The sequence below is a fragment of the Cupressus sempervirens genome, chromosome 5 (assembly GCF_028749045.1).
Source record: "Cupressus sempervirens isolate cs-2001-9-10 chromosome 5, ASM2874904v1, whole genome shotgun sequence".
Lineage (NCBI taxonomy): Eukaryota > Viridiplantae > Streptophyta > Pinopsida > Cupressales > Cupressaceae > Cupressus > Cupressus sempervirens.
The window spans coordinates 348,872,181-348,944,269 of NC_143122.1; positions in this window are offsets into that span (position 1 = coordinate 348,872,181).

Genomic DNA, 72,089 nt, shown 5'->3' on the forward strand with positions numbered 1-72,089 from the left:
ATCTTTCAAGATTCACCAATAATAATACTCTTGCACAGAGAAAAAAGTTTGCATGGTTTACGAAACTATTATTCAAATTTGTGAGGTTGTTGTCCCTATGGATCCTAATGATCTAGTTCTAATGTGGAACTTGAATATGGGCATCAACGATTTTGCCCCTCTACTTAAAGAAGACCAAGAAAAGTAAAAAAAAAGATTCATAGATATGCTAGAGGTGAATTCCTCCTCCATAGGGAGATTTAAAAGTTAATATTGATGGGTTTTCTCAGGGAAATCTTGGTCATATGAGAGTTGGTGGTATTCATAGGGATAGAAATGAGATTGGTGTGTTCCTCTTTTTTGCCTATAAATTTTGTCATTTAACCAATGTTATAGAGGTTGTAAGAATTCTTCATGTTGTAGAAAAAGGATGCTTTCTATGTTGGAAGAAGATTTTTTGTGAAACAGATCCTCAAATAATGATTGATATATTGAGATCTTAGCATCTAGAAGAAGCCAATTGGGAATTAGTCACAATGGTGAAATAGATCTTTTATATGTTCTCTATGTTGGATCATATTTATTTTTGTCATAATCCATGCGAATGGAATAGAGTGGCTAATTGTTTGGAAAAATGGGCTTCAAAGAACTTGGATGGGTAGGATGCAGATGATTGGGGCCTCTTGAGACCAAAATATATGGAGATGTTGGATAGATTAATTATAGAGGACAAAGTGGTGTACATGTTCCCTATGTGGGTTGAGCTCTTCTTCATGGTTGATGGATGTTCTTGATTTGGCCTTGGCCCATTTACAAAGGGTGACTCAAGCTATGGAAGTTATAGTGGTACATGTTATGATCTCCCTTTAGATGTTCCACCCAATACTTATTATTTCATTAACAAATGCCATATAGTGGCTAATACTTGCCTATAGTTATTTCATTAATTATAATTTTACAATCTATAACTTCATTATATTTATTACAAGTATAAATATATTATTTCTTAAATTCTTATATTTGTATAGATATAAAAGAAATAATAACTTTTTATAATTAGAATATTTGTAATTATGAGTAATTGAGTAAGAATTTAAAAAATAAACATTTAATTACAATCTTAAAATATTTACGTGTTTATTTTAAGTATAATTTAAATTTTAAATAAATAAATAATAAATATTTTATTTTTAATTATAATTAAAATAATTATAACTTTTAAATAATAATTAAATTTATTTTATCAAATATAATCAAGTGTACATTTTATTTGTATTATTTTGCAAAATATAATAATAATCTATTTTATTTTATTGATTTTTTAAAATTATATAAGATAAATAATATTATTTTTAAAATTATTTTTATTGTATATAAATTGCAATTCTAATACTATAGACATTTTATTAATTTCAGAATATAAATGAAAAGTTTAATCTCAAAAAGTTAAACACTTAAGTAAATACCATACTTCATAAATTATATAAGGGTGAAGTAGTGGGTCTAAAAAATTGCCAAAATTGCAATAGAAATAGTGTTCATTTATAAGATCTAAATGTTTCACCAATGAGGAATGTGTTAATTTATAAACATGAGAAATTTGCATTTATGTCATATAATATATTAGTTTTAAAGAAAAGTTTTAAAACAATTAATTTTAATTAGTAGAAACAAATTACTTTTAGTCACTCCTTAAAAAATCTAATGGTACTAGAAAAATAGATAATCAATGTTGAGCCTTTACACTTATAGAACCTAATTCTTGGCGCACTTATTATAATCAAAACAATTTTACCAACAAATCAAAGAACCATTAACAATTAATCCCATATTTTTTTTGAATAGGTAATGAGTCAAAACTTAAATTAATTATTATTATTTGTTGAAATTAATTATTGATATATGTTAAGTTGAAGTGGTGTGAACCCAAGACCTCCCATGTGAGAGGGCTCACAAATTAACATTTTGTTGTAATGCCTAAATAATACATAAAATTTAAATGTAGTTATTTGAATAGTAATTTTAATAATTTAAATTATATAAGAATAATAAAAATATATTTGATAGATTTATATAAGTATTTTAAATTAAATAAATAAAGCAAGAATGATTAACTTTTTAAAATATAATTTGTACACAAATTATTTTAATTAATTAGTATATATTTTTATCTATGTATTTATTAATTTGATTTTTGTGGAGTTTAAATGTACATTTAAGTTTTAAAATCATGAAAAATGATTTAAGAAACACATTTAATTCTTAATATTTCTTTAAAACTAATAAATTACATAATTATATTTAATTATTATAAGATAATTTTGTAGTAATATTAATAATATTGTATCAAATATTTTAATTAAAATATATTTATTAATTCATTTAAGTATTTTTATATTTAAGGTAAAAAATAAGTTAAGTTAGAATTAAAACTACTATTATATAGATTATGTTGATTTTATAATTATATACTTCTAGGGTTACATATATTAAATTTATTTGAATTTATTAGTACTTGTCCTGAGCTTAATATTATGAGTTCATTAGTTCAATGTCGCAATAAAGTTCTTTTATACAAATTTCAAGAATTTTACCTCACCATTATCATCCACTTATTTACCCACTCAGTTTCTGCATGGATCTCTGATCTCTGCTCCACTTCCTTTCGACATCTGTCTTTAATAATCCCTATATTTGATACACAAATGTCAAGTGTATACTAACCTCTACCGTCAAATGCTTAGTTATCCACTTCATTTCCACCTCTGTCTGTCATAATCTCTATATTTGATACACAAATGTCACGTGTATACTAACCTCTACCATCAAACCGTTATAACCACCACCTTCAAACGTTATTTATCCACTTCTTTTCCACTTCTGTGTTTCATAACCTTTATATTTGATACACAGATGTCACATACACACTAACCTCTACCATCAAACCATTATAACCACTACCATCAAACAATCATTTATCCATTTCTTCTTGACTTCTAAGTTGATACACAAATGTACCTCTGCCTCTCTCTGAAAACACAAATTTCATATATAAAAACTTCACTTCCAATAGCTCAACCTTGCCCCAAGTCATACCTCTCCATCATATGTGCTATCCCTAGCCCCAAACAAATCTCCCCATATATTTTCCTCATATTTTAGTTTTCTTAACAATTTTGGCAGTTAAAATAGAATGTCCAATAAATAGTACAAAAAGGAAGCGATGTCTCTCAACCATGGTTGGAATTGCTTTAATGGCAGCGCTCCCAATTGTAGCAGATCTCTGTTAGCATTTTGGCCTAATGTTTCCTCTGAGCTGTTCACCACATGGACGAAGGCATTTCTTCTCCTCCATATATTTTCCATGGATAAACAATTTGACTTGAAAAACTCGTCAACTATTCGTGCCCTATGCAACCTGTATACCTTTAAATTTTGCCTGGTTCTTTCTTTTTCAATTTATAATTGTTCACACCTTTGTTACTTTATTGGTACTTTTTTAAATTTAGTTCTTCATGAATAGATAGGATTTAAATGGAAGAAGTAAGGATTTTACTATGTTATGTTTGTTGGAGTTGTAACATTTCAGAGACCTTGAATAGTATCTTATTCACTAAAATTATTATTTTTCAGATATTTGTTAAATGGCTCATAAAGAGCCTACCATGGATCTTGTTGAGTGCAAGGCTCGAAGGGATGAGCCAAGATCGTGCCCCGGGCGAATTTGGTAGTGTAGATATTATTTACTCTTTAGTCCTTAGCTCTTAGCCGAAGAAGCGTGTGAGCTCGTATCGGGTACTAAACTTTTTTATGGATGACCTCCATAAAAAAAAATAATGTTATAATATTTTGTTAATTATTGTAGAAGATTTGCACTTAGTATTATTTTCTTTATAATATAAACTTTGACAAACCTTATTTTGTTTAAATAATTGATATGTTTTTAACATATTCAAAATAGATTATGGTATCAATTAAGCTTCTTATTAAATTTACTATAAGTAAAACATATTGTATTTTTATTTTGGAATGGAAAGCCCAATAGCATGAAAAATGGATGGTGAAAATTTGATAAAGTTTTGTTGTATTTTTCAAATTTTGAAAATTGGTCTACTGTATATTTTCATTTTAGTACTTAAATTTTTTTGGGAGGTTGAAAGAACTTCTTCGCCTAAGAGCCAATGATTGAGAGATATCTATTAACCTAAAATCAACTGGAACACAATCTCGCCCTCATCCTTTAATCAAATAATTATTAATCATTTTTTAAAATCATATAATTATTATTAACCAACACAACTATACAATAAGAGCATAACTACACAACAAATGTAATTAACAAAATGACATTACAAATTAAACTTATAGTTAAAATTAGATTATAATTAGTTATATAGGAAGGATTGTGAACTATAATCAACATATTAATTATTAATTATTAATTTATAATAATTTATAATCATTATAAATATTTTAATCAATAACATAAATATTATTGATCATCAATATTATCTTTTAACTTTCAATTTCATTTTATTCATTACAATATTACAATTACAATTATAACACTTTCCACTACATTGTTACTTACTTCTAAATTATTAACTTGATGTAACTCATTCATCAAACTTTACATAATTAATATTATTACACAATATCAAAAAGCCAACTAGTCTACACCATAGACAATTTTTTAATTAATATAATAACAAAATCGAACTTTATAGTTTAATCATACTTAACTAAATTAATTTTTTATTGAAAGAAGCATTTTATTCTAAAAAATAAACATTTACAAATAAATGACAGCAGATACAATGCTGACTGCTATAACAGCATTAGTTATATTACAACAAATGATCATTCGGTCTTGAGACAATTAAAAACACTCCACAATTCCTTCAAAGTATCAGCAGCCATAAATTTATTAAATTTTTGTCATAAAATTTTTACTAGTTAAATAGTCTAAAGAAAAAATTATTCTAATTTCTTACATATATCTATAAATTATTCATACGCTTCTTAAAACATATGTGAGACGTATGATTTAGTGGGGAAAGATAAAACGTGTCACATTTACAAAACTGCCACCCATGCAATCGATAACTAAAATATTTTCCCCCCATATCAATTAAAAGGAGCTCCTCTGTTTCGAAATTTTCAGTTCGAACAACTGTACAACTGATTTGCAGTTCCAGCATTCTTGGTATGTATAATTTTACCCTTTTCAGTTATCTATTTTCTTGAATCTCGTGTTTTGAATGGAGTTCTGTACAATTCTTTCAGTTATGGTTCGATTACTAGCTATGTATTGCAGTGAATTTGAAGGATCTATACGCAATTTAGGCTTTTTCTTGTGAAATCTTCTACTGGTTAACAATTTTTCTCATCTTGAATTTGAAGGATTTATACACAATTTAGGATTTTTTCGTTGAAATCTTTTATTAATTTTCAATTGCTCTCATCTTAAATTTGAAGGATTTACAAGTAATTTAGGCCTTTTTTTTGTGAAATCTTGTACTTGTTTTCAGTTGCTCTCATCTTAAATTTGAAGAATTTATACGCAATTTAGGGTTTTGTGAAATCTTGTACTGGTTTTCAATTGTTCTCATCTTAAATTTGAAGGATTTATACGCGATTTAGGCTTTTTTATGTGAAATCTTGTACTGGTTTTCGATTGCTCTCATCTTGAATTTGAAGGATTTATACGCAATTTAGGCTTTTTTTTTTGTGAAATCTTTATTAATTTTCAGTTGCTCTCATCTTAGTCTCCTCTGCCAATAAATATGAACTGGGTAATATCAAAAACATAAAAATTCTCGGATAACAGTGTGAAAAGATTCATATCCGTCAGCTACTGCTACCATTACAAGCAATTTATGTTTTTTTAATTTTCAATCTTTACACCTTAGTGACATTACAGTGATTGATTTTGAGGTGTCTCCGAGGTATTTTACAAAAAAATAGTTTCTGTGCATAGTCAAGGCGCACTGCCATTGGGCAGTAAAAACTGGAAACATAATTATTTTCCTGCCTTGAGAATTATACAAGATGACATAGACTTGTAAGTACCCTAGAAGTATAGCAGATTTTTATCATAGATTGAGACAAACAATTAGATGAGCACACCTTAACGTTCAAATTGTGTGTTCTCTTTTAAAAGACGGTATGGCCAGTTCATTACAAAGGAATTGTAAAACTCAAACCCTCGAAATTTTTTTGTCAATTACAGGAGAATAAGTTTCTCACTTGGTAAATGAGGGCCCATTTCTGTTTTTGAATTAGATTTCTAAGAGCTGGATGGAGAACACACGTTTTTCTTGTTGGATTCACAAAACTGGATTTGATTTCTATAATATTTGTCTGTTATTTGCCAAGTTTTCGCTGAGTGTTTCTGCCATGTTTGAGTCAAAAAAAGCTTGAAAAATGTTTAGCAAGTTAGTATCAAGACTTAAACTATTGTCCTAGTCCAGAAGAAATGAAAGAAAAGTACAACAGAAACAAATAACCAATTTGAAATATGGAATATAATATGAAAAACATAGAACTCTTGAAAGGCCACAGAACGTTCTATGGTATTCAGATTGAAAAATATCCCTTTCCTACGATTAGGCTACACTTCTCTTTCTGAATAAAGTCAATTTACATCCAAGATTTCTCCTTTGGATAAACTGAAAAATAAGGTTTCTTTTTGGATTAACTGGAAACTAGGATTTGGTTATTAGAGGATTTCCTACCAATCGCAGGCCAAAATTCAATCTTTTAACTAGGATGAGGGTCGACTTCATTTTCAAAACTAGGCCAACACTAGCCCAATTAGTAATGGAACGAGGTTACTACTAAAGCCTAAGTTAGAAACATATAGATTTAAAGCATGTGATGGTATGATGCTTCATCATTGATCAATGCCAAATGCCAAAGGCCCAAATATAATTATTAAATGCTAATTGATAGTTCACAAATATCCAAATAAGCCATATGATATATATCTATGTTCACGATTCCAATGACAATAAGAAGATCATTACAATTACAAAATTTAGTTCATGTTTCATCAGTCATCATAAGGATTATCCAAAAAATTAATCCCTGGATGCACCCTAGTGCATTTGGATGCTCACATGGAGCGCTTATTCTTCCTGTAAACACACCAGCACTTGAATCCACACCATAATACACCAGCTCCCTCAAATCCACACCATAACACACCAGCACCTGAATACATCAGCAGGGTGAACACACCTTCCTTTAGTTTTTGTGGGAAACCAGGCTTCGGCACTTGGAACTCTGCATCAACTTGCCCATGACTGACAGTAACAAAAAGATGTTTCTTTACACTGCACTTTGGATCGATCTCTGTTTCTATACTACCTTAAACTTGACCTAATGAACTCTGAAATGAAACTTCTACACAATATTATTGTTTTTTGATTTCCAGTCAATTGATTTTGGAAGACTGGTCTTTATCTCAGATCAAATTTCTATCAGCTATACATTAAGATACATGGTTTTTAATCCTGCTAGTGTGTTCATTTTTGTTCCTGAACTAGGTCAATCCACATCCAATTTTGTCGGGTTTACAGAAATCTTAGCGTTTGGTTTTGGTAGGGGATTTTCCCAGTTCAAATACATGAAAGAACAGTCTATGCATACAGCAGCAACTTCAAATTTGCAAGCTTAGCTTGAAGAATGTTATAACCCCATGCAAAGCATATGCCAGTTTGGTGAGACATCAGTAGTAGCTATTAGGTTGCATAATCTACTCACTGGGTTCTGATTGTCAATACAAATTCCCAACATACTAAATTTCCTTAAAGAATCTACAGCAGAGCCTCGCAACATCCCATAGAAAGTTCTAGGAACTTCTCTTAAACCTTAATCTTGATATCAACCTCAAAAGCATTTGGGCAACTACACAAAGTCACAGCACTGCCAACTATCTTGGTGCTGTTAAGATCTACGGATTTCTACACAGCCTTAGAGTCTCCTTGTTTGTTTCCCTTCTTTATGAACAGATCTACGTACTTTTGTTTCATTTTAAGACGGATTTACTGAAAATATTATGCTTCTTGGGTTTCTCAAGTCTTGGGTTTACTTTTTTCTTCGTACACTATTTTACGTTTTATATGGGAGATCATTTTCGGCCAATCTTGCTTTTAATCCACCTTTTTTGTTCAATTTCGGCCAATCTTGCTTTTAATCCACCTTTTTTGTACCGTTTTTGAGGTGGTTGACAAGTTATAACTGAAGTGGCACATTTTAGTGCAAACAATTTTTTTTTTTTAATTGAAGAAAGCTGAAAGGATTACAATAAATAGTTATAGTTATGAATCTCTAGGACAAAACATGCTGAACCAACATAACTTTAACCAGCCACAAATTGATGGTTGATTGTTCTATAGCATAGAGTTCCATTAAAGATCTTTATGTTACATAGTGTATTAAAGAATATTATTTAATATAAAGATACAAGACTTACTTTTCAATACATTATGATGACACTTGATCATATAGATTATTAGCCTACTAATTTATCATAAAGATCATTGATGATAAATTTTTATGCTATAATATTCCTCGATTTCACTATTTTATCATTTAGGATTACTTAAATTTAAGGGGGTAGATATATTTAGATAAAAAAGATCATTATTAGATTTTGTGACATACTATTAATAATTTATTTAGGTGAATAAATTATTTGGAAAGCATATTAATCACATGGAGTAGTTGTCAAGAATATATCTTATCCTTTACCTTTTTTATTTTGAGGAGGCTAGAAGAGTAAATTTTGCTCATTTAGCATCAAATATCAAATTACGAGGTCTTGGGTAAATTTGGACTTTGGACTCTTACATTATTCTAGGTGATAAAATTCTATGGACCATTAAGGTTTTTTGTTCTACTTGATGCAACATAGTGTTGTTTGTTTTTTGGGATATAGAATAACAAAGAGGAGTCTAAATCAAGTCTATCTTTAAAGTGAGGATGTTATCTCAACCTAAAGTTAGTTAGTGGTTTAGACCTTATAAATGCTAAAACATACCACAATCAATAAATAGTTTTAGGTCTTACGAATGAGTCTAATCACCCATAACCTAGTAGAAATAGATGTAAAACACAATTCAAAGATAAAGAGTGGTCCAAAATTGTTAATTTTTTAAGGATATCCAGCCCAATTGTAAACCATGGATGTAGCAATGCTAGTATTGATTGAGACTAGATCTGAATGCATGTCATCTAACTATACAGCCTATCCCTGATCATGTGTTCAAAAGTAGTTATAATACTATATTAGGAATACTAAAAGCCAAAACCCTAGGAGAATCATGAGAATTTTTAGAAGTTTATAAGTCATAGTGACACTCAATCTCTTCCCATTTATCATGAACTATAGCTATTTGATGATCAAATCGTCAAAAACCTTCAAGTAGAAAAATAAATTTACAACAAGATCCTCTAGGAATAGAGATTCATTTACTTCTCCATACATCTCCTAAAGTGTGGTCCAAAGGTCATGATAACACTCAATGTGAGTGGAGGCCACCTAGGTATCAATATCAATACTACAACCAATTTCTCGTAGGATTTATTCAGGTTGACAACAGATGAATCCATATTAAATGTGTTAAGATTTTGCATCACCAAAAATAATCCCATCTCTCTAATCTTATTAAAAAATGATGTCTTTTGATGACCATGACAAAATCCTAAAATTTGATCACACATAGACTAATCAAGAGATTTAATCCAATACAAACTTTATAATTAGTATGATTACAACTTCCACTTGTGATATCAATGAAATGGCCTTAATCTTATTACATGATGACTAATTCACTTGACAAAATGCACAAAAAAGTGTTATCATATGAGCCCAAATGGAGTCCTAAAGGTTCTTAAAAGAAGAATTGCTCGTTAACACATTTGCGAAACTAAAGTTTAAAATAAATATAAATCACCATTTTAAAAAATATACGCCCTTACAAAAGTGAAATTGTATCCTAAATTAAAAAAAAATACTTCCAAAAAAGAACAAGCATGACTATGAACAAAGTTTCCAAATTTGAATGAAAATGAAAACTACCAATGGACTAGGGGAATAGGCGGGAAATAAATGACGTTAAATTGACATTAACAAACACCGTTGGTTTGATTTATAAATTATATTTTGATATTTGTAAGGGTTTGTGGTGGTTAAGGGCTCTTGTGTTGGTGACAATCTAAGTGTATAGTCATTGAGTGGTGCCTTCTAAGTAGGTACATCCTACTAAACAAAAAAAAGGATCAAAATGAGATCCAACCGAAAAATTGAAGACTATTATTACCTACAAATAGAAGCTAGAAGTTACTAAAGTTTACAATCTATAAAGAAGGGGCTCAATTATCCTTAGGGATTGGGGAAAACACATAAAAATTTGATGGATTCATAAAAAAATTATTAGATTAGTGGGGAGATGATCTTGGATCACATAAATTCAAAACATTGACAATTTAAACATCAAAAGTATAACTAGAGATGACATCTAGAACATCAAAAGCCAAAAACAAGGGTACAAATCTATGAAAAATATAGAAAAAAGAATAACAATAGAATTATGAAAAAAACACTAGAAACTATAAACCACCTTACTTAATCAGGCTTCAATCTTTGATCATAGAGTTAAGTGACTCCTCCCAATCTTCCTTAACGTGCACTTTCTTACCCTTCTTTTTTAGGTCATTGATCCTTTGAGGCACCCTTTCTTTTTCATACTTCCACTATTCTATTATTTTTTAGCAATAAAAAAGTATTCTCATCATTTCCTTTTAAGTAATGTATGTTGTCACTCTCTACATATTAGACTCCATTCTCTGCATTTTAAGTAGTAGTTTATATTTTTTCATTTTAGTCTTGATTTCCTTTATATTCACTTACAAGTCAGCCGAATAAAAATCTTCTCATACTTATTCTTTCCTTTTCTCCACCCTTGTCCTTTATATCTTCACTATTCTCGTACTTCTCAATTAACTTCATTCTCTTCATTAAGGGCCCATTTGGTTCTTGGAATGGGACTAGAAAATTTGGAATACGTTTTCTATTTTCTATTTGTTTCATCAATTGGAATAAGGAATCGAAATACATATTCCCATTTTGACTCTAAAATAAGTTTATAACCATTCCAAAAAAGAGTTGTTATTGGAATAGCCATTCCTATTCCCAATATGCATCCCTATTCTCCATTCCTATGCTTGCAACCAAACAAGCCCTAAAAGAACTACCTTCCATCTCTTGTCCTCATTGTTTTGAAGGTGAAACTCCTCATCTCCAAAGTTTCATCACCATTCTCTATCACATTATCCTTTCCTTTTATCATTGTATTAACATTTATAGAGCCTTTGGCCAATTCAACTAACCTTTAACCCCCAACAAACATAGATTTGATCTAACCTAATTCATATGTACCTTTTAACTGTCCTATGGTATCAAAAATATTAATGGTCCTCTCCTTCAAAATAGTTGTAAGAGTACTATCACAATTTTTCTTAAAAAATTGTTATTGCGAGAGTTAACAATAATATATTTTTTCCTTTTTTTAGAAGTAATAACCCAAAGAACCTCTAATAGGATAGGGTGACAATATCCTAAACTAAAGGTTCCATCTTTAATATTTTATCCTTTCTTTTTAACGACCAAAGATTTACCCTCCACACAAGGGCTCCTTTAGAGAAGTATTCTAGAATTATTTGGTGAGTTGTTTTTGCATTAGTTTAATCACAACATTTATTTTTCTAGGAAGAAAGTTAGATTTAACCCAAATTCATCCAAAAATGTAACCACCTTCCAAATTTGGCAATCACCTTTCAAGTTCAAATTTGTTGGTCACGCTTCAACATCCAATCTGAACAAAATAAAAGGCAAAATGATATTATTGAATAGCTCAATTTTAATTATCTTTAAAATAAACCTTTAATATAAGGCCATAAAGAAAAAACCCTCCCAAATCCAATAATAAATTACCGAATTTGTTTTTTTATATAATAAAATGAAATGAAAATGGGTGATCCATGTAAATGCATATGTATAATTATGATATCAAGAACCCTTGAATATAGGAAAAGATGAGATACAAAATAACAAAACATTATGATGTGTGTCTTTATTGATAGAAAGTGATAGTGCCTTGAGTAAATGTAAACTAGTGCGCTTAGAACCTAACATGAAAGTTGGTCCTCAATTTTCTTTCAAGTTTTTGATAAGTATGAGAGGAAGGGTATTGCACCCATATATTTAATAAAATTCATGAATATTTTGATAACTAGAATGATTAATATGAGGTCGATATACTATTGAAGGAAACTATAAAGATAAAGAATCTAGAAACTATGGAAATCATGGGGATTTCGATGGAACCATAGCTATGAAAGTTTATAATCCTATATTGATGCTTTGAGACAAGTTAAAGTATACAAATATAACCAAACAAGATACATATAATTAGAAAGGGATGGAAACGAAAAAGAACCTAAACTAACAATTTAGAAATTTAGTCTAAGATAATAGAATTACATCAAATTGACAATGGAAAGTATCTATCTAGGTTAATAAGGTGTAGATAAGATGTTTCATTGAAATGGAACTTTAATGATCTTGATATTGTAGATTCAAATTTGTCCTATGGAAGAAATGATATGATGGAGTCAAGCAAATACATGTAATATTTTAAGCTTTTTCATCTTGGCAACAATTAGAATTTGACAATCTTATAACAAAGAGAATAATTGTGTATTCATTAGGGTGTTGAACCTTGTATAGACATAAATTATTATGTATTCATTGAGTTGGAAACATGTTGAGGCGTACATCATGAAACAAGAAAGAACTACATTGAAAATAATATCTTACTATCTTGTCTAATGAATGACTAAAGGAATAATGTGTTGTAATAATTTGTATGAAATACATTTAGCTATTATATTATGACTTCTTACATTGGTTTCAACATAATTTAGAAACTTGATTGTATTCTTTTCTTGAGATGATTTGTTGTGATGTGTAGATTCTCTTAAGTTTACTATAAGAAAAGAAAAAAATTAGCAAATATTTTTAGGGTTTTATTGCAATTTTCTAATGGCTAAGCAGAATGGTAATGACATGTAGTATTAGAGAAAAAATCATCCTTTTTTAAATTTCTTGTGAAATCAAGGATTAAATTGTTCTTCATTACAATTTATATTTTATTGCACAATCCTAGATAATATTGCTACATTTTTTTATAAATCTAAACAAGCATAGTTATATTAAATAATAATAAGTACTAAGACTTACAATTAAAAAAAGACCTAGTAGTTTCTATAAATGTATATGTCATTGATAACAATGATAAGTTTTCATATGAATAATAAATTTCATAAATTGTTATACAAGTCCTCAAGGCGCAAGACATACAATAATTTAATAGCAATATATTTTAATGTTAAAAAATTAGTCAAATTCAAGTTCTAGAGTTGAAGGAATAAAATAACATATTGACACAAGGATGCAAAATGGTTGCTCCAATAGTCTTTCTAATGGTTACTCCTGCCCATGGTGCAATTTTGAAAGAATGATTGTTGTTGTAATGAACCCTTTTTATTCATTTGAACTATTATCATAATAATTGCCAATTATGGCTACTTGTGTTGTGGCATCATTAAACATTGAATTATTGAATTTTAATCAATTAAATTGATTGATTTAATTTAATTGACTTATGCAAAGATTCCATTACTTCCTCTAATTACTGAGGTCATTCTCAGATGGCAATTGTGTGAAACATGTACTACATACAACATCCCTCAAGGCCTTACCCTAGTATTGTGATAATTTGTCATGTGCCCGAAATTACTCCACCTTTACCTTCCACAAACTTCCTATCTTAGAAATCTCGAGTATGGAGTAAGGGATGGAATCTTTATGTTTAGACAAATATAATTTTAATTACTTTATAATTTAGAATTCATATTTATGTATGTATGTATGTATGTATGTTTGTAATATATATATATATATATATATATATATATATATATATATATATATATATATATATATATATATATATATATATATAGGTTATTGTTATCTTTATTTGCCATCTTTATAATGTTGATGATATACCAAGAGTGTGTTTGACTATTAAACATATTATGATAGCATTATAAATATAATAATATAAAGAAAAAATATATATAAAACATACCCTTAAAGTTGTTGATTGTTTTCTAAGGTTTATAGACCCCACATTTCATACTAAAATAATACTAACCCCATTTTCTATAATTTGGGCTATTCTTTGCAATGACTGTTATGTTTCACTTTAATAGTTTCCCTCTTTATATAATATATTATAATCAAATTGATAGTTAAATAATAATAAGGATTTGGGATGTGTACCTGTATTCATTGCTTGACCAATAAAAAATTGGGTGACCCCATTCAATCAATACTATATCATACGGAGTATGGATTCTTTGGAATGTAAGGGTCTTTATTTCATTATCTCTCCACCTTTCTTTGTTCAATTTCCATTTAATTGCCATGACATCTCTATTCAATTTTATTACACTCTCATATAATTCTTTTCACTCTTATGCCATATGCTTATCTCCCATTTGGTTGCAAATTTATTCATTTTAATACTCCCTCGTATGCCATGTCCAAAGGTCATGGCTTTTGATCCATTCACTGATAATGATGGGATTTAAATTTGTCTAGCGGACTAGTTGTTACCTTAGATTAGTGATACTTAGTTATTAATTTAATTGAAGTATCTAATATTATTTTATTGACACCTAATCATTATATCTATTAATTTATTAATTTTTTATTTAATAATTAAATAGCCATTCTATTTCTATATATATATATATATTTATTAATATATTTTATAGTAATAGCTTATGATATTAATTATTCTAATAATATTTTATTATATTATTTTAATATTATTATTATTTCTTTTGATTTAGGTTATATTAATTTACTTATATTTTTAATAACATTTTATATTAGTAATATACTATATCATTAGACAAAGAATATACCCTATTAGTTTATATACTCTAGTCATTAAATTTATTATCTATTATCTATTATCTATCATTATTAGGGCTCATGGCAGTTGCCATCCATGGATCCCATCCAGATCATTTTTCCTCAACACTCCCCAATTTGGGGTCTATGACTTATGTAAGTGTGTTGGGTGCTGCTCCACCTTAGGTTGTGGGTGATTTGGGGGTTCTTATTACTGTTCCTAGCATTGCGATGGAAGGACATCTTTTGGAGTGGTTGTCATTGGACTCTATTCTCAAAGACCTGGTACTTGGTCTAAGAAGGTTGTGAATGAGGGGGTCTTTTGCGCCCCTACAAGGTCTCTCTTTGCTACCAATGGACAATTTTTTTTCATGTTTCCATATCTATTGCTTCTATTCCCTTAAAGGAGAAATAACAACATCTTGCATATGTCAAAACATTCCCATGTTGGTGTGTCATGGATGTGGTGGATAATGTGGATATATACCAATGTTGTAGGTTGGTTTGTAGATTCATTGGTTTTTGGCCTTCTCTTTAGATATTCATCTTTAAGTGAGGGATTCTTAGAGATCCTTATTTTTGGTAACATTGAGCTTTTCCCTTGTGCTAAGGGGTCTGATATTGTGATTTTTCTTCTTTTGAAGAATGAGATTTTGTGCTTAGCAAGTCGTTAGTTTAGGGGAATCACTCTCTCCGAACCAAATCCTAAATAGTCTCCTTTAACAGTCTTACTAAACCAATCATTGTGTCTAGTGCAGGTTCATCTCTCTAATCTTCCCCTTTATTTTTGGGAGAGTTCTTATTTTGAGGCCATCAACAACCCTATTAATCATTTCTTAAAGGTGGACAAGGCTACAATTATTATGGACCTCTTTACCTTTGCATATTTGGTTGACATTGACATCTCAACACCCCTTCCAAGGGATGTGGTTCTCATGGTTGTGGATATGCCATGGACACAACTACTAGATTATGAGGACCTCACTTTTCAATATTGAAGGCACTTCTCTACTAGGAATATGGTTACAAGTTGTTCTGTCACATTGTAAAGGTGTTGCTAATAAGTGGAAGGAAACTAATGATGATAATTTGAACATCCTAGCCTTTGATTCTTCATTTTATTACTCTTAATAGGCTAATGATGACTCCCATCAGTGTAATGCTCCTACTATTTATTTGGCCTCCTAAAACAAAGTAGAATTGACTCAAGGTCTTGCTGCTAGTGCGACCCCCTCTTGCAATGTGTACTCTCCTCTATTAGTTATGTGTGATCTACTCTAACCCTTGGTTGACAATGTGTAAAATTGTCATCACTCTTCTCCTTGTGTTGGTAGTCTCATAAAGAGGGTTCCACGACCTCCCCCTCCCTCTCCCATTCTTGGGGACCCTAGTGATAGTATCACTTGGATAATTGTCTTCCAAAAAAGAAAAAAATGTTGTTATGCCTTCCATTCTCCTCCTCATACTATGGGTGAGTTTTCTAGCCACTCTTGATGTGGGTCACTAGTTGTTTTTCTAGTGTCTTGTTAATGGAAACTAACCATTTTATTATGTCTTTGCAAGGGCCAATACTACTTTTTTCTTTAACTTCTCATTCTACTCCTCCTGTGATGGGTGAGTTTCCTACCTACTCTTGATGTGGGCTACTAGCAATTTTACTAATGTGTTATTAATTTTATGTTCTAGACCTTGTTGTAAATGGCCATTTTGGTTTGTGGATTTTACACCCTTGGGTTGTACTTTTGGAAGGGACAACCATCTTTCTTTTTTGTTGTTAATATCACAAGAAAGCCTTAGAGTTTGAACATTAATGTAAGCTAAAAATCCTTATAAATACATACATACATACATATAAGAAAATCTATATAGTGTACTAGCACACAAACCTAAAAAGGATATACTTAGATGAGTTAGGTTATGTTTTAATGATGCAGGGTAGCCTTGCTATCTTCCTCATTTTGTTCATTCTACCAATTAATGTCAAGTTTTAGTGGTTGCCAAGTTGCAATCATTGTCGAGTTCCTCTTTTTGTTGAGTTGTTCAATGTTGGCCAAGCATTCATGTATGTGCTAAGTTGTCCAATGTTGGCTGAGCATTCCTCCGTGTAATGTCCCCAAACGAAACTTAATTATTTTACTTTACAATTCTCAATTATGACTTTTGTCCTTATATTATTACTTTTATTTTTCCGTTCATCTTGTCGATTGATAATATATATAGATATTTTAACTTCCATAAACATAATATTTCAATCCTTTTACTTATAGACTATATATCACTTCTCTCCATTTATATGTATCCATGTATTCCACTCCTTGGATATATATGTTAAAAAAACTTTAGTATTTCAAATCTACATAGTTGCTCCACCACTCACATTTAATGTGTCTGAATAGTTCCCTTTTTGTCTCATATTTATTTGAAGGGTTGTATATTATTATTGTTTAGATGTTTCTATGGCTCTTGGAATGTTGTTTATTCGATAATTTCCTTCGATGTTAATGATTGACTCTGGCCACTCCTACTAATATGCCCACCTTGTGTTAGAGAGGAATCAATGTCTTAAACATCACACACTATTGTTTCATTCCTAGAGTAAAAGTGTTAAATAGTCAAAGTTTGACTTACTTTTCCAAGCTTAATTTCTTGGTTAGTGTGTGATGTTTAAGGTTGGCTGGCTCAAATTGGTTCGACTAGGCTCAAATTGGTTCTAGTTTCTCTGCTAACTTTTATGCAAGGTAGACTCTTCCAAAATAGGTGTTGATTATCTGCCCCTTAATCTACAACATTTGGTCTTTATTCCTAATTGCTTATTTTGAAAGTCTGATTGCTTTCCTCCTATTTTCAATGGTTTTCTTATACTGCTGACTTCTATTATCATATAGACAATTGGTTTCTAGTCTGAGGATATCATCTTCTTTGTCGTTCGATCATCTTCTCTTGACTCTAATGTTACTTTTGTTGTTCTGACCTCCTCCTATTCACTCTCGTGGAGTGTTGTTTTTTTTGTTGTTCTGTCCTCCTCCTATTCACTCTCGTGGAGTATTGTGTTTGTATGGTTTGATGTTGTTCACGTTGGAGAATTCACATGCTTGCCCACTTTGTATACCTATCTCCTTTAATTACTTATTTGTGTATTACTTTCTAGCTTGACTAGTGTTCAAAACCTGTGACGTAGATGGCATGTCTAGTGGATAGCTTACCCAACATTGTAAATAGGTGTATACGTAAATTGGATTTCTTTGTACATATGCCAAATGTTATGTGTATGACCTTAGACGCCTGACTTTTTGGCTGTGATCCATCTCTAAATTTTTGAGTTGGAAGTTTTCCTATATATCCCCTCCTTACTTAATTCTACTATTTCTTATATCATGTGTGCATAAAGGGTAATGAGACACGACCCTTCATTGTTTGTTTAGACACTATTATTGCAAATTATGACAATATTTAATTATATTTAAATATATTAGATTTATATTATTTATCTTTATTTTGATATTATTTATTAGACATTATAGATTATTATTTCTCATTTATCATTTGATCTATATTGCATGTAAATGTTATTATTTAAAATATATATATATATATATATATATATATATATATATATATATATATATATATATATATATATATATATATATATATATATATATATATATATATATATATATATATATATATATATATATATATATATATATATATATAATTAATAAATATTCTATTGACCATTGATATTTATTTATTATATCTTTATTACATTATAATATATTCTATTCTATTAAAATTTCTATTATTAGTTTGTTATCATTTATTACTTAATTCTATTGAAAGAAAATGGGGAACATGACAGTCCATCCTTCCTCAAATTGCTTGTCCTCAAGCAATTCAAGATTCTCTCAATGGTCCTGCAACAACAATTTCAACTAGGATTAAATAGAAATAAATTTAAATATCACAAGACTAGATTTAAATTACTAAGAATAACTTTAGTGAAGAAATTTATCTCAATTTGTTGTAGCACTTGTGATTCGCCTCTTGCTAACTATTGCTTTCTTTTAGGATGAGCCTTCAAAGATGTAGAGTCTTTGTCTTAATTCCTTTCTAAGAATTCTAGCATTCATTAGAATGTCCTCTTAACTTCAACTCTCATAGAGAATGCCCTTAATCCAACCTTGACAGAATGTCCTTAATCTTAATACTTGCTAAGAATGTTTATGATGCTCAGTACTCCTTAAGAATGTCCTTACTTTTTGACACTCATTGAGATTGTCCTTGATTCTTGGCACTCACTAAGAAACATATACTAGAATACATGAAAACATAAAGCATGCACAAAAAATATATATAATTAGTGTATGAAGACATGATGCAAACACAAATTATACACATTGATGCATGAAGACACGATGCAGACACAGAGCATACACATGTTAGACTTGCATCACATGCTAGTACTTCAAAAACCATGATAAGAATATATTCAATCTTGTAAGACTTATAAGATCCTTATTCCCATTTTAAGCCCTTCTTAAGGAGAAGTTGTGATCAGATGCTTAGCTCCTGGGGGAGTGCTTTCTGGGGCTCTAATTAATAGATCAACTCTCCACTAAGTACCATCTTCTTACAATGCTTCTCTTTAAGACCTTGTGGATAATCAATCTTGATATATCCATCCTTCCTAGGAGGGAGTTCTTCCTCTTCCTAGGCCTTATGGATACCCACTCTGGGTGTATCCATCCTTACATATGCATATGATTTTCCTTCACAGTGTGTACTGTCCTTCAGAGAATACTTGATTCCTTGCCTCACTTCCTTAAGAGTATTCAATTATAGAATATCGTGTGAAGTCATTAAGAAAGGTTAGCTCTCTACCTTAATGCATTATTTTCCTCTTATTGGTGGCTACTTGGAGTGGTCTATTTCTTCTTCCTCCCGATCTCAACAAATTCAATATTCTGCAAGAATTTATCATTAACTATAAGATATCACTAAATCGATGATTGGTCTTATATATATTTGATTGATATTCTTGTTGTGTCCTTTTGAGTTCCATCAGAACATTGTTGAATTATTCCTCTTATTTGAATCCTTCCCCATACCACTCATTTCTAATGATTTTCTTCCTTTCATACATGATGACAAGGACATGTCATGTCTGGTTTGATCTGAGATGCATGTTATTTGTTTAGATGACAATCAATCCTGAATGTGTAATGTGTTGATGGTCCTCACATTATTATTTTCCGAAGAACTAGTGTTCACTTCTTTTTCCACAAGTTTGTTAATGTTTGGTATAATTCAACCATATGTCTATTACAAAGTATCCACACTGTTTTCACATATTTCACCTTCATGGATGATTCTTTGTTCTTATATGCTAATTTTAAGACTCACCCTACAGGATGGCAAGATCATGCTATGATACCACTTTAATGTCTCCAAATGGAACTTCATTATTTTACTTTAAAATTCTTAATTATGACTTTTGTCCTTATATTATTACTTTTATTTTTTCGTTCATCTTGTCAATTGATAATATATATAGATCTTTTAACTTCCATAAACATAATATTTCAATCCTTGTACTTATAGACTATATATCACTTCTCTCCATTTATATGTATCCATGTATTCCACTCCTTGAATATATATGTTAAAAAAACTTCAATATTTCAAATCTACATAGTTGCTCCACCACTCACATTTAATGTGTCTAAATAGTTCCTTTTTTGTCTCATATTTATTTGAAGGGCTGCATATTATTATTGTTTAGATGTTTTTGTGGCTCTCGGAGTGTTGTTTATTCGATAATTTCCTTCGATGTTAATGATTGATTTTGACCACTCCTGCTAATATGCCCACCTTGTGTTGGAGAGGAATCAATGTCTTACTGGATGACTAGGCCCAAATTGGTTCTAGTTTCTCTGCTAACTTTTATGCAAGGTAGACTCTTCCAAAATAGGTATTGATTATCTACCCCTTAATCTACAACATTTGGTCTTTATTCCTAATTGCTTATTCTGAAAGTCTAATTGCTTTCCTCCTATTTCCAATGGTTTTCTTCTACTACTGACTTCTATTATCATATACATGATTGGTTTCTAGTTTGAGGATATCATCTTCTTTTTTGTTCGATCATCTTCTCTTGACTCTGATGCTACTTTTTTTGTTCAGTCCTCCTCCTATTCACTCTTGTGAGTATTGTGTTTTTTGTTGTTCTATCCTCCTCCTATTCACTCTTGTGGATTATTGTGTTTGTATGGTTTGATGTTGTTCACGTTGGAGGATTCACATGCTTGCCCACTTTGTATACCTGTCTCCTTCAATTACTTATCTATGTATTACTTTCCAGCTTGACTAGTGTTCAAAACCTATGATGTAGATGGCCTGTCTAGTGGATAGCTTACCCAACGTTGTAAATAGGTGTCTACATAAATTGGATTTCTTTGTGCATATGCCAAATGCTATGTGTATAACCTTAGATGCCCAACTTTCTGGTTGTGATCCATCTCTAAATTTCTAAGTTGGAAATTTTCCTATATATCCCCTCCTTATTTAATTCTACTATTTTTTATATCATGTGTGCATAAAGGGTAATGAGACATGACCCTTCATTGTTTATTTAGACACGGTTATTGCAAATTATGACAATATTTAATTATATTTAAATATATTAAATTTATATTATTTATCTTTATTTTGATATTTTTTATTATACATGATATATTATTATTTCTCATTTATCATTTGATATATATTGCATATAAATGTTATTATTTAAAATATATCAGTGATATTCTATATATATAATAATAAATATTCTATTGACCATTGATATTTATTTATTATTGATTTTAATATATTATATCTTTATTAAATCACAATATATTCTATTCTATTAAAATTTTCTATTATACTTTATTTATTTATTTTATTATTATTTTGTTATCATTTATTACTTAATTGTATTGAAGGAAAATGAGGAACATGACACTCATGTGTTGGGTGAACCTGATGTTTGTTGATGCTCGATCCCTTCTTTTGATCGATTTTTTCTATGATTGGTTATTAGTTTGAGCTGACTTTTGTATTTGTGAATTTAATGTAAGGATCTTGTCTTGGGATGTGTGCAAACCATTTTAAGGTCAACCTTCTATTATGTAATAATCTAGAATCTTCTGTAAGTTATTTTGGAAAGAATAAATAGGGGTGTTTAGGGTTAGGTTAGGTATCACTTAGAGGGTTTAGAGCATATGTTCTAGAAACAATGAATTTAGAGTTGGATCGTGGATCTTAAGTTGTATCTTTGTATTGGTCGTAACTTAGAAGGCCTTATAGCTGGGCACATATGTTGATATCTTGTTGAATCAATAATGTATTTGTTGTTCCTTCTCTCCTTGGTGTTCTTGTTGGAGTTGTTGAAATCCAACTTCAAAGACACCCAAGATCATCTGCATGCGAAAACCTATCAAAGGGAAGCCTAAGGAAGGAAGAGTGTGGAGCAAGCGAAAAACCCTAAACGGACATGAGAGAGAAGAAGATATTACAACACAAGAAAAATATGTATGTACAATATGCAAGAAGTTGTTATGATGTACAATGAGAGAGAGGTTGCTTATAAAGGCCTCAAGGAAGCTTGTGGAACAAGCTAGAAGACACTAGGAGATAAGTGTGACAACTAAGCATACATCCACATGAGGTGGAATTTCCTCGAACAATGTGAGAGGATAAGTATGACTTAGAAGAGAACAAACTCCCATATTGTCAACAACTTATAACTAACTCCTAGACTACAACTAATTAATGAAATGCATTTACCTAAGTAAGCTTAAGTAAATAGAATAAATAATTAATTATTAATTATTTACTCTAACACCCCCCCTTAAGTGCAACTTAGGGAAATGCCTTAAGCTCACAAAACTAAGATGAAATGCAGAATGGGTCCCGACAATGAGGCCATGTTAGGTACCCATGTACAAATGCAACAAAATGCAACCTCTGAAAATGGGGAAAGAGAGAAAACCATGTGGGAAAAACCCTCCCCCAAAAAGAGGTAAGAACCTAGTGAAGAACTGAAGAAGCCTCCAACTAGGGAAATGTCCCCTAAAATAGGAACAAGGAATGATTATGAAGAAGCATTATTGAAGCATGAAGAAGCCGCAAATCTTCCATCAAGAAGAAAATTGTTGATCTGAAGAACCTCCATGGAAGAAGAAGGCACGAATCGAGTGTGTCTATATGGTAGATGATCAATCTCACTAAAATGCATAGGTAGCCAGCCACTGCAATCGCCTTGTATATAGGATCAACCACTGAATACATAGCTCACACTAATGAACCGGTGAACCATAGAAGCATTAGAACAACAGAATAACCCCCCCTTAATGCAGATGGGGTGAGATGACAGGCAACTGAAAATGTGGGCCAAAGTCTCCTGCAGATGAACCAAGAATGATGAGAGAGGGAAAGAGGTACAAACACCTATAAAGACATGGTCAAACTGACTCTACATGGGGCTAATGTCGTGGAAGGGACACTTGACAAAGGGAGAAGGCCTAAAATAGAAAACAACTACCCCCCCCCATGGTGCTTTATAAAAATAGTGCATGTACAACTGACTCAAAAATAATGTTCCTAACCCCCGAAATGCAAAAGTGACACTTTATCTCAGTGCGTATACAAAAAAGTGCTTCAAAATGATAGATACAATGATCAAAACTGAAAACAAGCTGCAACAAAACATAGTACAGCCCAAAACAAAGGAAACCATGCTAGGAAAATGATCCTCGGGCCTAAAACACTTAAGATATCCACCATATAGAAAAAAAAACCAAAAATATGATAGAAAAAGCATGGGCCAAAATCTAAGGAAAAGGACTACATTTTTGAAAAGGTGACAAAACCAGCTTTCCAAAAATATAACATTTTCAAAAAATTGACATGGGACGCAAAAGATATGCATGTTGGAGTCAAAAACACAACTTTGGACTTCAACTAAAAAAAGGGCAATAAAAAGCATCAAAACCTAAAAATACCTACATCAATGTCTTCGTCTCAGAACCAACTTTCCGGTGCTTCTCTCGGATCGAAAAAATACCTCCGTATGCTTAAGTTATGGCCAAAAAATTGAAAGTAGGTCAAAAAGGACATAGAAGGAGAGGTGCAAGAAGGTGGATGATGCAGTGCTGATGTCATGCTAATGTCAGCAATCTATGGGATTAAAATTGACGGCCCACGACCCGTCACAATAAAAAGAGGCCACATGGCAGAGCAGATGATGTGGTAGGGGTGATGTGGTGGGCCCACGTGGCAAGGTGCCATGTGGCACCTGCGCCACATGTCACCCCTGCACTGGTTGACACTGCAGACTAGGCAACAAACAGGGAGGCACCATGTGTTAGGCATAGGTTGATTGTTGGCAATGTGCTATCACTAGTAGCGGAAAGGAAGTTGCACCCTAGCAGAGGGTCGAGATCGAGCCCTACGGAGGAGGTCGGGCAGAGCACCTGGTGGAGCGGCAAACTGGCAGCGCAGGAGCTCTGCGAGCGGGCAGCGGCCAGGCCATGGCGGTGCTACAGCCGCACAACCAGTTACGGCAGCCCACGAGTTGTGCAGTGGTTGCGCGATAGTGGCATGACGGTGGCCACTGGGCGACGCGCCCAAAATGAGTTCTTTTTAATTTATTTTTTTCGCTCAAAAATTTGTATGATCCATACGAAACCTCCTACAAATAATTTATTTTTCCTCTCAGAGCTCTATCTCCAAAATTGACAAATTTTATATGGATCCTAGTTGAAAAGCGCCTTTCGAATCTAATGGCAGCGTCTGTTTGGGCCCAATGTGCTCCGAAAAATTGATGTCCCCTAATTTAAAGAAAAAATGCACAAACAAACTAGGGTTATTGACTTCAAATCACGGCTTCAAAAATCCTTCAATGAAGCAGCAGCAGGAAGGCTCTGATACCATGTTGGTGTTGATGAAATCCAACTTCGAAGACGCCCAAGATCACCTACATGCGAAAACTTGTCAAAGGGAAGCCAAGGAAGGAAGAGCATGGAGCAAGGGAAAAACTCTAAACGGACATGAGAGAGAAGAAGATATTGCAACACACGAAAAATATGTATTTACAATATGAAAGAAGTTGTTATGATGTACAATGAGAGAGAGGTTGCTTATAAAGGCCTCAAGGAAGCTTTTAGAACAAGCTAGAAGATGCTAGGAGATAAGTGTGACAACTAAGCATACATCCACATGAGGTGGAAGTCCTCAAACAATGTGAGAGGATAAGTATGACTTAGGAGAGAACAAACTCTCGTATTGTCAAAAACTTATAACTAACTCCTAGACTACAACTAATTAATGAAATGCATTTACCTAAGTAAGCTTACGTAAATAGAATAAATAACTAATAATTAATTATTTACTGTAACAGTTCTTCTCATCATTGTTTGCTTCTATTGTGTTTTCTTTGCAAGGTGATTGGATAGTCAGGCCCTAGCTATTCATCCCTCCTTGTGTCAGGTGGTATCAAAGCTTGAGGTTCGTCCTTGAGGAGATTGGATCGTGTAGAACCCTAAGTTGGATTTGGGTCGTAGGGCAGCCAATCTTTGAATTTGACCTATAACTTGTAGAGGGTTACGATCTTTTAGGAACCTATTTTTCAAGATGGTTCAAGGTAGATGAAATGTCAACACTTCTATTATGGACATGTTGAGACAAATTGTAGCTGGATTAGATGTTGTGGAGACATCCAGAGGAGAGGAGCACGTCTTGATGATGTGAGTGATGATGAAAAAATTGCACCAAACCCTAATCTAACCTGAGGAAGATCAAGATGAGGAAAGACTATTGAGAGTGTTGTCTAGGGCACATTCAAAGGCTATTGCGAAATTTTTTCCTTATGATGGAAAGTTGGACACCAATGTTGTGTTTGATTGGATCTCTGATATGGAGAATTTCTTCAAGTTTGAAAACACTCCTGATAATAGGAATTTGAAGATTTTACATTCACTAGGTTGAAAGGCCATGCCTCATTGCAATGGGAGCATTTACAATCTAATAGACAAAGGAGAGGAAAGGAAAAGATTAGGACTTGGTTGAAAATGGTGAACAAGGTGAAGCAAAAGTTCCTTCCTACTAATTACCAAGTTAGCTTGTTAGGAAAGATCCAAAATTTGAGACAAGAAAACATGATTGTGAAGGAGTACACTAAGGAATTCTATAAATTGGACATCAGATCTAGACATGTGGATGATGAGGTTGATAAAGTTTTAGGGTATCTAAATAAATTGAGATATGGAATTCAAGATGAGAATTTTTTTTTGAAATTGGAAAGTATGGAAGAAGCCTATCAATATGCATTGAAGAAATCTTGACAAAGAAGCATGAACAAAGAGAGAGAGGTAGAGGTGGTAGATTCCAGAGAGGTAGAGGTAGATCTTATGGAGAAGATGTATATCTGACAATTCTACACAAGATAAGAAAAAATCTAAATGGAAAAGTGATGATAATGGCAAAACCGAGTGGAAAGGTGAAAATTCTTATCAAGGAGGTACTAGTTCTTACTAAGGAAGATTTAATTCTTATTCTAGAGGAGGTTTTCATGGTAATTGTTTCAAATGTGGCAAAGCAGGGCATAAATCCTTTGAGTGTAGGTACTCTGGTGAAAATGAATAAGGTAATAGAAATGTTGTGATTCAAGGAGATCTTGTGGGTTCACCTTGTGGACCTAAGGTTGGAGGGAATCTTATGGTAAGGAGAACTTTGTCCAATAAGACAGTTGAGGAAGAACTTGTCCTAAGGAGGTCTTTTCAAGACCAGATGTAAGATGGTAGGCAAATGTTGTAAAGTGATCATTGACAGTGGAAGTTCAACGAATTTTGTATCAGAGGAGTTGGTTACAAAGTTGTAGTTATAGAGGTTGAAGCATCATAAACCCTGTCATGTTTCATGGGTCAAGGATGAACATAAATTGTTGGCAAGTGAGAAATGTGTTGTGAAATTCAAGATTGCAAACTATTTTGATGAAGTTCAGTGTGATATTATGCCTATGGATTGTTGCCATATTTTTTTGGGTATACCTTGGTAGTATGATAGACATGTTGTGCATGATGGTAGACTAAATCAATATACACTTTGGATGAATAGAGAAAAGAAAATATTGTTGCCTTTGATTGAAACTCTTGACAAGGCAAATTGTACTACTATTACAATTTGCATGGTTAATGGAAAACAATTTGAGGAGTTGAATAGGAACCAAGTTTCTTTTGCTATAATCCCTAGAGGGTCAAGTTGTGGTTGTAAGGCTAAGTGATAGAATATAGTAATGACCAAGCGACAGATGTAGGTCTAGTGTAAAAAGATAGAAGCTAAGTGACAGCAAAAATTGATAGTTTTAGCTGAGTGCTAGTGGAAATTGAAATGTTGTTGAATGAGTACAAGGAAATAGTTGTTGAGACATACCTGATGATTACCACCAGTAAGAAGTACAAATCATTGTATGGATCTAATTCCTGGAGCTAGTTTTTTGAATAAATCACCATATAGATTGACACCTACAAAGAATGAAGAAGTTAATAGATAAGTACAAGACTTGTTATAGAAAGGTTTGACTAGAGAAAGTTTGAGTCCATGTGTTGTACCTATTGTATTAGTGCCTAAGAAAAATGAAGAATGGAGAATGTGTATAGATTATAGATCTATTAACAAGATAACAATGAAATATAGGTTTCCTATGCTGAGAATGGATGACATAATTGAGTGAAGCAAGGTATTTTACCAAAATTGATTTGAAGAATGGTTATCATCATATCAGAATAAGAGAAGGTGATGAATGGAAGATTTATTTCAAGACAAAAGTTGGTTTGTGAGTGGTTGGTAATTCCTTTTGGTTTGACTAATGCACCAAGTACTTTCATGAGTTTGAGTCATGTGTTGTACCTATTGTATTAATGCCTAAGAAAAATGAAGAATGGAGAATGTGTACAGATTATAGATCTATTAACAAGATAACAATGAAATATAGGTTTTGTATGCTAAGGATGGATGACATAATGGATTTCTTGAGTGGAGCAAGGTATTTTACCGAGATTGATTTGAAGAATGGTTATCATCATATCAGAATAAGAGAAGGTGATGAATGGAAGGTTTCTTCAAGACAAAAGATGGTTTGTATGAGTGGTTGGTAATTCCTTTTGGTTTGACTAATGCACCAAGTACTTTCATGTGTTTGATGAACGAAGTTCTCAAGAGATTTTTGAGTAAGTTTGTGATTGTTTATTTGGATGATATTGAAATATTCAATAAGACTAAGAAAGAACATCTTGAGCATGTTAGACAAGTATTGCAGAGACTGAAAGAGGGGAATCTACTGATTAATTTAAAGAAGTGTTCCTTTATGCAAGAGGAAATAGTGTATTTGAGATTTGTGATTGTAGTTGATGGTTTGAGAATGGATCCTAAGAAGGTTAAAACAATTTTAGAATGGCCTACACCTGAGAATGTGGGTGGGGTAAGATCATTCATGGTTTGGCTAGTTTCTACATGAAGTTTATAAAGAATTTCATTTTGTATGTAATTCTATGATTGAGACTATGAGAGGAGATAAAAAAAAGATTTCAAGTGGACACATGGAGCTAACAAGAGTTTTGAGACTTTGAAACAAAGGGTTGTTGAGTTACCTCTATTGGATTTACCCAATTTCAATAAGGTATTTCAAGTTGAATTTGATGCAAGTGGTAGTGTAATAGGAGTTGTGTTGAGTCAAGAAGGTAAACCTGTTTCTTTCTTTACTAAGAAGTTGAATGATGCTCAACGGAAGTATTATGTGTATGATCAAGAGTTCTATGCTATTGTTCAAGCCTTGAAGAATTGGAGACATTATTTGGTTCCTAAGGAATTTTTGTTGTACATTGATCATAAAGATTTACCATATTTGGGAAGCCAACATAAGTTAAATCAAAGACATATGAAGTGGGTTGAATATTTGTAGAGCTTTAAATTTGTGATAATGCATAAGATTGGAGTTACTAACTGAGTTGCAGATGCACTGAGTGGAAGACTTTCTTTGTTGACTGAGATGAAGGTTGAAGTTCTTGGTTTTGATGAGATGAAGGAGTTGTATGATACTAACTCTGATTTTTCTGAGGTGTGGAGAGAATGTTGGGCACCAAATCTATCAAGTCAACTGAGAAATTTTGATGGAGTATTTCTTTCAAGGGGGTATGTTGTTCAAAGGAATTCAGTTGTGTATACCAAGAAGTTCTATGAGAGTTAATTTGATAAAGGAAAAGCATTGTGGTGGATTGGCTGGACATTTTGGGATTGATAAGACGTTGAGTTTTCTTAAGGATAAGTTTTATTGGCCACATATGTATAAGGGTGTTTAGAAGTTTGTAAGGAATTATGGGATTTGTCAAGTTGCAAAAGGCATAAGTCAAAACACTAGATTGTATACACCTATTTCTGTTCTTGAGAAACCTTGAAGTGGCATTAGTGTAGATTTTGTTCTTGGATTACCTAAGACAACAAGAGGGTATGATTCCATATTTGTTGTTGTGAATAGATTTTCTAAGATGACACATTTCATACCATGTAAGAAGACATCAGATGTTGTGCATCTTGCTGAGATTTTCTTCAAAGATATTGTTAGATTGAATGGATTACTAAGAAGTATTATTTCTAACAAAGATGGTGAGTTTGTTGGTTATTTTTGGAGGACTTTGTGGAAGAAGATGGATACTGAGTTGAAGTTCAGTTCTACATTCTTACCCACAAACAAATGGATAGACAGGGGTCATGAATAGAGGCTTGGGTAATTTTTCAAGATATTTTGTTGGAGATAAGCCAAGTAATTGGGATATGGTATTAGCACAAGTTGAGTTTGCATATAATAATTTTGTGAATAGGAGATTGTTACTAGAATGCAACCTAGAAGTATATTAGATTTGAGGGATGTTGGTGAAGACAAGAGAAGTGTTGAAGGGGAAGTATTTTTTGATTTTATGAAGTCTTTGCATGAGGAAGTGAAGTTGGGGTTGGAACAAACTAATCAAAAAGTATAAGAAGAATGTTGATAAGTCTAGAAGATGTCATGTTTTTTAAGTTGGCAATGAGGTGATGGTTCATTTGAAGAAAGGTAGATTTCTTGTTGGAACATATAGTAAGTTGAAAATGAAGAAGTTTGGTCCTTGTAAAGTCTTGAGGAAGTTTGACAATGGTAATGCTTATAAAGTTGAGTTACCTAATGACATTGATATATCTCCTATATTCAATGTGGCTAATTTGCATAAGTATCATGAGTCAGATGATGAAGTTATTGTATCAGATGATTATCCTAAGAAGCAGATTGAGAAGGTTGAACATATATTGGATTAGAGAGTTAGTAAAATTACAAGAGGAAATGATTACTATGAATATTTGGTGAAGTGGAAGAACAGATTAGTTGAAGATGCTACATAGATTTCTCAATTTGAGTTGGATTCAGCTAAAATTGTGACATCTCAATCATTCAAGAGAATCATTTGTTTCAACCTCGGTTGTCTAATGTAGGAGCATCGTGGGTTTCCTTGCTATCTTGCTCATTTTGTTCATTTTTCCAGTTAATGTCGAGTTCCAGTGGTTGCCAAGTTGTAGTCATTGCCGAGTTCCTATATGTGTTGTTGTTCAGCATTGGTTGAGTGTTCATGTATGTGTTGAGTTTTCCAATGTTGGCCGAGTGTTCCTTCATGCACTGAGTGAACCTGATGTTTGTTGATGTGTGATCCCTTCTTTTTTTAAGTTTTTCTATGATTGGTTTTTAGTTTGAGCCAAATTCTGTATTTAATTTGGACCATGAATTTAATGTAAGGATCTTGTCTTGGATATACACATGTGTGTGTGTGTGTGTGTGTGTGTGTGTGTGTATGCATGCATGCATGTATGTATGTATGTATAACATTGTCAATATATCATTATTCTCGATTGCATATGGTAATTATTGAATGACTAAATCAACCATTTTATGTTTTACTTTGTTTAATTTTGTGGAAGTCGTGACCACGACGGGTCATGACTCCATGGTGGAGTCACTTCTCATCATGGACGTGACTTCACACCCACATATATTTAGTGAGTTAAAACCTATGGTAAGATATTGACTAGTGAGCACACAATCAAGTCTTCAAGTGTTATTATTCGTTGTGATCAAAACAGACATGTTGTATGGAACAATTTGAAATCACACTTACATTTTGAAATGGAAATCACTTTGTTAAATCTAATCGACAATCTTAACATGGTATCCGAGCAGTGTCTTCGATCCTGGTAGATATTTTGAATATTAAACATTATGTAAGGTGTTCTAACCTCGAAATGAGGCTAGATGTGAGGAATATTATCTTGAATCAAAAAAGAGGGGCCTAAAATTGATCAGTGTATTGATTAGATTATCTGTAAAATTATAGAATGAATATAAAGAATAAGAGAAGTTTTCTTTTCATAGCAATTTGTCTTTATGTTACCTGTTGGTGGTGCTTGTTTTTCTTTGGGAGTAAAAAATTACAAAATATTTATTATGTAAAGAGATGACCATAACTAACTATGATGAGGATATATTGAACACTTGATTTGTGTGCTCTCTGTTACTAGGGATTTAATGGTATGTTTATATAATTTCTCAAAAGGAGACTGTGAGTAGTGAATAACACATCATGTTGGGAAGGGAAAAGAACTAGTGAAGTAGAAATTTTTCATGGAAAATCCAAAAAGTACTACCTTATTGGACATTGTTGAGAGAGTGAGAGCATGGATACTTCGGAGGGCCTATCCATCTAGTTTCTCGATGGATTCTTTGGATGCTCGATCAAAGATGCAGGGCTTGCTTTAAATGTGATTCCCAAGTTTACAATATTTAATTGCCAAAATTTACTATCAAATTTGTGGTTACTAGTGTAGCATTGCAAAAGAAGGAATTTCTATTGCAATTTTAGAAGATAATTTTTGACCATAGGAATTATTGAGTTCAATTAATATTGGCATGGGGGTAATAGCAGATGAGGACATTTCCATGTAATCCTGGTAGAAGATAAAACATCATATACATTATTACATTCATAACCCTGGAGCATTTAGGTGTTTTGAGTAGTTTGGAGAGAGAACATTTTATTATGAGAAACTTGAATAATTATCCTTGCTCAAAATAGTATTGAGTAGGAGCTTCTTAATCTTTGTCGATATCCTAGGAGGGAACAACTCACATCAATGGGAATCATCAAATGAAAAAGCATATCTATTTTATGTGGTCTGAAGGTAAGATAAATCTCATACCTATAGTATTCATATCATCAAGGTGACGTAGAGGAATAACTAAATATGTGATAGTTCTCATCCAAGAGTTCATTGTATATTTAAAGAAAGTCATTAAATGTTATAGATGCAAAATTGCATATGAACTTTATTTCTATCGATATAGTGATAAAGAAGAAATAATGCTACTTATCTTGGAGATAGGGAAGATATCAAAGAAGAAACAATATCAAAATTCATGTTGATCCATCCTTAGAGGGGAGATGGGTCAAAGGTAAGATATCTCTCAAAACAATCTAAGAGTATGTTTACTTAACAAAATTGTTGGAAAAATGGTTATATGGAGGCATTTTATGATTTGATGCATAGGAGCAACTTGTACCAAGGATGTTGATGTGTAGATAAGTATTTACTATCCTCAAGTATTACATTTATCTATTCATTATAATCTCTCTTATTTGTATTTTGTTACTTACTATAAAGAGTCATTTGCCTTCATCTTTTCCTTTGTCTCTAAGGATGTTCTTGCATGAAAAGTAGGTTGGTACATCAAACATGCTACCAAATATTGTTCAAAACCCAATCTTATGAAAATAGCTCCAAAGAATTTTTGATCTAGAATTCATTAGTCATGTGATGATCGTGTTGGATAAAGTGAGGCTCTTGAATCAAATATCTCTGATGATTGAGATTATGAAGTAACTTTCTATATCAAGAGGAAGTCTGACAGATCATTAGAAGAAATCTTGGACAAAGAGAGGCAACAACTAGATGATATGCTTAAGTCAAACTTTTGATCTTGGTCATATTGATTCATAGGAAGCAAACCATGTCAAGATGGATACTCTAGTGATCAGAAGCTATAACAATCAAAGGGCTATAATTTATGGGACAAAGTGTCATGTAAGGCCTTGTGCTATCAGGATACCTATTGAACTAGGTAAGAATGACATTATTTGTTTCCAGGAGGTTAGAAGGTTGATATCATATTTAGAGGGAGTTTGACACTTCATCAAAGAGAACCTTATACTAAGAGGTTAGAAAAGTTAACATCATACTTAAAGGAAGTGTTCACACTTTATAAGTAACCTTGACAAGGAGGTCAAAAAGTTAGTGTTTCTTTTTGAAGAAGAATTTCCAAGTGCAATCCTTTGTATTGCATTCTTGTCCATGAGAGATAAGTTTGAGGCAAAATCCTTATTGAATGATATGTTTCATGGTAGATGTTATGAAAACACCACATGACAGTATCTGTGGTGACTTCATGTGAAATCTTGATGTCATGCGTGTATAAGCCTGCCCCCTACGTACATCATGAGGAAATGACAACTTTGAAATGATTATCACTTGTATTTGTAGAAGTTATTGGAAGGTGACAATCTTACAATAACTTAATTCATGATATATTTTATGTAAATGTTGAAATAGATCCTAAAAGGCCTTATCTTGTAAATCAACAACAAAGTGTTAGACATCATTAAATTGACGGTCTATAAGTTGGTACTTGGGGAATATCTTGCCTCGACATTTTGATAGGCTATTACCATATTGAGTACTTGGTGGATATCAATTATTGATATTCTGATAGGCCATTACTCAAAGTCATTCGTGAATATCATGTGTTGATATTCATATAGGCCAACACTCATGTTACCTAATATGATATCAAAATAGTATTTGGTGAATATCATGTGTTGATATTCTAATAGACCAATACTCATATGATATTATATAATTGAAATCTTTTGATCAAATATTTCCTTGACGTGTTATTTCCTTTTAAACTAACAAGGAGTGTTAATGTTTTATAGTTCACTCAGATAAACCTCATTGCAAATATAAATGTATATGTGTGTGTGTGTGTGTGTGTGTGTGTGTGTGTGTGTGTGTGTGTGTGTGTGTGTGTGTGTGTGTGTGTGTGTGTGTGTGTGTGTGTGTGTGTGTGTGTGTGTGTGTGTGTGTGTGTGTGTGTGTGTGTGTGTGTGTGTGTGTGTGTGTGTTATCATTATGCAATAAATTTGAGTTAACATGTTTCTATCTATATATATAATCATTTCCATTTTATAATTATGTATAACATTGTCAATATATAACTATTGAACGACTAACTAAGTCGTCATTGATCGACTGTTTTATGTTTTACTTTGTTTAATGTCATGGAAGTCATGACCATGATGGGTCATGTCTCCACAATAGTCACTTCCCATCATGGGTGTGACTCCACACCCACATATATTTAGTGGGTTAAAACCTATGATGAGATATTTATCGGTGAACACATACAATCAGGTCTTCAAGTGTTATTATCTATTGCGATCAAAACAAACATGTTGCATGGAACAGTTTGAAATCATGCTTACATTTTGAAATGGAAATCACTTTGTCAAAACTGATCCACAATCTTAACACCATATAACATTGATTTTATCAAACTATAGGATTTAAAGAATAAAATATAGCTAGGCTTTGAACCCTAGTAAATAACATGAATAAGCATCATTTATTAGCTAATATTTTGCTAGCATAAAATAAATTAGATGCAATATATCTGTCTTGACAAGACTGGTGTTCAAATTTTGAAATGCGACCACTTTTAAAAGGTTTAATGTACAATAATTGTATGAATTGGTATCTAATTTAATTCAACTTTATATCATTTTATCATCATGTTAATATATTTTTCCACTCTTTTTCTAACTATTATATCATTTCCCATGTTACACATTAATAGCCTTTATGATCATTTCTCCATAATAGAAAAGCTCAAAAGAGATGTAACGACACATGAAACAAATATTCAAATAGAAGTTTGCTTTAATTTTCACTACTAAATAAAATCTTATATAATTTTCAAGTTAGTGTGGATACTTTTCATACAAGGAATGTTTTCTAGTACAACTTGGATGCTTCATTAAGTGGACCAATGGGGAAGCAACTAGTCGAAGAGTTCATTTTAAGGAATTGTTGACACATTAAGTGTTGCAACTTGCTCTAAATGGTCATTTTTCCATTACGGTGCAACACAAAATGCTAAACTTCTAGCTCACTCTAATACATTTGTGATGCTTTCTTAACTATATAATATGTATCATTCTCTATGATACTTGGAGTTGGGTAATATATCATACATCATAGTAGTGGCTATTTCAATTACCCAAAAGAGGACATTATGCTAGTATTAGCATAAATGCTCAAACAAGTATTAACAAGCCTCCCTTACATTAAAAAATTAAACCATTGAGCAATAAAAAATAATTTTGTTAATATTAAAATTATCAATGAGGTTTTCGTAAACAAATTTTGAGGGGCACATGATTTATTGATTCTAAATCAAGATTTGAAAGCAATAAAGTCCTCTTCAAATTTCATAAATGAAATTAGATGTTAGAGATGAAATTTAGTAAGAGCCAACATAAATGTCCTAATTAACATAAGATTATTAAAACATACATGGCACATGGCATATAACTTCTAGATATACCTAGGTTTAATCATCGATGTGTAAAAGTCAAAGTAAACTTCCCTTTAACATAATAGAAACTAATCCAATAAAGAGGCATACAAATAAGCATGATTCAATCAAGACTAAATAATTAATAGTTGGTCAATGGAACAAGGTGTACTTGTCATTTTGTTAAAGGGAATAAGGAAGGTAGAGGTGCTTAGCACAAAATATTAATGTGGATATTGAATTTGACATACCTTAGGATTGAAAATAAAATGATAATTGAGTTTTTGGCTTGAAATTAGAAAATTGTGTTTACTGTGTAGTGGGGATTTTTAAGACAAGACAATTTTGTATCATACAATACAAACACTTTATCCCTTGTCATGTGTAATGCTTCTCCTTTTCAAATGTCTAAGGGCTTTTGGTATTTAAAAGTACCTAGACAGGGTTGTCAATCTATCAAAAAAGGAATTGTTCTCTTACTTCAACCCATAGAAAACTATGAAAATGATCACAATCATTAATATTCAAATATGCATTTACTTCTAGGAATACTTGTGCAAATCTAGATCCTTTTAGCATACCAATTGAAGTGTGAAATACAAATAAGATATAAATATAACTCTCAAATCCTTGGATATTAATAAATCAATACCTTGAAACACGTCACACAAATTTGAGTCTAGTTGGATCTAGGAAAGAAGGATATATGAGGGCATTAGCCAAATTTGAATTTGTGAAAGATGAATCCATGATTGCAAGGTTACCCATGATCCTAAACTTGTCCTAGAAAATGAAAGGGGCTAAATCAAAGTTGGTTAATGTATGTGGAAGTATGTATGTATAGGAATTTGTAATGGATAAGTAGATAACATAGGGAAGTGTAGTCCTTTTGCATATAATTATACCATTTTTAATATCTATGTATCTATAGAAAATAAATAAATAACATTATTGAATTACTTAATGCATCTAGTGTGCGTTTGTCTTCCTAATTTTCCCCTTCATTTTGGTCATATGCATCCACTAGTCCTTTTATTCGTCATTTCTTGAAGGTGGATGATACTACATCCTTCATTAGTCTCTCTTCCTCTGCATGCATTTTCATTTCTATTGACATCTCCACACCATTTCACGAGGATTTGGTTCTTGTGGTTAGGGATTGGCCATGGGCTCAATCATTGGATTATAAGGATCTCCCCTTTCAATGTCATCAACACTTCTCTATTGGTCACTTGGAAATAGGGTGTTCTTCTATTGGTCACTTGGCAATAGATTATCTCTCTGGCATTATGAAGGTGTTGCCACTTGGTGGATGGATGCTAAATGGTGAGAGTATAACTATCCTAGATTTTGACTTTTCATTTAGTGACTCTTATGAAGATGATGATGAATCCCTTCGTGATATTGCTCCTATTTCTAATTTTCCAAACCTTGTGGATCCTACTCCATCACTTGTTGATGCAAACCCCTCTAGCCACATGGACCTTTCTCTTATTGTTGCTCTCATTTAACTTCAATCTTTGACAGATGATGTACGACCTTGTTAAGACATTGTTCCTTGTGTTGACAATCTTACAATGAGTATTTCTCCACTTGCTCTTTATGGTGGGAATCCTATTGATAGTATTGTTTGGATGGTTATATGTCAATTTAGGAAAGATCCTTTTTCAATGTCTCATTTTCCTCCCCATGTTGTGGGTGATTTGTGTACACACTATTGATGTGGGTTACTAGTTGTTTTGGTAGTGTTGTTTTAATGGTTTATTCTTGACCTTGTTGTAAATGAACTTTTTGGCTTGTCTTTGTAAGGGTTAGCACCCTTGTTTTTCTATTGTTATTTCAATTTTGAGGTTACAAGTATACATATTGTAAGTCTAATTTTTTTCTTAATCACTGATGCAGTGCAAGGCAGGAGAATCCCCAAAGAAGACATCCTAACCCCCAACAAATAATCACATAGCGAAAACACAACACAAGATATAATGCAAGATCTGATACCAATTTACAACACTTTATCCATAAAATAATTGATTCCATGCAATGTGTCATGTTGTAAGGCCTTTTATGATCAAATACAAAGAAAGTAATAGTTCTACAGGTCCCTCAAGATCCAATCCAAACCCTAGCTATTCCATATCCACACTCTAGTAGAAACCTCCAAGGAAGATCTAAACTTGTGCTCATAAACCCACCAAGAAATCTCCTTGTTTCCCAAGCCTCATTAACTAGCTCTTCTCAACCTTTACCCAAGATCCAGGTCTAAAATTCCTTACATTTGGCTCTTTGTCCACACTTAGGAAAACTTCTCTCACTCAACTACTCTATCTTCTCCATGTTGGATCCCACATTTCATAATGACTCAAGATTCCACAAGACCCCCTACTTATACCTAACTAAGCCACTGGTCGGCCTAGTATGTTACAAATTAATTAAACCCTTTCATTAAATGCACATTTAAGCCACAAGTCATCTTACAATAGAAATTAAATACATCCAAATCAACTGCCAAGGTTGACTCACACTAGAATCCAAACACAAACAACTTGGGCAAAGCCAAAACCAAGACATGATCGAGTATTAGAAAACCACTTTCAAGTATCAACAACTCCACCAAGCATAACCAAGCCCCTTCATTGACCAAGCTACTCAGTCAACACAACCGAACCATGTAGTGTAAGTTGAGCTCCCCAGTGTATGCCAAGTTCTACTCCTTTGGTGACCGAGTCCCTTCATTGACTGAGATACTCGATCAACACTACAACCAAGCATCGTCGAGCTCCCAGTGCATGTTGAGTGCCTTTGATGACCAAGCACCTCCAGGATCATTGAGCACCTCTTCTTTGACCGAGTGACACTCCAAGTATTCTCCAAAGCAACTACCAAGCATTCCTCTAAGACCTCCAAAGTAGTCACTGAGAAAACCCATGATGCTCTTGCATCAGACTCCCTAGGGAAATAGAAAAGTGTGTCCCACACTTTGATGCTCAAAGAAATTTTGCAACCATCTTCATCTTCACCAAAGATTTCCGCTACTACAGGGACAAGAAAGCCAATATGCACATCATCCAAATCTACTTCAGCCATCCAAACATCGAAAGCATCTGAATCATCACTAACCAATTAGCAAGCAACTTATCACATCCATCCATATCAGCAACAAGTGCATCCAACTCCACATCCATAATTACATGTAGATGAAATACCAAATCCACATCAGTAGTAATATGTAACTCCTCAGCAACATATGTCAAACTCTCAATACTAGCAATCTCATTGCTCACAACAAGATGCTTTGCAACACATAACTCATCAACAACATCCTGATCATCCACAACCAAGTGCTCTGCAATTTCCATGTCAGATCCATCTAACTGATCATGGAAATAAGTCTCCATCCCAACATCAACAAGGTTAGGAACCTTTTTAGCATCAACCTTAAGTTGCTCTACAAGTTTCACACCGGACTCCACAAACTGATCAAGAAAGCCAACCTCTTCCTCTACCTTGCCATGTCATCTTCTCTCTCAAACAAGTCTTCTAACTAGCCAGACAACTTTCTTTTGGATCGATAGACTCCAACTCCACAAATCTCTATGAAATTCAGCCATCCCTTCCTTAACTCAATTGGTCAATCTAGCTTCAAACCGAGTAGACATCTCTGAAATTTTCTTCTCCATCACATCACAAAGATTCATAATCATCCTAGGGTCCAATCTTCTTGGAGACATCTTCCAAGATCTTCATAAACTCTTTGCAACAAATCCTTCCCATGCACCTTGTGACAAACCCAAATTGTTTGCAAGTCAAGTTGCAACCTACCACCTCATACAAACAACTAGGAACAAATCACAAGTCTGAGAACACAGAACTGCAATACACACTAACTCTCTATGATCACACTCCAACAAGATCAACCTTCCATCTTTGCATCCATCGATCCATTTGTAAGTCCTCTACAATTGCAAGTTAGAACCATGATCTTCCACCTCACAACAAAGTTGAAAGAAAAATCCACCACAAGATCAAGGTCTTCTCAAATCAACTTCTCTCAACCCAAGGTTTCGATGGAAACTGCCTCAACTTTGGTGATCTATCTACATGCTTAGAAAAAATTGTGCTATGATACCATCTAATGCAGTGCAATGTAGGAGAATCCCCAAAGGAGATGTCCTAGCCTCTAGAAGATAACCACACAGCGGAAACAATGCAACAATGCAAGATCTAATACCAATTCACAACACTTGATTCATAAAATAATTGTTTACATGCAATGTGCCCAATTGTAAGGCCTTTTGGGTTATGGCCAAATACATTAGCAATTACAATAACAATTATGCAAGATCCCTTAAGATCCAACACAAACCCTAGCTAGTCCAGATCAACACTCTTGCATAAACCTCCAAGGAAGATCTAAACTTGTTCTCTCAAGCCCACCAAGAAATCTCCTTGTTTCCCAAGCCTTAGCTACTAGCCCTTCTCAAAATTTACCCAAGATCCAGGTGTAAACTACCTCACATTCAATGCTCTATCCACATACTTAGGAAAATTTCCCTCACTCAGATACTCCATCTTCTCCATGTTGGATCCCACACTAAATAATGACTCAAGACTCCACAAGACCCCCTATTTATACCCAAATAAGCCATAGGTCGACCTAGTATGTTACAAATTAAATAAACCCTTGCATTAAATGCACATTTAAGCCACAAGTTAGCTTACAATAGAAATTAAATACATACAAATTAAATGCCAAGGTCGGTTCACACCAAAAACTAGACACAGACAACTTGGGCAAAGCTAGAACCAAGACATGACCGAGTATCAAAAAACCACTTCCGAGTATCACCAACTCCACTAAGAATAATCGAGCCCCTTCATTGACTAAGCTACTTGGTAAACACAACAATCAAACCATGTAGTATAAGTTGAGCTCCCTAGTGTATGCCAAGTTCTACTCCTTTGGTGATTGAGTCCCTTCATTGACCGAGCTACTCAGTTAACACTGCAACCAATCATCATCGAGCTCCCAATGCATGTCAAGTGCCTTTTATGACCGAGCACCTCTTCTTTGACCGAGTGACACTCCAAGTACTCTCCAAAGAAACTACCGAGCGTTCCTCCAAGACCTCCAAAATAGTCACCGAGAAAACCCATGATGCTCTTGCATCAATTACTCATTATATTTATTGATATGGGGTCATGTCTCTTACATTGACTCATCTCTCTTTTAACAAATTGTGAAGGAGATAGTTTAAAGTGGTCATACATAACAAAATTCGATGAATAAATCCATTTGTGTACAATGAAATAAGCTTGTAAAGGAAATTTAGGAAGCACAATTATAAAGGAAGTAATAAAAAACCTATACAACACATTTATTCTATTTTATTCCCTACCCAATCATTTAAAACAATACAATTATATAAGGAGCCTTCTTGAAACCTCTCCCATGGGGTTCTTCCTAATTATTGAAGTATTGAGTTGTTAAAAGGACTCTTAACAAATAACAAAAAGAGTGCTAACATTTTTTTCCCAATATTCCCCTCTTAGTGTAACCATGGTAAAAACTTACACTTCCCTCTATATTTAGTCCAACTCTTATAGCTCATGGTATTGATTCAATGAAGGACACCTCTAATTAATCTTTCATCATTTTCACACAAATTTAGCACAATCATAAACACAAACACAAACGCATTCATCTATTCACCTCATCTAGTAATACCACTAGCCATTTCAAGATCCATGAAATGTGTTACACTAGCATTTTTGTTTACTATAGTATTTTACACTAGGAGGTTACTGATGGAAATATTGCCATTGATGTCAAAGACGTTCAAAGATATTGATAGAAATACTCTATGAAATTTTATTCATTAAGAATATCATGAACACATTGATTATAGTTGATGATAAAGTGAATATTGATAAAGATCATAAGAAGACAAATAGTGACTAAGTTTGAAAGGGAAACTGGTGGCTAAAGAATAAGAAGAAGTGCTTAATGGTAGTAACTACAATAATCCAATACAATAAGTAGAATTATTCAAACAACAACATAAGGGAGAAAGGATCAATGATGGTAATAAAGATAATAATATTCAATCAATAAAATTGCAAGAATGAAACCTTCATAGACAAGTCAACAAGAAGCCATTGGATGCAGCAATCAAGTTTTAATAGTGATGATTGAGGCATATCCAAAATTTTGTAGAAGCTATGATGACAAAGAAGAAACATGGTTAAAGTAATATTTGTCCAACACTAAATAAGCAACATTGAGTATTTAAATGGCAAGGAGTGATGTCATCCATATCACTCTAGTGACAATGGTCAAACATGCAAAAGATTGATGGTGTCAAAGATGGAACAAATGTCTTAAATAACTCACATGAGGAATATAATGTTTGGAATTAACAATGAAAAAAGATTATAAATTGTTTACAATAGATGATGAGGCCCAATAAAATAAGATAGACTATGAAGAAGCAACATTGGAAATTCAGATATCGATCTTCAGTAGTATACAAAATATGCTAATAATGAAGGTTAAATTCCAAGTTGGCAATATTAATGACTATAATAACCAACTACAAGCATGGACAAGTGTAATATTAAACTATGGTAATACAACGATAGATACAAGCATGATACATATTGAAGCAATTTTGCTAGAGTAGCCTATGTTAATCAAAGAATTCTCTTTATAGTTTGAATCAATGTGCAATAAAGGCATGGGTTCAAATATGTAGCTTCTATTAGACAAAATTTGTGATTAGTCATACACACACACACACACATAGAATCCAATTAAATAATATATAATGCATATGATGATCACTGCATCAAGTTGATGGTCATATATGTATTTCAGTTATGATCGAGATATATTTTGAACTTATTTGTTTAGACCTATATCAATCTGCATAGTTAACAAGTTGTGATTGAATTGACACCATTATGGTCATCGTTATATGATTAGACTTTTGTTATGTCTAAACTAATCTCCAAGCAGGTATGATAGTCAAACACCGGACAGGTATGAGAGTGAATGGTCATGTCTCCATTTTGAGACATGCCCATTCACTCACACACCCTTCCTTAAACATATATATGTTTGATCTGCCTAATATTGTTGAGCATCGAAATCTATTAATGGAAAACATATTTGAAGGGACATAAGCATCACAATTTGAAGAATATCTCTATTATGTTACTGTAGAGTAAATACATAGATTTTGATGTAAATCAAATCCATTGTCATTAAAGTTTGAACTTGCAAATAATATCGTTCATCAGTCAGCATTATACTGAAATTACAAACATATTCTGAAATCTGATATAAACTTAGCATAACTTTACATGGTATTAGAGCAGGTTAAGGAAAGATCTTATTAAGTTTAAGGGGTCATATTTCCACCTTGAGTTTCAATCTTTTCTATTCTTCCAAAATGACAAACATGTTAAGATTTGAACACCATCTTACAAGTGCTGATAACTTCGAATCTTGGAAACTTTGAATAATAATGCTACTTAAAGAGAACAAATTAGAATCCTCTGTAAAAGAAGAAAAGGAAGAACCAAAAGATGATCCACAGAAAACTCTATGGATTGAGAATAATGAGAAAGCCATGAAAATAATAATGGATGATGTGTGAGATCATATAGTACCTATTGTGGCAAAACATTTAACAATATATCACATGTTTAAAGCCCTTGAAAATGCATTTATGGTAAATAACACTAGCAAAAAACTTTCTCCTAAAAGACAAATGAATAATATTAGCATGAATAAAGGAGAATCAATAAATGCCTTCTTCATGAGAATCACTGAATTGAGAGATCAATTATCTTCAATCGGTTATGAGATTGACAATCAAGAGTTATGCCTAATAGCATTGGGAGGACTTACAGGGTATAAGTGCAAGATCTAAACTTCCAAAATTAGATCGATTAAGATTTGATTGTCTTCAAGAAGAGTCAAGACTAATGACTAAAGCAAAATAAAAGACTATAGATGAAGACATTCATGTTCTTAAAACAAACTCTCATAAGAAGGGTAAGAAGAACTTCACAAAGAAAATAAACTTTCATGGAAAAGGATCTTCAAAACAGAAGAAATACCTGTCTAAAATTCAATGTTTCAGATGTGATCAATATGGACATTACGCACTAAATTGTCCTGATCAATCAAAACTTCAAGCATCATGTGCCAAAACTAATAAATTGATAAAAGATTAAGATCCTGAGAAGTATGCCTTCTACTCAGCCTTGTCTAGTCAAATATCAACCAAGTCCAACACTTGGATAGTTAATAGTGGATCTTCAAGACACATCACTAGATATCAAGATAATCTAGAAAGCATACAAATAGAAACATATGAAAATGTTACAATTGGGGATATTTTGCACATTTTGTAAACAGAATTGGGACTTGCACCATAAAATTAAAATTAGGAAAATCTATTTAGCTTTCTGGAGTTTTATATGTACCAAGCATTAAAAGGAACTTAATATCTATACCAGTACTTGAAGATGATGGCTATAGAGTTACATTCATGGAACGTAAAGTACTAGCATGGGCAAAGAATTCAACTATAAAGAAGGCTCAAACTATAGGAGTAAGACAAGGAACTTTGCACTAAGGAAAATCATGCACTTGTTCATGAGACCTCAGATTCAAATGAAATCTAGCATCAAGGAATAGGTCATAACAACTTTCGTGCCCTAACATGTATGGGAAAGTTGGTAATTGGAATGCCCAAATTAAGTCAAACTCAAAATGAATGTTGTAAAGGTTGTGCCTTGGGGAAAAACAAAAAAAAAAAAAATCATTTCCTAATAGTTTGAGAAAAACTAAAGATGTGTTAAAACTAGTACACTCTAACCTATGTGGAACCATGTCAACACCATTCTTAGGAGGTTTTTTGTACTACGTGATATTTGTTGATGATTTTTCGAGGAAGACATGGATATACTTCCTTAAGTGCAAAGAATCCAAAGAGATCCTTACAAAATTTAAAGAATTCAAAACTATCACTAAAAACTCCTCAGGAAAGAAAATTAAAGTTTTAAGAATAGATAATGGGAAAGAATACACTTTAGAAATATTTAAAGAATTCTGCAAACTTATGGGATTAAGAGGGAGTTTACGATTTCGTACAACCCACAACAGAATGGAGTTGCTGAAAGAAAAAAAAATAGAACTATTGTAGAAGCTACTAGAGTTATGATATCAAAACTTGAGCATGTCATTTTGGGCTGAAGCATCTCATTCAATAGTCTATATTCAAAACAGATGTCCTCAGATGTCACTCACATCTAGACAAAAAAACTCCCGAAGAAGCCTTTTCAAATATGAAACCTGGCATTATCCATTTGAGGAAATTTGGATGTCCTATGTATGTTGATGTACCTAAGGAGAAAAGGAAAAAATTAGAACCTACTGGAAGGAAACAAATCCTTATTGGTTTTAGTGAAATAGTAAAGGGTTATAGAATCTACATAACTAGACAAAAACAAATAGAACTCAACAGAGATGTTATCTTTAAAGAAGACATCACTTTCAAAAGAGCCAAACTTTCAGATGAACTAGATACAGATGATTCACCCCATTTCCTAGAAGAGGTTCCTACTTCAAAGATTTAGAGGGAGTACCTTGAAGAGACTTCAAATGAAAATGAGATCCTTATAGAGACTCAAGAAAAGAGTCACGACAATAATTCTAAGAGGCCACTTTGGGAAAGAAAAATAATAAAGGAAGGAGATGAATTTGCATCACCTACAAGGACATTCAGAGAAAGAAAAAGACCTCACAAATTAACATACAATGCCTTCATGTGTGAGATTCCAAACTCTTAACCTTCTAATGCTTCTGAAGCTCTCAAGTATCAAGATTGAAAAGATGCAATGATAGAAGAATATCAATCAATACTAAAGAATGATGTTTGAGACATAGTTCCTAGGCCTAAAGGAAAATCTATTGTTTCATCCAAATGACCCTTCAAGTTAAGTATGTCATAGATGGTAGCATTGAAAAACATAAAGCTTGTTTTGTAGCTAGAGGATTCTCTCAAAAGGAAGGAAAAGATTTTGAAGAAACTTTTGCACTAGTTAGTATACCTCAGTCAGAGCTATAATAGCCATTGCAGGTGCCAAAGGTTGGAAAATTCATCAAATGGATGTGAAAACTACTTTTCCAAATGGAACTATTGAGGAAGAAGTATACTTGGAGCAACCTGAAGGGTTTGTGAGTCATGATGTTGCTTCTTATGTGTGTAAATTTAAAAAGGCTCTATATGGACTTAAACAGGCTCCTCAAGCTTGCTATGAAAGGATTGACAAATATCTACTAAGTCTTGGATTCTCCAAGAATGATGTTTATCCAAATCTTTATTTTAAAGTAACTAAAGGTGATATGTTGATTCTAATCCTTTACGTTGATGACCTTCTTATTACAAGAGAAGACCACCTCATTAATCAATGTAAGAAAGAATTGACTTTTGAATTTGACATGAAGGACTTAGGGATTCTTCATTACTTTCTTGGGTTGGAAATTCGTTAGAAGTTAGGAAACATCTTTCTAAATCAAAATATGTATACAGTCGATATTTTGAAATGATTTGGAATGTGGACCTGTTGACCTATGTCAACACCTATAGAAACCGATTTACACAAACTTAAGGAAGCAATTGTTGAATTCAGACTTATCAATCCCACTTTATATAGATAGATAATTGGGTCTTTGATGTACCTTGTGAATACTCAACCAGATATTTGCTATGCTATGAATGCATTGAGTCAATTCATGTGTAAACCTCGAGAAGTACATATTGTTGCTTTGAAGCATATATTAGGATATCTTCATGACACTATTGGGTATGAGCTTAAATATGAGAATACTTGCTTGGAGTTACATGGATGTACTAATTTTGAATGGGTTGAAAGTGTAAAAGACCGAAAAGGCATATTAGGATGTTGTTTCAATTTAGGATCAGCTATGATCTCATGGATTTGCAGGAAGCAATCTTCAGTCGCCCAGAGTTCAACTGAGGCATAATACATTGCAACAACAATGGGTGCAAGAGAAGCAATGTGGCTTCGAAAATTTCTTGTGAGTTTATTCTGTGAGCCTCTAAAACCTACCATTATTCACTGTGATAGCCAAAGTTGCATCAAGTTATTTGTGACTCCGATATTTCATGATAGATCAAAGCATATAGAAATCCCTTACCACTACGTAAGAGACATGGTGCAAAGACGAGTTATCCAGTTGGAATATATTAATACAAGTGATCAAACAGCTGAGATTCTCACCAAGCCTCTTCTAAAGGTTAAAGTTGATCATTTCAAAAAGAAACTTGGTATGGTTGAAATGTGAATTTATGAGATTGAGTCTCAAAATTGTAAATTTTGTATTAATATAAATAAAGATGTTTAAAGTGTAAACTCTTTTGTCATATGTGTAACTTTGTGACTTATGGGCCTATCTTATGTGCATTATTAAAAGGTGATGATCTTTTATATTGAAATGTCAACTCTAACATTATAAAGTGATGACTTTATAATGATTAGATTACTATCATGATGAATATCATGTGACTTGATATTCATGAACAAGTCATGATAGTTAAAAGGACATATTGATAGATATCATGTGACGTGATATCTATAGAAGATCATTATCTTCACTTATCATGGTGGATATTATGAGACATAATATATTTGGATATACCATGATCTCTTATGGTTGACATCATGAGACTTGATGTTCTTAAGCATATCACAAGTTAGGTGATATCACTTACAAAATAAGGAGAACATATACTTTGTCTTCACTAGCTAAGAGGGAGTGTTAAATTATGTAGCTTTGGTTAGATAATATATGTGATCAGTAATATGAGATTTTATATATATATAGAATCGTATTCTACATATGATGATCACTACATCAAGATCAATGTTCATATATGTATTTCAGTTTTGATCGAGATATATTCTAATCCTTATTTGTTTAGTCCTATATCGATCTACATAATTATCGGGTTGTGATTGAATCAACACCATTATGGTCATCAATGTATGATTAGACTTTTGTTATGTCTAAACTAATCTTCGAGCGGGTGCGATAGTCAAACACCGGACATGTATGAGAGTGAATGGTCATGTCTCCATTCGGAGACATGCCCATTCACTCCCACACCCTTCCTTAAATATATATATGTTTGATCTACTCTATATTGCTAAGCATTAAAATCTATTAATGCAAAGCATATCTGAAGGAACATAAGCATCACAATTTGAAGAATATCTCTAGTAGGTTACTGTAGAGTAAATACATAGATTCTAAAATAAATTAGATCCATTCTCATTAAAGTTTGAACCTGCAAATAAAACCATTCATCAGTGAGCATTATATTGAAATTGCAAACGTATTCTGAAATATGGTATAAAGTTAGCATAACTTTATAGCATGGATGAACTAGTGATAGTGATACACAACAACATTGTATGTTGGTTAAAGGAAAGTCACTATGAGTTTCCAAGTAAACATCGATGAGTATGCAAATTCAGTATTAGTGGGTAGCATATGAAAGACATATCACATGGGCCATACACAAAATCAACAATATACCTTAATCAACTTTGGATTTGGAATGCACAACAAAGGTAGATACATGTGTGTACATAGGTAATGATGTTTAAGAAAACAAGAGTATTGGTTTCATGCAATTGCCAAACCTCTGAGATCAGCAAGAAATATTTGGAACTAGAAAGTAGTTGATAAGACAACCACATTACTCATAAGCATCATTTATTCTATAAGAAGAAACAAAGATGTTGATTCATCAAATCGAAGATGAAGAAATTGTCAATTATTCAAACAACAATAATTCTTATCAAGTGTCATTAGTTTTGGAAAATGTGAAATTGTTTGAAGCAGGGATGATAACCTATGTGTATGATCATTTAATATTTGTAATTAATAAAAAAAACTCTAGCACAAAAAATCAATTGACAATGTGAAAGACGATATGTAAGACAAGGAAAGACAAAGGCTCGTGACAAACAAAGCCATTGAACCTATTGCCCAATTATGATATAATTATCAACAAATAATATAATAAAGGATGATGAGTAATTAACAAGTCGGAATGATTGCAAACAATTAGTTAAGAGGAAAATTGAATATCATAGAAAGTTGTGATTACAATTATTAAGGGTTGTGACTTACATGAGAAGATGCGTCTATTTAGAAGGTGTGTATGCTACATATAAACATAGGGTTGAAATGTGGAGTTGTAATCAATGAAGAAAATGTAAGGGAAAGAAAGTAAAGTAAATAGAATAGAGTAGTGAGAGAAGATAAAAGAATATAATTTGAATGAGTAAAAAATAAGGATTTGTGCAAGCATAAAAAGAAATATATGTGACAGATTAAAGTAATAAATAGATAGATTTATTAATCTATTATATATATTGATATGAAGGATAAGAATATATAAAAAAATCCGATAGATTTAAAATACTAAAGGATTTGTGTAGATATATGTGAACAATTATTTTTTAAAGAGAATATTTCAATTGTCCATCATTAGTTGGGTAAGCAACAATATCAAGGTGGAAGAATAGTTTGTGTGTAGTGGGTTGGTGCTCACAAAGATAAGTAGAGAGAGTTGGTGCTTCTAATAGGTCAGTGCTTGTGAAGTGTGGGAGTTGGAGCTTCTAGTGAGTCAGTGTTTATAAACATAGAGGTTGTAGCCTCTAGTAGGTTGGTGCCTACAAATCATTGTAAAAGAACAAGTTAATGTAAACAACAATTATTTCCCTTGATTGATGTAAACACCATATCAAACATAGTTTTAGGCAAACTATTCAAAAGAGTATATTGCTTTAACATTATCATCCTTTACTCTCTGATTGATGTCACTATAGCTAATTTAGGAAAGATAGTGAAACTTATATGATATGCCAATTTTGCAAATTTATCCATCTTCAATCCATACAATCTCAACTTCTATGGTGTCTTGGCATTTCTTGAAATCCAAAGAGCTAGTTTAATGACTGCCAAATCTCTTTTATAGACTTTGTAAAATGCCAATGGTGTAAGTATGTTTTTGAGAAGTTGAAGCTAATGCTTCCAGAATCTTTTTTTTATTTTTGATATTCCACTTAGCAAGTTCATTTGTTTCAATTGTTGTAATTGACCTTAGTTTGACAACATTCTAAAGACCCTTTTCTATTCAAGTATAATTGCATTTGAAATTCTCATGTATGGAAATCCCAATCTTTAGATTTCATAATGAAACTTAATTTGTCTATGACAACTCCTTTAGATAAAATAAAATTAGAGGTGTTGGGCTCCACTAATAATGTACCTTGATTATAATACTCTTTTAGCACAAGAATTTTTAGGTTTTAACAAACAAAAAAATGAATATAACTTGACAAAATTAATATACCTTATTCAAATTATCTTTGACACTCGATATGCATTAAAATACAAAACCAAACACTTAAATTGCCCCAACATTTGGGAAAAGCATCACCTATAAAGAAAACACATGAAAGTTTTGTCTCTTTGTTCAAACCAACATATCACATTTACATTGTTATAACACACACACATGGATATGTTGGTATGTCCACAATTAATATTAGCTACTCCTCTTAAAGACTTTTGAAATGTCCATGAGTTCTTTTTAGGAACATATTGTTAAATATATAGATCAGATTTTGAATTGAAGAACTTTAATTTTATTTCTTGTTTCCAAGATGTATGATGAGCCCAACTCCTAATGATGAAACTAGAATAGCCTTTCATGAGATACTTTAGTTTCTTTGCAACTGATGTGAATATCTATGTGATGATGCCAATCTATTGAGAGAACAATGTTGTAGTAAGTGTGATATATTGCTTTCCAATTGAGAACCTATTATATATATATATATATATATATATATATATATATATATATATATATATCTGGTGTACCCTGTAATAACATTTGGTAAATTGTGTGTGTTCTAAGATACATTTTAGATCAATATATGCACTCTAATGTAGAGGCATGTCTTCCATAGAGACATGTTTCTATGTGAACTTGGTTCACATAGGGATATGGCTCTACATGCAACATGCCCCAAAACAATAATAATCAACATTTTGATTTGTTGTTTCATAACAACTGTGTATCCTTAAACAACTTGTTAATGGCTGACTTGCAGTTGATACCATACTCATATTCAATGATCATTAGCTTTGTTGTCGACGATGACACCATAGAGGAAACACATAATTTCTATCAGTTTCTTAAAAGGTGATACTCATTCAAATTAATTGTTTTGTTATTTGATCGACTTCTTCATATAGTAGATATCTCATGTAATTATTGATTTCTCAAATTGATATTATGCAATAAGGTAATTTGGTCGACAACCAATATTGACATAAGTTGTGTGTGTGTGTGTGTGTCTATATATATATAATAAATACTAATTATATATTACATTTAGTAATACTCATAACAATAATATAGAGAAAGGATAGATATCAAATCTTCAAGGTTGATAGGCCACTTGGCCTTTGATTTCATTGATTGCACTAATCCGACTAAAATTACTACAACATTGGCACTCCCTTTTAGCTAGGGAGGATGATTTCTATCCAAATGAGACCACAATAAGCTCATGTACTATGGGAGCAAAATATCACCTCAATGTGATATCCAAAAATATGGCATATCCATGAATATCAAAATGACATCCACCATAAATAATGTTACCTTATGGTGACCTCGAGAGCATGGCATGTCCACAAATATCAAGTCACGTGATATTCACCACACTCATCTTTTATGCTATGTGCACTAGCATCAAGTTGTGGGGTGCCTACCTACAAAAGAAGACATTTGCTCATGGCATATCCACGGATGTCATATCTCATGACATCCATCATGACATATCTCAGTAATATAACTAACTATGTTTATACACCACTCAAATATATTATGTAAGAGATATGAACTATCACGACATGTCCACAAATATCAACCATATGATCTCCACTACTATAGTAGGTTAAACTATGTTAAAGTTATCACTTTACAATAGTAAACATGATAAGTGAACATCATTGAAAGATCATCACCTTTCAAGGTGTCTCCACAAGATCATGTAATAACTCACATGACAAAAGACTTCACACATTATACATCTTTCACAAGCATTAACATAATAAATTTATTGAGACTCAACCTCAAATGATTTTTTCTTACATTTTTACCATACTAAGCTTCCTCTAAAGTGATCCACTTTTATCTTTGATAGAGGGTTGGTTAGAATATCAGTAGTTTGCTCATTTGTAGTAATACCTTTATTTTTAAATATCAACATTCAAAAAACTTACCTGACATTAACTATATCTAACCAAACTAAATCTTTATTTCTAAAGACAATACTTTTACATGGCCAATAGACCACTCTAAACTGAACGTCCTAGTTTTATACAAAGGAAAACTTACTTTCTTAATGTAGTACCAACAAAAAGCTCCAAATTGCCATAGTCCCCACCTCCATCAAGCAAACAAGGTCAATTTACATTTTGTTAAATTATTCTCATGATTATTAGCTTCCCCTTAAATTGCAGTTAAAAGAAAAATTCAAATTCAAATGTGTCGTTACAAAATCTTGTAGTGTTTCTTTCCATGCCTATTACTTCTACAAATAAGTTAAACCCTATATGTTTCAGATAGACAAGATTTTCGCATGCCTTGAAAACAACCTTAGGAAATCAAAATACATTGTGACACGTATGACATAATGAGAAAGCTCACCATGCAAAAGATAATCAATCAATTTTCTACATTCCAATTATAAACAATTTCTATGTTTTAAATAATTACAGTTTGAACAACTGAATAACTACTTCACAGTAACAACATTTTTGGTATGAATACTTTTTATTTGCTTCTTATTTCTTTCATTTAATTTCTTGAATTGACCTCTAAACTATGCTTTCAGCAATTGTTGGATTGCTTTAAGATTATTAATTATGTATTGCAATCAATATCGACTATGCTTAAGTCTTTCCATAATCCAATGTAATGTTGGTTTTTTTATTGGTCTCACTATGAATCTTCTTTCTAAAGAGAAAAAAAATAAATGGGTACTTGAGAAACATTCTTAGGCCGGGTAACCCGGGTTCGCGTATGTCCCCAGTGTGGGGACTTCAAGCAATTGAGTACCCACACCACGGCCAAAATGGGGCCGCACTGCGACCACATCGATCGAAGCACTCGGGTGGGACACGGGGACGAGGGTGCGTTCGGGGTGTGCATCCAAGGTGCATGAGGGGTGCGGCCGGAGTGTTGCATGAAAATTCAAAACAATAACTTTTTCGCTTTTGTTTTTTATTGTTTTTTTAAAGCAGGAGAACTTTTTTTATTCATATTTGAACAATGAATTTTGAATCTTTCATATTTTTCATTTGATAATTTGATAGTCAATGGTTGACTTACATGGTACAACGTACTATGTATGGTTTATATTTTTTATTTATCATTATCATTATTATGTTTAAAAATTTTAGTATTTATAATTTTAGTAAGTTCAATGGCCATTGGTAATAGTTCTTAAGTTTCAAATTTCAAGTTTGAACTTATGGTCCGTGAATCACATTTCAATTTTCTATATTCAACTATATTTGATATGTTATATTGAAGTGTCATTTCATAATTAGCATTTTCAGTCATATATGTATACTATGCAACCTAGCCCCCCTCCCCCCTCCCCACCTCCGCACTTTGCCACCGTACCCAAATTGAGGCCCTTTTTTTTCCCGCACCCAAAACTCGTCCTCACACCTCCGCGCACTGTTCTTAGGCAACAATGCATGAAAAAAAAATTGTCACCTGCAACAGTTAGTGTTACAAATTTTCATTCCAAACTTTAGACATCAGTGACATAAATATTTATATCGGGCGGTATAAAGAAAAAATTTAGAGTGATGCACGCAGTAAAATTTAAAAGGCATAATAAAACTTCAGCCGGAGAATTATACACATGATACAGTATATTGCAATGGACTAGTAAATCTGTACATTTTTTCGCAGACATCTTCTAGTTATACCAAAATGCATAGTTAAATCTTCAGTTTATCTATCAAGTTTTAATCTGTACTATAATGACAATGTCTAACTAGATTGTCTTGTTATTTACTAGTTTTAATTTACAAGACTGAAAGGAGACATAAAAGTTCCCCACTCAGGACTGCTCTCAATGCACTGTAGAAGGCCCATGTGATTATTTGGCCTAACAGTTAATAAAATTGGCCAATATATATTATTACAGTAGATGCAAAATCTGCTTTCTACATCAAGGATGAACGACTTAATACCCTTAATTGAATATTGCAATCCAAGCAATAGCTTGTCAATCTCTTGCAACCTCGAATAACTATTGTGCCTTAAATCCCAGGGTGGTCTGTACACAAAAGGCCTTTACAAAAGAGGAGCCATGTCTTTATCAACATGCATACTCAATCTAGCTGTCAATGACCTTGATAAATTTTAAGGGAAAACTATAGGAAAACTTTCTCCTGAACATCACATCTTGTGGAAATAAACACCATGCACACTACTGTATAGCAGGGTGGCATCTTAGCTGTGTACTTACTTTCCAGTCAACCCTTGAACATTGTCCATCCCTCTTAAAACTTCCACTCATACAAAGAGTAGATATGATTGCAACCACTATAATCTCTCATCCAAATCGATGTTGATACCATAATGTTCAAACAACTATACAGAGATTCATTTTTATATTGGAACTGAAAATACTGCAGATCATTTTTAATTGATTGTCATTGAAATAATACAATTTTAGGGAACTGGTGATTTTAGAGAATATAATGACTAATTGTGAGATGGTATATTAGTATCTAATGTAAGATTTAAAATTCCAGGTTTCAGTAACTTAAAAATAGCCACAAGCAATGAGACACTTATAGAGAATACAATGACTAATTGTGAGATGGTATGTTAGTATCTAATGCAAGATTTAAAATTCCAGGTTCCAGTACCTTAAAAATAGCCACAAGCAATGGGATACTTACTACAATAGTGCAAAGTATATCCCTAGACTGATGATTTTAAAGCTTGAAAGAATGTCATATGTGGAATTACTCAACCATTAAACACGAGTATACTTTTCATTTTTTGTATTTTTCTCAATTGTTAACTTCTAATCACAATTTTCAAAACAAATGTCCTCTTATATAGAAGACTTCTCTAAGAGGTTGAGGCAGGAGTTCTTATAGCTCTGTATACTACTTTTCTTTCCCCATCCCACTTAGAATGGCTTGAGGGCTTTCATACGAGTAAAATGCAGTTTACAATTTCAAACATTTCATTTCTATTTTCTGTATTTTTTTTTCATTTGTTAATTTCTGGTCACAATTTTAAATGTAAATGCCATCTGCCAAGCCTAAAATTTCAATGAATTCCCCAACCTTTGGGTCTCAAACGCATTATCAATATATTGTTCTGAACTTCTGACTCCTATTCTTCAAGACTGGAACACTTAGAAAATACAGTTTTGGGCAGATTCCAGTTTCCCCCTATCCTTAGATTTCAGCTTGTTGGAATCTCGCATAGATTCAGTGAGTCATTCCATGGACTAAAAGTTTAGTTATATGCTTTTATGTATTTCAGATTGCTATTGCACAGTTGCTGACAGTGATGAAAATGTCGGAGCGGTAGAAATCATGTGATCAACGCATTGATGATGACCATGTTCATGTCAAACTTATTGTTGGTTTAACCAAAAAAAAAGAGTGTATAATGGATCCAACTAGATTTCTGTAATGTGTCCTCTGGTTTCCAGCAACGAGAATGTATAGGTTTTCAAGAGGAAATTCAGGGCACCAAAATAGAATAATTGGCAACTTTCTTTAATAAGTGGTATAGCCCTAAAACAGTGGTCAAGTATTTTGTTAGATCCTTCGAATCATTCTTTTTGAATATACATCTGGACTTTGCCAAATCATTTATGATGTTGATCATCTTTAATAAGTGGTATAGCCCTAAAACAGTGGTCAAGTATTTGTTAGATCCTTTGAATCATTCTTTTTGAAGATACATCTGGACTTTGCCAAATCATTTATGATATGTGAAGAACTGATGTTGTCAAGACATGCATTTTATATTTTTGTGATTTGGTTAGAATCTCCCTGACGTTTTCAACAGATGTTTTCAATCTGTTTACTAGCCCTCTTTGTGCTTCTTCTAGCTCTAGTGGCTGTACCTTTAATTGTATATGGCAAGCCTTGAACTGTGTACAAAATGTTGAATTGTGCTGATCACTGAAATCTCAGGCAAACAGTGGGTCACATCATTTATTTAACTGTTAAAGATATGTCTGAAAATATGGCAGGTATAATTCAGATTGTTTGTTCATCTGTCACAGTGTGGGCCATGGAGCTAGTGTCCAAAACATAAGACAATGACTTAGGAGTATGACATAAATTGGGAATCTCATTCAAAGATCAATATTGCTAGCTTAAATATACATTCCTATGCAAGTGTTGTTAGAATTTATAAACAATTTCTGCAGGTCTAATGACCATTAGAGTTGTAATAATTACACTATTTGGAGTCTGTCGGTAACCACCATGTTGATGTATATGTACCTCTGTCAGCAATCTGCAAAAGAAAATTTCAATGAAGATGGAATCCTATCCTACAAGTGGGGAGGAGCTGGTAGCAGCATTCCCTCTTTACAACTCATTAGTCAATATGGTGGGCTACGCACAAGTCAACCCCATCACCTTTCGGCTATGTAATTGAAGCAAACCAAAGGATGGCTCTCCGTAACATGCAAATCTTCACTAGCTACAAAGTCACAAGGACCCTTTTTTATATATGTTACCAAGTTCTCCTAGAACCTTCATATCTGTATTGATCCAATCCAAGGCTGGCCTGTGTGAACCCAAGGGGACCACTTGTTGCACTCTTGAAAAAACAAAAAAATGCATTTAAAAAACATTTTATGGTCAATGCACCCTTGGTCTGCTGGTGAAGCTGAACGGTTCTGAATGAGCCCTCTAGGGATTAAGTCCTACTGATTGCATGGCTCCAACACCATAAGGGATGAGGCTGGGATCATGCTCTAGGCAGATTTTGGTGGAAGGGATATCCCTCAGTCCTTGGCTCTTAGCTGAAGAGGTTCTCTGAACCTTCAAAAAAAACATTTTAACAACAAAAAAGAGTCGAATGCCTATTTTTGACCTTTAAGTGATTAATTTGTGAAAATGGCATGCACCATGATGGTTTGTGTAATTTCAAAGGTCTTTATATAGACATGGTGATGAGGACTCTACAGGTGGTATCCCTTGATCCCACTAGGGTCTCCAATCCTACATCTTCACTAGTTGTCATCCCTAAACCTAGGCCCTTGATGCTCTTAGTTATGTGCAACAAATTGGGTGCAAGGGAAGTTGAGAATTTGGTCATGGTGCACTCAGCTTGCATTTTGTGTCACATAAGAAACATGATTACAAGGGGGTCATAAGAAATTTTGATTTAAATTTATGCTGATTTAGACAGTGTTGTTACTTACTTCGCTGAAATCTCTTTAGCTGAAGTAGCTTGTACATATGACATGGCTTGTGGAATCGGAATTGTAACTCATTGAGTTTCAAATGAAATGAAGCATTTGTTGACTTTGATGCTCTTGATAAAGAGAATTATGAAGATTATTGAATATTAGTAGTGTAACATGGAGACTCACACCCACCTCCCAAACCCCGAAGTACCTGACTCTGAGACGTCCCTACACCATGTACGAAGTACCCCCACCTCTGTCATTCCGCAACCATGCCAAATGGATACTTGAATTTCTATTTGAATTTTGATTTTTGAATGTTACTATTGGGTATGTAATGTGTTACTATGTTGAATGTTTAATGGTTCTAGTTCATGTTGCAATTTTGGTGCGTTCAAGTATTTTTAATTTGGTATGTTCTGAAACATCATTTCATAACTAACACTTCAAGTTCTATATGTATACAATACAACACCCCTCCCTGCCTCGTCCTCCCCTTGTTCACCATCCCCTAGTTGCCCCCCTGACATCTCGAAAATGAGGCCCATTTTCCCTAAGTCTCGAAAACTCGTCCTGACGTACCCCAATATTAGTGTTACATTGAATATTAGTTTTAACTTTCATTGCGTATTGAGTCTTGAAAAATGATAAATCACTAGATTATGAATTTATGAATTTATTATTATTTTTAACTTGTGAGCTATTTATGTAGTGTTTAAGTATCGCTATTTTATATGTCACAGGGTTCGTTGAGTTTTCGGCATCAGATTCGAAATTCAGCGAATCCATACAATATTAACAAAATTGGCTCAGGTTCGTCAAAAATTTGTATGACAGCCATGTTGTTTTCAGAAAAAAAAATTTATTGTTGTGCTTTGCAGAGTAATGCCCTTCGTTTGTTGAAAGATGTAAAAATATTTTCAAGACTTAAAAGATGTTTCCATCTAATCATATCTGAGACTGGAGCATTTGGTGTTGCGTCCAAGTTCATGCATCTGTTGTCACTTGTTGCTTGTCGTTCACATCATCTCAAGAGTTTGCCTTACCGTTGCTACGTGCAGTTTTGCTCAGCTCCCAACAGCCATCTCAAGGGAGCTTTACAATGATTTTCATTTTATGTTTTAGGTTTCAAGCTCTCGACCGCCGCAATGTTTATATTTCATTCTATGATTTAGGTTTCAAGTTTTTAAATTTTATTAAGTATTTTTAAAAGTAAAATATTATTGTAATTTTCAAATATTATATGTTATTTTTATATAATTTTCAGGAAGACATTTATATTTATCATGTATATTTTATTTATTTATTTATTATAAAGTATTAATATTTTGTATATCGTTTTAAGATTATTATTTATTATTTCATATTTATGAGTTTCATGCAAAAAACTTAAATATCTTTACTAATAAAATAAAACTTAAACATTACATTACTAAAAATAATAAAAAAATTAATATTTTTATTATTTTTAGTAATGTAATGTTTAAGTTTTATTTTATTAGTAAAGATATTTAAGTTTTTTGCATGAAACTCATAAATATGAAATAATAAATTAATTTTATATATATATATATAATAATATTTTTATTATTTTTAGTAATGTAATGTTTAAGTTTTATTTTATTAGTAAAGATACTTAAGTTTTTTGCATGAAACTCATAAATATGAAATAATAAATTAATTTTATATATATATATATATATATAAAAGGCAAATTTAATGTCGAATTTTTTCCTTATTTTTGTCTTGTCGAATTTCATGGTTGTCAAACTCGAGCTTTGTGACTTAGGCTATTTTTATATTTTTATTTTTACAATTCTTTAAAATATATATAATATAGTTAAACCTGTAATTAAGAGGAAAAATTAGCCATACAATTGTAGCCAAAGTCCATTCTAGGATGCTAACAACTTACTTTTTAATAGTGCCCTTTCTCTTCAAGGCTTGCATTTCTAGACCTCAAAATGCATCCTTTACCTTTGCAGGCAACTTTATAAGGCATTAAAACCATATTTTTAAAGAATTGGTTGAGCACGAGCAAATTATCACACTTGGGAAGTCAAACAAATTCCAAGGAGGTCCACATGAATAGACTTTAACAACCTAGATGTTTGTGGCCATTTGTGTATTCTTTTAAGTTGTCAATTTGGGCTCGATTTTGAGTTTGTGGGTTCGAGCAAAAATAAAATCTCCCATTTGGATTTGTGGGTGGATCTGCGTGTGTCTACACACACACACATACAAAGAAATAAGAAAAACATGCATAATTGTAAAACTAAGTCATTTCATAGTATGAATATATGTTGCTTGATCATTGATCAATGCCAAATGTCAACAATAAACAATAAACATTAAATACTCGCTCATTAATCTATCTTCATAATTGTAAAGAAAATCATACATTGAATTACTAAATTGCAATATGAAATTGCAAAACAAAGACTAGTTCATCAAATAATAAAGTTTGAAACATAATGATAAATGACAAGTGTTTAGTAGTTTATCACTGGTCACAGTATCAAATGCCCTTCAAGGGTCATAAAAAAATGAGGGATGAATGGCTTCTTCCCCGGCTGTAATTATATCTAGATCCTCATTATTGGAACCCAAATTGGTTCCACTAGTCCTAGATCCTCCTCAACATGAGAGGTTAGATGAGTGAAATGTATTTTATTAGGTTCCTTTTAGGGTTACATAAAAACTATTAAAAAAAACTCTTTAAAGTTGTTTTATTTCACATTTTGGACTACACTGCTCTAGGTCCTCTCGAGTTCTCTGTGGGTTCGATGTGGGTTGGCCCGGGTTCACTCCAACACGAGCTCGAGAAAACCCATAGTTCGAAATAAGGATCGTGCATGGACCCGCAACCAACCCGGATCTGGACCTGGGCCGGAGCCCGAATCCAGGTAGTAGGGGATTGTATTGGTAGCATACGTATTCTTTGCTTCCAAATGTTTGGTCCAATAATGTATCAGGCTACATGAGAACGAAATATACCTCAGTATTGATTCTGAAATGAATTTAAGTCATCGTTAGGATATCCAAAAATCTTGTACATTTGTAACAATAAATTTTCGTAGTGAATCAAAAGGATCTAGAGCTCTCTACCAATTTGAATTTCTCCAAGGTGTGGGTGTGCTTGAATGCCTAATTACTAGTTTTAATATTCTTGCAAGGTTGTAAAACAATCTATCACAAAAATTACAAGTAATTCCACTGACAAAATTGGAAGAGCATTCAATTCTCAACAAACATGGTATAGCATATTAATGGCATGGCTAGAACATTTATAGTAGTAGAAAAAATGCAATGTATCATGGTTTTGTAGCATAGTGTGTAAGTAAAGTGTATGACACCCATTAAAGAGGTAGAAACACCTAAAATTCATGCATTTGTAATTTTTTATCCTCCAAGAAATTGTAACGACACTTGTAGAGTAAGCATATGTTTGTGAACTGCGCAATAACCTATTAGAATATTTAGAATAACTAAAAAGGGGGGTGAATCAATTATCTTTAGGTCCAAATGTACCAATTCAACTTTAAACAACTAATTTAAACTCGTTAACCCACTCGGCCAATATAGCAACTCATTAGCATTTCAATTTATTCATCCAGCACTTAGTTATATGTCTAGTATATCCTGAATGATAGAAATATAACAGTAAATAGTATGATAAATGAAAACAACATTCACACATGTATGACACCAAGATTTAACGTGGAAACTCAATTTGGGAAAGACCACCAAATAACATGCTATCACTTTTCCACTCTTTTTAAGTGAGCTCGGTTAAGAGCCAAACCTATTAAAGGTTACAAAAACACATTGTTAGGTGTGACCCTGTTAAAGGATTTAATCACCCTATTAAGAGTAGCCTTGTTAGAGGACTTTAGAACATTCCATTAGAATGTCCCCTTGATTAAAAGATTTACAATATGACTATTAGGTCAACCTTGGTTAAAAGATTTTATTGCTACAATGGTTAGAAAGTAACAGCTAGGTTTGCTCTGATAAAACACAACTCACTTTGCAAATTCAGATCTCCATTCGTCTCATTCCAAGTTCATTGACTGGACCTTGTCATATTCTCCAGCTCTGATTTGCTTGGCAACCCTTCAAGCAATCACTCTTCACTTTTCCTCTACTACTCTGCTCTTCACAAATTCTTCATAAGTTCGTCAATCAACAACCATAAGACATCTCTTATTCCTCCTTAAATAGGTAGCTTTGATCTTTTTCCACTTAAACATAACCGTATATCTTAGGGTTTGATTAGATTCCTTGAATCTATCCATCGTTTTGTCCTTCTACTCTTTTCGTGAAACTTCTGGAAGCTTCTCATTAAATACTTGCATTAGATCACTTAACAAATTCAATTTGTGCATTAAATACTTTAGCTCATCAATCCTTATCATTCACGTGTTTTGACGAATTCGTAAATTCAACTATGTCAGCCTCGAATCTTGACTCTTTCACAAACTGTTATTTTGCTAACACTTGGTCATCACTATGTTCTTCAGCTTGGTCATCACTGGGTAGCTTGGTCTCTATTGTTCTATTTTTCTCGGCTTATACTTGCTCGCTTGGTCTTTATTGCACTCGGTCACTTCTTCAATTTTTTTCATTGTCTTGCTTGGCCATTACTATCAGTCCGCTAATACTATTTTGTTTGGCTATCTCTTAAGGTCCTTACTCTTTTGCTTCAACTTCTTCATTGACCCAATGAAACTATCACTTAGTTGAGCTTAGTGTTATAATTCGTAAATTCAACTATGTTGGCCTCAAATCTTGACTCTTTCACAAACTGTTATTTTGCTGACACTCGGTCATCACTATGTTCTTCAGCTTGGTCATCACTGGGTAGCTCGGTCTCTGTTGTTCTATCTTGCTCGCTCGGTCTTTATTGCGCTCCATCACTTTTTCAGTTTTCTTCATTGTCTTGCTCGGCCATTACTATCACTCGGCTAATATTGTTTTGTTTGGCTACCTCTTAAGGTCCTTAATCTTCTGCTTCAACTTATTCATTGATCCAGTGAAATTGTCACTCAGTTGCACTTAGTGTTATAATTCATAAATTCAACTATGTCAGCCTCGAATCTTGACTCTTTCACAAACTGTCATTTTGTTCGCACTCGGTCATCACTAAGTTCTTTAGCTTGGTCATCACTGGGTAGCTCGGTCTCTATTGTTCTATCTTGCTCGGCTTATACTTGCTTGCTCAGTCTTCACTGCGTTCAGTCACTTCTTCAATTTTCTTCATTGTCTTGCTCGGCTATTACTATCACTCAGGTAATATTGTTTTGTTCAGCTATCTCTTAAGGTCCTTAATCTTCTGCTTCAACTTCTTCATTAATCCAGTGAAATTGTCACTTGGTTGCACTTAGTGTTTTACTCTCCAATTTCATCAATCATCTCTTCTAGAATTGAACTCAACTTTCTCCTATGCTTAATATGGTGATCAAACAATAGATTATCTTGTCAAAGACTAACTAATCAAGTGCCTATTGTAATTCCATCATACATAACTCCTCTTTTCTCAACAACTTGACTAGCTCATCTTGCTATCTCTTTTTTTCAAATCCTCTTCATCAATCAACTGATATGGCACTCTACATTTTTAGTAAATGTCTTACCTTTAGTTACCATACAATGGCAAAATTTCTGTCATGATTTTCACTATCAGCTGCCTCTTTATTCTGTATCAGATCTTCTAGTATCCTTAGTTTCATTTTGATTCTCATCCATGCAACCTCAGATTTATGTTCTTTCTTTGCTTCCTTCATGTTTCTCCTTCTATGATTCTTCATGCTAACTCAATTGTAATGACTACCTCTTCCATATATCTGCATGTAGCTTGACATACTTCTCCCTTACAAATCTTCCGATATTCATTTTCTCCACATATTCTCCCTCTAAATATTGAATGGTAACTTCATTAATATTTTCCTTCTTTGACAACAATGCCCAAGACATCATCCATTTGTGCACATCATGTACACGTCATCTTCTTTGTCACTATTTGACTGTTCTTTTGAATTGTCACTCTCATTTCATCTTGTGCTTGCAGCTCCAACAACTCATGCTTTTGTCCTTTTCACAGCTTTAGGTAGCTCCTAAAGTGTGACTTCCTGCATCAATTTGCAAGATTTTTTGATCATGACAATTGATGCAATGTTGCATCTCTGCTTAGTTTGCTTCGGATAGGGAATGACCCGTAACTTACCTCTTAGATACTCAAATGCATTCTTAGGTAATGCCTTAGTGAATATATCAACTATCTGCTCCTTTGTGTTTAGATATTCCAATCTCCATTATTTTTCTTCCACTAATTCCCTCAAGTAATGATACTTAATTGAATTATGCGTGGTCTTCGTGTGCGTAACAAGATTCTTAGATATGTTTATAGCACTTGTGTTATCATAATATATCACTACAGGTTCAATAATCTCTTCCTTCATACCTTTGAACAATTGCTTGATCCACACAATGTTTGAACAATTAACTGTTATTGCAACATCTTCGGCTTTTTGTGTAGACTGTGAGATACAATTTTGCTTCATGCTTGTCCATGAAATCAATCTCTTTCCTGGAAAGAGAGCTCCTCCACTTGTACTTTTTCTGTCATCAATGTTTCCAACCCAATCAGCATCTGCATAAACTTTCAGCTCAAACTTGGCATTCTTCGTATACCATAAACCATAGTCTTTTTTACCTTTTAGATATCTCAATATCGTTTTCACAGCCATCATGTGATTCTCCTTAGGATTAGCAGAAAATCTTGCAATACTACCAATAGCTAATGCAATGTCAGATTTGCTATGAACAACATATTCAATTTTCTAATCATCGACCTATACAATGTCTAATTTACTTCAGCAAAATCATCACTCTTTGAAAATTTATGTCCAGTAGCCATAGGTGTTCCAAATGGTCTTGAATCTTCCATTGCAAAGGTATTCAATATCTCCTTGATATACTTTGATTGAGTAATGTATATACCTCCTTTCATTTGATAAACTTGCAAACAAACAAAGAATTTAATCTCTCCAAACATTGACATCTCAAATTCTTTCATCTCATTACCAAATGATTTACACAATGAATTATGTCCTCCAAATATGATATCATCAACAAAAATTTCATCTAGCAATATCTTATTCTTAGATTCACACTTCAAGTACAGATTGTTGTTATCATTTGTTCTTGCAAAACCAATTTTCCCCAAATATGTATTTAACCTTTCATACCATGCTCTAGGTGCTTGTTTCAAACCATATAATGCTTTGTGCAACTTACATACAATGTTCCTCTTGCCAAGTTCCACAAATCCTTTAAGTTGTTCAATGTAGACTACTTCTAAGATTTCATTCAAAAATGCAGATTTGACATCCATTTTATATACCTTGAAATTTTTGTATGTAGCATATGCAAGTAATGTTCTTACTCCCTCTAATCTTGCTACTGGGGAAAAAGTCTCTCCATGGTCAATTCTTTCTTCTTGTGCATATCTCTTACAAACTAATCTTGCTTTGTTCCCTGTGACTTCACCTTTCTCATTCGACTTGTTTCTAAATACCCACTTTGTTCCAATCAAATTCTTATCCTTTGGTCTTGGTACCAATGTCCATCTCTTGTTCTTCTCTATTTGATCAATTTTCTCATTCGTTGCTTTAATCCAATCTTCTTTCTCTAGTGCATCTCTAATTGTTCTTGGTTCGAACTCACATGGTAAACATGTATTATTCTTCAATTTGGCTCTTGTCATGACTCCTAAATCTTTATCTCAAATGATTTGATCTGGTGTTTGGTGTCTTCTCGCATATTTTTCTAAGATAGGTTTAGATCTTCTTTCTCCTTGTGGTAATTCACTTCAACAAATCCTTTAAGTTGTTCAATGTAGACTTCTTCTAAGATTTCATTCAAAAATGCAGATTTGACATCCATTTGATATACCTTGAATTTTTTGTAAGTAGCATATGCAAGTAATGTTCTTACTCTCTCTAACCTTGCTACTAGGAAAAAAATCTCTCCATGGCCAATTCCTTCTTCTTGTGCATATCCCTTACAAACTAATCTTGTTTTGCTCCCTGTGACATCACCTTTCTCATTCAGCTTGTTTTTGAATACCCACTTTGTTCCAATCAAATTCTTATCCTTTGGCATTGGTGCCAATGTCCATCTCTTGTTCTTCTCTATTTGATCAATTTCCTCATTCATTACTTTAATCCAATCTTCATTCCCCAATGCATCTTTAACTGTTCTTGGTTCAATCAAATTCTTATCCTTTGGCATTGGTGCCAATGTCCATCTCTTGTTCTTCTCTATTTGATCAATTTCCTCATTCATTACTTTAATCCAATCTTCATTCCCCAATGCATCTTTAACTGTTCTTGGTTCAAACTCACATGATAAAAATGTATCATTCTTCAATTTGGTTTTTGTCATGACTCTTGAATCTTTTATCTCAAATGATTTGATCCGGTGTATGGTGTCTTCTCACATATATCTCCTTTCTCCTTGTGGTAATTCACTTGACTCAGTTTGCTCATCTTCTACAAGTGTCTCCTGCTGTAACTTGACATTGTCTATTTGGTGTTCGGCCTCCTCTCTATGTGACTCGGCTCCTAGAGCCTGATGCTCGGCAGCATGTTGAGACTCGGTAGAACTTGTTTATTGATGCTCAGTAGTCTCCTTCTCTAGTTTAGGTAATGTACTTGGTTCTCGTTCATTGATGTACACAAAGTTTCTATAATCTTCAAGTTCTTTCTTGCATCCCTCTTCATTCTTTTGTGCAAATTCATCAACTCAACTTTTGCACTTTCCACAATTTTGTTAGTGTTAGAACTCAAACACTTGTATGCCTTGCGCTTAGTGGAATACCCTAGGAATATACCTCCATCACTCTTCGCATCAAGTTTTCATTTTCTTGTATCTTGCAGTATATAACATTTGCTTCCAAAAACTTTGAAATATTTGACACTAGGTGCATAACCATATCATAGCTCAAAAGGGGTTTTGTTTGTACCTTTTTTGACTTGAACTAGATGTAGTGTATAAACAACAATACTTACAGCTTCTCTCCAATATTTTTGTGAAACATTCTTTTACATCATCATTGTTCTTGCACAATCCATGATTGATCTATTCCTTCTGTGGTGGAGTCCTAAGTGCTAACATGTGTCTTTTGATTCTTTTGTCATTACAGAATGTATTGAATTTCTTAGCTATGAATTCACCTCCTCTATCTGATCTCAAGCACTTCAAGCTTTTACCTATTTCCTTTTCAGTTCTAGCCAAATACCATTTAAATATTTGAAAAACACCAGATTTTTCTTTAAGAAACATCATAGTTATTATTCTAGAGAAATCATCAATAAATAGAATAAAGTACTTGTCACCATAATAGCTTTGCACTCCAATAGGACCACATAAATCAGTATGAACCAACTCCAAAATATCATCAGAAGAATAAGTCTTTCTCTTAAAACTAGACTCTGTCATTTTTCCCATTTGATATTGTTTGCACATCACTTTATTAGGATTTCTCAATCTTGGTAATCCTCTAACTCTTTCCATCTTACTAGTGCTTATCAAATTATCAAAGTTCACATGACATAGCCTCTTATGCCATAGCCAAACATCTTCAAAATGTGCAAATAGACATATATCATTAGATAGGTCTAAATAGAACAAGTTACCTCTTGTTTTCTCTCCACTTCCAATCAGTTTACTAGTAGCATCATAGATCTTTGGTTTCTTGTTTTGGAACTCAACTCTGTATCCTAAATTGTTCAACTGTGCCACACTCAACAGATTATATTTCAGTCCACCAACCCAATATGCATTGTCACATCTAATCTTATCATTCAATATAATTGGTCGTTGTTCTTTCACATAACATGGTGCATCATTAACAAAATTAACACAACTACCATTATAGTGTTCCATCTTTTCTAACTTACTTGTATCACCAGTCATATGATGTGAGCACCCACTATCAATTATCCATTTATCATTCTTACTCACATGTGAGATAAGAGCAATTTTTACAAGTTTTTTATCTTCATCAAATTCATCTTTCATTGCAACATAGATAACTTCATCATGTTCATCAAAATCACTTTCAGAACCATCTTCGTCAGCAATGTAACAATATTTCTTACCTTTTCCTTTTTAGTCTTTGTTACCTTGGTTGTGTCTGGTGTCTCTTCTTCCTTAGTATTTGTTATCGTTCTTTTCCTCTTCATCTATGTCAAGACATATTGCAGCAATATGACAAACTTTGCTACATGTAAAACAAATCATAGGAAGTTTACCTTCATATTTACATTTTCCTCTTGGTAGCCTTCTTCCCAATAATGCTTCAAGATCATCAAGATTGTCATCTGATTCACTATCACTGTCCACAAGCTTTTGTTTTTTTCCTTCTAGTAGATCCATCAAGGGTTAGTTGAGACTTGAAAGAACATTCAACACTAGGTGTATAATTATCAAAATTTGACAATTCAAATGCAATGAGTCTACCAATTAGATTATCCAAGGCCAGATCATTGCTAGGTGTACATCTCAATTCTTGTATTGCAGATACTCTAATTGCATAAATAGGAAGTAAAGATCTCAATAGCTTGCTGATCACAGTCTCATCAGATATGTCTCCTCCAACTTCTCTAATTGCATTCACAACCTCTATAATCCGGCCACAATATTGTGTAACAATTTCTCATTTCATTCTCATGTCATTAGACTTGCCTCTCAAAAATTTTGCTTTAGCCCTTAACACAATTTTGTCTCCTCCATGAATTTGTGTCAACTTGTCCCACATTTGCTTTGCAGTAGTGCAATCCTTCATCACATCATCAAATTCAGCATAACTTAGGGAAGATGTCAGATCTATCATCATTTGATTGTGCTCCTGCGTCTCTTTCATTTGCTCATTTGTCATCGATCTAGGTACTTCAATGTATTCATTGTCTAAGTGGAATAGTGTAGAATCTCCAACTCCAGATAGATGCAATCTCATCAAACATTGTCATGCTGAGAAGTTTTCTTTGTTCAGCTTGGGTATCCATCTCTTGTACATCTTGATCTTTAGGTTAAGTCCCTTCAAAATTTCCTTTACAAGCAGCACTTTGATACCAATTATTAGAATATTTAGAATAACTAAGAGGGGGGGTGAATCAGTTATCCTCAGGTCCAAATGTACCAATTTAACTTTTAACAACTTTAAACAACTTATTCAAACTCATTAACCCACTCGGCCAATATAGCAACTCATCAGCATTTCAACCAACACTTAGTTCTTTGTTTAGTATATGTTGAATAACATAAATATAACAATAAATTGCATGAAATATGAAAACAACATTCACACATGTATGACACCAGGATTTAATGTGGAAACCCAATTTGGGAAAAACTACCAAGTAACATGCTACCACAGTTTCACTCTTCTGAAGTGAGGTCGTTTAAGAGCCAACCATGTTAAAGGTTACAAAAACATACTGTTAGGTCTGACCCTGTTAAATGATTTAATCACCCTATTAGGAGTGGCCTTGTTAGAGGACTTTAGAACATTCCATTAGAATGTCACCTTAATTAAAGGATTTATAATATGACTGTTAATACAACCTTGATTAAAGGGTTTTACTGCCACTATGGTTAGAAAGTAACAGCTAAGTTTGATCTCATAAAACACAACTTACTTTGCAAATTCAAATCTCCATTCAGCTCATTTCTGATTCATTGACTGGACATCATAATATTGTCCATCTTTGAGCTGCTTGGCAACCCTTCAAACAATCACTCTTCACTTTTCCTCTGCTATTCTGTTCTTCACAAGTTCTTCATAAGTTCATCAATCAACAACCATAAAACATCTCTTATTCCTCCTTAAATAGTAGCTTTGATCTTTTGCTGCTTAAACATAACCATAGATCTTAGGGATTGATTAGATTCATTGAATATATCCATTGTTTTGTCCTTCTATTCTTTCCTTGAAACTTTTGGATGCTTCTCATTAAATCCTGGCCTTCGATTGCTTAACCAACTCAATTCATGCATTCAATACTCCAACTCATCAATTCTTATCATTCACGCGTTTTCACCAATTTGTAAATTCAACTGTGTTGGTGTTGAATCTTGATTCTTTCACAAACTGTTATTTTGCTGACACTCAGTCATCACTATGTTCTTCAACTTAGTCATCACTGGGTAGCTCGATCTCTATTGTTTTGTCTTTCTCAGCTTATACTTGCCTGCTCGGTCTTCACTACACTAGGTCACTTCTTCAATTTTCTTTATTGTCTTGCTCAGCCATTACTATCACTCGGCTAATATTGTTTTTCTTGGTTATCTCTCAAGTTCCTAAATCTTTTGCTTCAGCTTCTTCATTGACCCAGTGAAACTATGACTCAGTCATGCTTAGTGTTTTACTCTCCTTGTCTTTCATCAATCATCTCTTTTAGACTTTAACTCAACTTTCATCTATGCTTAATACAATGATCAAACAACAAATTATCTTGTCAAAGACTAACCAATCAAGTGCCCATTGTAGTTCCATCATACTTAACTCCTCTTTTCTCAACAACTTGACTAGCTTATCTTGCTATCTCTTCTTTTCAAATCCTCTTCATCTATCAACTGATATCTTACCAATAAGGTTTGACATCAATGACAACATAACAATTGTTCCAATTGTAGTTTTCAACACAACCACCACTTTTTCTTTATAGTACAAATGTAACGTGTCGACAAGTGCCCTTAATTAGAAATAAGACAAACCATGATTTGCATCCTCCTAAGTCATTTACCATTTTAGAGCAAGTAGATAGTTTTTGGTCCAAGTTTCTTCCTATTACAAATTACTTAACTACCACATTTTAAGAGTAGTTCATATTTGAGGTGCCTATTTGGCATTTGTCAATGATGTTCGAGGGAATTATTAAACTCAAATTTAAAAGGATAGGTGGGCATAACATGCTTATTGAGCACAAGTAGAGAAAAATGAGCCAAAGTATATCTAGTCACTAAAACTTGGCAAGGTCGTTGTGGCTTTGTGTTATATTGATTTCATTTCATAAATTGAAATGTTCATTTCATTTCTCATCAAGATTAGATGGTCAATACACAAGCAAACAACTAGCATAAGTAGCCTATTTGTAGAGTATTTCACATCCAAATCATAAATTGACACTTGAAATGGTCTTTTGAGGGAGTCAAACACAAATTGACAATGCATAGTTGTGAGTCCAAGCTACACAACCAACATGAATGTCTTAAAATGGTGAAGCATGAAATAAACTCATGTTGTTAAGACTTGGTGAGACTTACCAATGACTATACCATTTCATGAAATGACATAAACCCCTCCAATTTATTTTTATTAGGTATTTAACGACAATGCACATGCAAACAAATAGTGTAATTGTAGTGAAACAAACTTTGTTTTTCATATATATTACTGGCCATTGTGAGAAGTTCCACTACGGGCAAGGCTTTATCAATTGTGGTTTTCTTTGGGCTATTTTCTTAGATTCTATCAAAAGTCTGCCACAAAGACCAGATTTCACTGGGAATTCTCTCAAAGGAACTCTGGCAGAATTTAGATGACTTTTGGGCGACTTTGGTTTCCAACATAGGAACCTGGACAAAATAAATTAGACTCATAAAAACATCCTTTGTTTACTTTTTCAAAAAAAAATTAATGCCAAAGACTCAAAATCAGACTCAAGCACATGATTAGACTCAAATTACTAATCATATTTAATTTGAATTAAATGTTGCTTGAGAAGAATCAGGATGTATAAAAGTGTCACACATCTATTATGGAATATATATAATACACAATAATTTGTGCATATAGGCTAACATGTTTATAAAACTATGGATTGAACAAAATTTAAAGAGTATCTTTATTGTAGTTAAATTTGGCAAAAACATGATTTGCTTGATGATATTTGATTGTGATAATGTTGACAATATTGTTTTTGAACTGAAATAGTGATATGGTGGTGTATGTTGCTATGTTGTTTTAATATTAGCATAGTGGTCTATGAACTTATTTGCTGCTGCATATATGTACATACATATATACAAAAACAGAAATTCTTGTACAAACGAACCCAAAACGAATCAGAACCCAAGCCCGGAAAACATTTGAACGAATTTCGACAACTTAGCTAGAAACTAAAACTCCTTTCTATCTTGGTTTAAATATCTTTAATTGTTACATGTAAGAATTTGGTATAGCTATGATACCATGAAGAATTTGCCTTAGGGAAAAACGACGCCAAGATCAAGAAGCACAAGACTAGCACAATATGGACCAAATAATGTATGATCATAACAATATGATAATGAATTAATGTCTGAATCTTTGGATATTAGATCATTCAATAATTGATGTTGTATTGATATTCAAGTACACTAGGAGTGCCTGAATATAAAGGACTCTAGAATGCTTCTAGAATGTCTAGGAGTTAGCAAAATGATAAGCCTCACAACTAAGCACATGTCCACCAAGAGTGGATTATCCTCCATTGAGCACAAGAGTTAGTGCGATGATGAGAGGATAAGCTTTGCATAGGTGTGTCACATAAAATTATGTTGTAGACACCATGTGCTTGATCAGAGAGCGAACAACTATGTTGTCTACATGACAACTCAGTTGGTTATGCAAACTCCAATGTTGTAGACACCATGTGC